This window comes from Abramis brama, assembly GCF_963993115.1.
Source record: "Abramis brama genome assembly, chromosome: 17".
Taxonomy (NCBI): domain Eukaryota; kingdom Metazoa; phylum Chordata; class Actinopteri; order Cypriniformes; family Leuciscidae; genus Abramis; species Abramis brama.
Window position 1 is genome coordinate 36,553,003 of NC_139979.1, and position 72,089 is coordinate 36,625,091.

The window sequence follows — 72,089 nt, forward strand, 5'->3', positions numbered from 1 at the left end:
CAAGAGAAAAGAACTTGCCTTCAAAATAATAATAATAGCAAAGGAAAACTATCTGCTCTATTTTTCTGTCCTCTATTTTCAATGGTAATATTTCTTTATAAAGTGCCTATTGTTCGAGGTGTAGTTAAAAAGCCTGTCATCTACTAGCGCTAATGTTGTTTCACACCGAGAGAGAGAGAATTATATCATTCATTTACCGATATAAAAAACAGTATGACGAATGGTGACTTTCAGGAATGTTCGGCAACTTAATAATTATGTTTTATTCTTGATTAAACTTCTCAATCTCTGTTAATTTGTAATGTAGAGACTAGTTACATTAGATTTTAATTTATTTTTGTACATTTACGTGTGACTGCATGAATGTGAATGTCTTTTCTGTATTTGTTTTTTCATTGCTGTTTAGTTTTAAGATTTGTACTGCAGAAAGTTTACTCTAAAGATTCTAACTGTGTAATTGTATAAATAAAATGAATGACAAATTAATGTTATGTGTGTTTAATAAATTATCTTAGATAATTGTTTAAGTGTTTTAAAGGCAATAGAAAATGTGTTTAAAAAATCAACATCATTTCGTAAGAAAAGTTTGCTATAGAGACCTATAGAACGGTGTATAAAACAATTCATAAGAAAGTAAAGAGGGAAGTAAAACCTCGAACTGGAAACAGTGAAGGTGACTTTAGTGGAAGAAGAGAGGCTTCGAATCATTTGAACCGATTACTTTTCAAAATGATTCACTGTGCGCTGAGGACATCTGCTGGCCAGTGACGTCATTAACACCTGCTGGTAAACATAACCTGTAGTCGGTAGTGTTGTGTGTGTGTGTGTGTGTGGATCGAGCAAGGCGAAACCCGCGAAATAAAGTCTTCAAAATCCAAATGAATCAAATAGGATCGACTCAGAAACGAGTCAATGAATGCACGCGTGTCACCTGATCCACACATACACATCTTACTTAAGTGCATGCACATATTCTGGCCTACATTAATACAAAATTGAGGTTTTGTATTAACAACTATGTCTCTATTTGTACAAAATGCTGCACATTCATGTGATTTTGGATTTTGCACACACAAGTTGTAGGCTATTGTATTAGTTTAAATGTAGTGACACATTTGTGAATTTGTCAAATAGATGGGTAGTTGCACACATTAATAATTAGCACCAGGCCTATTCATTTGTGTGTGTGTGGGCTGTGAAATGCTTAAGAACCGCGAAAAGAAAGTCTCAAAATCCAAATGAATCAAATGTGATCGACTCAGAAAAGATGAATGCACGCGTGTCACCTGATCCACACATGCACATCTTCTTCTGTTGCATGCGCAAATTATGTAAGGGTTAATGCCCTTCGAGGTGTCCATTATCAGGTATTAATGGACGACGGCGAGGCGTGAACCGTCCGACGCGCAGCGGAGTCCATTAATACCTGACAATGGACACCTCGAAGGGCATTAACCCGCTTATACCATGGTCACTTACGAAAGAAAGAAATATTTAATCAATTAATAATACTTTAATGTGTTTTAGAGTAAAAATCGTGAGGGTTTTTATTTATTAAGTCGAGCGCACTATTTAATATCTCCCGTATACAGGCGTTGCCAAGCAACGTGGCCACAGCGACCCGACCGCAGCAGTTGATCAGTGAGTTTGAGCCAGCGCAATCATTTAGAACTGTCATCAGGCAAATTGACGGGACGCCTTTCCTAGGTGTACATTATCACTTTTTAATGGACACCCTGCAGCCAATCAGAATCGAGTATTCACCCAGACCATGGTATAAGATACACTAATACAAAGGAAAACATTTGTTCACAAAACTTTCTCTACAAATTGCTACACATTCATTCAATTTTGAATTTTGCACACACAAGTTGAAAGGCAACATGTATCAAGTTCATTGATAAGTGTGCTTGCACGTGTTAATCATTTTGATACTATAATCATCCCATATAGTAGCGGTTCTGAGTTCACCACAGGTTCAATCCACCCGATTCCCGAAGCATTGATTCAAAACTAAAGATTCGGATCTTTGGGCTGCTCAGACGCATGCGCAGTACCGCAGCGACTCAGCGCAACATGGCGGCCGCCTATCTGACCCACCAGCAGAAGGTCCTGCGACTCTACAAGAAATCCCTGAGACACCTCGAGTCCTGGTGCATCTTCAGGTGAGGGTTAGCTTTATAAATGATAGCTGCAGGTGTATATATTTGAATCCGTGTTTATCGGCCGATCTGAGAACATAAACACTGCGGTCGATCTCCTGTGTTTGGTTAGATATGAACTACATGACCTTTCCTACACATTTGCATCGATGTAAAGTGACATTGAAATATACTGAGATGTATTTACGTGATGGCGATGGCTTTGATCAAACTGTATATAATCCAGTTCAGTTTCTCGTGTTCAGAACAGGCGTTTGTTTGCGTCTTTTGTCGTTCTAGCTTCGAGTTGTGTTGATATTGAGTCCTCGCTGTTCGGGATATCTCAGACGGAGTTTCTCACTGTGCTGACCCCTGGCTGACCCCGGGGTGACCTCTCCTAAAGCCGGGTCTAACCCGGGCAGAGTGTGTGAAAGTGCCTATCTAACGTTATAGCATTAGTTTTATTTATCGTGCCACGCGAAAAATAGTTTTTGCGTGTAAATGGTACGATAAATATAATTCGTGCTATAGATACGCACTTTGTGGGCGAAAACACTTAAACGGGTAACACTTAGGCTTATTCTCTCTCTCTCACACACACACACACACACGCTCTCACACAAATGTAATCTCACAGTGCTGTCTGTATTTGATTTCGGAGGAGCAGAAATCTGTGAGAAATGTAGATGAACGAACTGTAGAAAAAATAACTGATGAAAACGTAATTATTGTTTTCTTTCCAAACAAAATGTGCACTGCAAAAAGCAGCAATGATATTTAACTTTTAATGCTGATGTTATAAGCTTAGCATGTCATAGGAAAGGTTTGCACACTATCCAATAAACCACAATGAAACTATTTTCCTAGTATTGTTTATTTATATTTTTGATTTAATATGCCTATTATGATCAGCACTTTTGCCAGATTTCAAAGCATACTTATAAATACTTTATTCGCAATTTCCTCAGATATAACGTTTGATCTGTACATCAGCATCGGGGATTAGCATTATGATCTCGTTCACGGTAGAGAAATCTGCTTACATGTGCAAAACTAACTTTGACTTAAAGGACAAGTTCGGTATTTTACACTTAAAGCCCTGTTTTCAGATCGTTTCTGATGAAATAGAACGGTTAAGATTAAACTTTGGACACATGCTGCTGTCCCGAGAGTTTTAGGTTTCTTTCGCTTTCCCCCCCACCTACACAATGGCAGCCTATGTGCACTGGAACAATCCTTCCTAAAACGCATTAAACTTTCGATACATGAAGCTCAGCGAGTGGTCAGGGGTGTTCACTGATATGCTCACACAGAAATCACTGCAAAAGATGCTTTCCAACAGGTTTTATCGTAGTTTTTGTCCAACTCCATTGAAGGCTAATGCGGCGGCTCTGAACCCACTCGTTGACGAGAGAGGAGGAAACAGCCTCATATGGAAATATTTTCGATCAGGCTAATGCCACGCTGCCATAAGCGGCCGTTCACATAGCGTGTTTTTTGCACGTGCAGATTCGTTATTTCAAATGTAGGCGCGCGGCAAGCACGCTCATAATACGACAATTCACCATCACGTCACCTCAGTATTAGACGTTCTTCCGGGTGGCAAAAGCCGAAGCGTTCCTATGGCAACGCTAGTAAATTGCCTGGAAGGGTTGGACATCGACAGACGCCGCGGGAGAGCTAGCGCTTGTGGAAAGGAGAGAGCGGTACAAACTGCGAAACTGGTACAGAGAACCGTCAGAGAACCGTGGATTAGCACTGGTATTGGTACCGAATACTGAAATTTCGGTTCCTTGACTACACTATTAGGTAGTTATAAATAGGCTAGTGCGTTTAAGGCGTTGAACATACTGTAGGCTTCATTCTCTTTCACTCAGTACACAGACGAGTTCTGATCACTTCCACAGTCTCTGACGCTGGAACGACAGTGCTCAATAAAGTAGGTCAGCTAATATTGAGGAAGGTCTAGTTGAGTAAGGTTAGGATAGCTACGTTAATATTCTTTATCGGGTTAGTTGCGAGTGAGATGTGTGTGGTAACTGAGGGAGTGACAGAAGAATAGTGAGTTTATACGTGGGTCTGTTGTTTTGGGACACCTAACCCTACACTGCAAAACATGCTTCTCTTACTTAGTACTTCTGTCTGGTTTCCAGTCCAAACATCTGAAAATTCTTAAATCAAGATGCATTTACTAGATAAGTAAAACTAGATAAGATATTATGTCTTGTTTTCCAGGGGAATTAATCAAAATTAAGTGAGTTTTTGCTTAAAACAAGCATAATGATCTGTGCATGGGGTGAGAAAAATAACCCTAATTCAAACAGAAACAAGATTAGTTTACTAACCCCATGGACAGATCATTATATATATAATCATATACATTTATATAATTTAACTTTTATGGCACCTCGTATATGAACACACAAAAGAATTGAGGCATGATTTGAGAGGTTTAAGCGCTGGTAAAGAAGTCCCACTCATGGTCTTCACGGTCAGAGATGGCCAGCATAGGAGATGAACGGTGTGTTCAGTCTAAACATCAGCAGTTTCTGTTCTCTTCCAGGGATAAGTACCGGTTCTACGCGTGTCTGCTGCGAGCGCGCTTCGACGAGAACAAGCATGAGAAGGACCTGGTGAAGGCCACGCTGATGCTGAAGGCCGGAGAAGAGGAGTTCTGGACCAGCCAGCACCCGCAGCCCTACCTGTTCCCCGACTCGCCCGGAGGCACGTCCTACGAGCGCTACGAGTGCTACAAGGTGGGTGACCGCGCTAACGCTACGCTACGAGTGCTACAGGGTGGGGGACCGCGCTAACGCTACGAGCGCTACGAGTGCTACAAGGTGGGGGACCGCGCTAACGCTACGCTACGAGCGCTACGAGTGCTACAAGGTGGGGGACCGCGCTAACGCTTCGCTACGAGCACTACAGGGTGCGGGACCGTGCTAACGCTTCGCTACGAGCGCTACAAGGTGGTGGACCGCGCTAACGCTTCGCTACGAGCGCTACAGGGTGCGGGACCGCGCTAACGCTTCGCTACGAGCGCTACAGGGTGCGGGACCGCGCTAACGCTTCGCTACGAGTGCTACAGGGTGCGGGACCGTGCTAACGCTTCGCTACGAGCGCTACGAGTGCTACAGGGTGGGGGACCGCGCTAACGCTTCGCTACGAGTGCTACAAGGTGGGGGACCGCGCTAACGCTTCGCTACGAGCGCTACGAGTGCTACAAGGTGGGGGACCGCACTAACGCTTCGCTACGAGCGCTACGAGTGCTACAGGGTGGGGGACCGCGCTAACGCTTCGCTACGAGCACTGCAGGGTTAGCTGTGCCTGAGGAATGTGTGTTGTCTAATTACAGTGCAAGACTAATGTCCTACTCGATTCTTAGAAATCCTCGATCGCAGTGTACTTGTGTCGAGTGACCGGCAAAATACGGGAAGCGGCGCGCTCCATCGACGAGAGTCCATGAACCGCGTTATTAGACTGCAGTGTATTAAAACCATGTCATATATGTCCTGCATGTGTAATACACCTGCGCTGTTATCGTGTGTGTGTGTGTGTGTGTGTGTGTGTCTCAGAGCGGCTGCGTTCACAGTAATGATATCATGCGTGGAGCGTCTCTAACCACATCTCTGGGTTTGGGGTGCGTACCCTTTCATCAGATCTGTAAATCAACACAGGAGGATTCATCAGCACGACTCTATGCTAACTGTGCATCACCATTCCAGAATTAAAATATAACCCTAACCCTAACCCGCTCTGGGTTTCCATGTTTAGATGTGCACATGTTCTTGTTCGAAACACTGCGGTAGCTGTGGCATTTATATCGGAAAAGAAGTGGCCATCTATTAAAGAGTAAGTGGACATTTGAATTAAATGTCTTTTGTCCCATATTAATCAAGGATTTGACCTGCTGTAGTGTAATAACACCGTGCCACTATATATAATTTTTTTTTATTTTTTTTTTTTTATAGGCCTACATAAGTTAAGATAATATGATGTATTTTAACAGTGTTCTAACCATATGATAACTTGCTTTAGATCCTGTATTTGAACCAGTTATTATTGCCTCGTTGTTATATATGTATTTTAAGATATTTTAAAGGACTAGGTCTATTTTTATTACCACAAAAAAAGTATCAGGTTACTCGATTAATCGTCAAAATAATCGACAGATTACTTGATTACCAAAATAGTCGTTAGTGACAGCCCTACTTAAAAGCATACGCATTACGCAAATATTAGTTTTTCCTTTGCGGTGTGCAAAAGTTCAAGTTGAACTGTGAATTTTCTTCTCAAAGTCTTGACGAGATCGTCTAAGTCCACACTCTCCATCCTAAACTGTAATGTTGATTAGAATAAGTGTGTCCCGAAGCACAGTGTGTTGAAGAGAGTGTGCCGGAAGTCCCCGGATGGTCTACTGTTCCCGGAGGATTCCCGAAGTGTGGATCCGTGCTCACTATAACGGCTGATATTACCCACAACCCACTGCGCTTTGGTGGAGGAACTACAAACACGGGTAAAAAGTGTTAAAAAACTACAAAACATGGCGGATATGTGCGACCGACGCTGAGAGGTTAGATGAGGGTTTGAGTGACTAATGTTTATCCGTGTTATATTTCATCTGCAATAACGATGTGGACTTTTATAAAGATCCGTTAGGCCATTAGCTTTAAATGCTTCTGCATTAAAATGAGGAGAGTCTCCGCATGAAAGATCAACGACTGCAGATCGACGAGCTTCTGCACTTCTCTCCGATGATTGACATGCCAGTTTGTGTGTCAGGTCGTGTTGCTTTCGTCAACGAATTATGACTAAATATTGTCGTCAACGAACCTTTATCACCTGACGAAAACGAGACGAGACGCAACGTAAATGCTGGTCATGTGACAATGACTATAATTAAATGTATGATGCAATATTGTTGACGAATAAAAACGAGACATTGTGGTTTGCAAAATAAAAACTATGCTTCATTTTCATTGACCAAAACGAGACGAGACGAAATGTAATAACGTCACGCCGAATGAGAGAGCTGTGCGTGAACCCATACATTTAAGCTTTGTCGGCTTTGAATTCTGGTTTGCGATCTGGTCACCAGCGAATTTAACAATATTCCATTAGTTATTCCATATAGAAAGCTTGAATTGTCTACTTTTAAACAAAACAATTCAGAACTAAAAGAAACCGACTATACTCTCTGCTTATACAGGCTAATGCGCATGAAGTGTGCAGTTCTCTCTATAGGCGCGCTCACTGCGAAGACCACGAGTCAGCATCCTCAACTTCATCTCATTACTATTCATTACTTTTGCCGGTTCTTTGTGACAGCTGCGCATTATTGGCAGCGTCTCCCTCCGGTTAGATGAACGCGTCACCGCATCAGCACCGCATCAGCACCGCATCAGCACCAGAACATGGAGATTTTATTTTAGATTTTAGTTGGATTTTATTTTACTGTGGTAAAGTAGAAAACGTTACGCTGTAGGACAGAGAGCCTACATTTGTACTTGCATGTCAAATTCTTTTTAACACAGTTTGTGCTTGTTATTAGACATGGTAAGGCACGTCAAGTTTAGTTGTAAAGCGCGTTTCACACGCGCAGGTGATTTTTTTAGTTTCACTTTCTCTGGCAGCGCAATCTCAAACATAGCCTAAATATCTCGCCCTTGTGGAGATTTACATCAAGTAGAAAACATGAAGATATCATAAAGAGATCGATGTCTATTTCCTGCTGTTGTTAGGGTTAGGGTTAGGAGTTATGTTATGTTCTGGAGTTATGTTCTCCCTAACCGAGCCCTACATATAAGATGATAAAATACCATAGACTAGAAAGAGTATGAACGTGACTAAAACTAATAAAAACTAAAATGACAGCTTGACACAAAGACGAGACTAAAATTAAAACACCAGTAGTGTCCGGGTGCGACAGAGAGCAACTGTTAAAGACGCAGTTGTATGGTGTGATAGTGTTTCCCAAAGCTTGTCTACTCTTCTACTACACACTCAAAAGTATCTACTTTTTCTTCACAAAAAGAGTTCATACTTGTAGGGCGTAGTATAGGTAGGCAAACTGAGGTGCAGCGAGAGAGTAAATCATAGATGTGGAATCCTCTTAAAGGGCCCTAATATGCTCATTTACAGGTTCATGATTTTGTGCATGGGTTCTACTAGAATAGATGTGCATGATTTAATGTTCACTGTTTGAGACGTATTAAAGCTCTGTTCCCGGGTTGGCATCTTCAGGGTCTGGGCATGAACTGGACCCGATCTGTGGAGCTGATGAACTCCTCAACTCGTTCCTGCTGTCATTGATTCCCTGTTCTCCTCCAGGTCCCTGAGTGGTGTCTGGATCACTGGCACCCGTCGGAGAAAGCCATGTATCCGGATTACTTTGCCAAGAGGGAGCAGTGGAAGAAGCTTCGGGCTCAGAGCTGGGATCGAGAGGTGCTTCTCCTTACACACATCATCACACCACATGCTTACACCTTTACACCATCACTAACACCTATATGTCCTTAAAGTCAACATATCTTGTGAAATATTGCAGTTAGTATAAATGATTTATCCATTCACAACATTATTTTTAAAGCAATCCCTCATGAGCAAAGACAAAACCAACACGACACAGACTTTGTTTACATGCACGTTCTTAAAGGGACAGGTCACCACAAATGAAGTGTCTGTCGTCATTTACATCCAGTTGCTCCAACCCTGTTCGAGTTTCTTTCTTCTGCTGAACACAGAAGATCAGATTTTGAAGAATGTTGGTAATCAAGCAGTGGATGAGCCCCATTTACTTCTTTAGTACTACTTTTCCCAACATGCACTTGTCCAAGGCTCTTGTAGTGTAGACAGATTCGATTGATCATCAAATAGTTTATTAAATAAAGAATCTCAAGTTAAGGTGTCTGTGAACCCTGTCGTCTCTCTCCACATGTGTGCACATCCTGAACCCCCACCAGGTGGTGCCCTTTATTAAAAAACAATATCTGAGAAAATATATAGGCGAAATGTATTATTGATCTCTACATGCAAACCTTTAACTCAGCAACGCAAGTTAACCGGGTTCACAAGGCCGCCTGAACTGTCAGAATGTTTTTATTTATTTATTATTATTAATGGCAATTGTGATATATTTATAATTCTATATTTATTTATTTTAAACACTGACTTTATTGATTTTTGTGGGGGAAAATTAAACAGGAGGGGAAAAAAACAAGAAAAACAAACACTACAAACAGCTGTTCTGTACAGTGGTGGTCATAAGTTTTGGCACTCTGGTAAATATGATCAGAGATGGCTGTAAGAAATGCATTACATTGTTTATCCTTTTGAACTTTAATTCCAAAAAAATTCGCAAAAATCGAGCCTTTCATTGAAGTAAAAGAATTGAAAGTGGGGGGGAAATCACACTGAAATAAATGCTTTTCTCCAAAACACTGAATTCTGATTCCTTACAATGAAAGCTATCTTTTGTTGTTTTGACGACAACATTAACGACAGACACATATGGCTGCTGTCACTTTTAGAGCTAGTGCCCGGATCCAGTTTTCGTTATACTGTCTGTCACACTGTCACGCGCGTTTTATGGTTATTTCAGACATAACCGACTGTTTATGAATATACTAACCATGACCGGAATTTTTACACACTTTTGCGTGTTTTTCCCCCCGTTAAAGCGATATAATCCGTGAAAAAGAACTTTTGTTACTCGCGAGCTGTTTGTGCGACGGCTTTACTGTATGCACGCACGCAGAGTAAACATCTCTCAGAGAGCGCGCGAGAGTACTGAAGAGTTTAAAATCGCAAATGTTTAAACTAAGACTTAAAAAGAAGTGAAAATGATAAACTTTAGTTACGATGCAAGTGACAAAAGACAATTCCGTCATGTCCTGACTGCTAAACACGAGTGTGGAATCGACGATTGAATCACGCGGTTGGTAAAACTGCGTCTTGGAGAAAGTTTTAAAATTATTGATTTGATTTTATAATCTGTGTGGATTCATTTAGGCTACTCATACAATGTACATGATAAAGTGAATCAATGTTTGCGGGGGGACTTCCGGCATTATAAGTGGTAGCCCTGCGGGAATTATTAAAATTCTATTGAAGTAGCAACTTTTTAGGTACTAGATCATCATTGGAGGCTGACTTGCTGCTCTCGCGCTCAGACAGGTGTTGTTGTGCGTGCTAGGGAACGTAATGCGCCATACGTCATTGCGTCGCTATTAGGACATTTGGGGACATTGTTTCACCACAAGCGATGCAAAACCCTTTCCCAGAAAAGTTGAACTTGGGGACACTTCCATAAGCAATGATATAAAGTTCCTATCTCTAGGTGGCATTTTATTCTGGAGTTATGTAAACTCTTATAATCCACTTGTACTGCAGAAGATTAAACCTGGTATTAATTGTCTGGGTTAGGGCTTTAAAACACATACTCTGCCATTTCAAGTATTTTTATTTTTATTTTTTTTAAATAAAGAAAAGGAAACACTCATTTTTCATACAACACAGTCTCCAGTGAAGCGTGACTCTTGTGTCCGCATTCGGTTCACACTGAATAACACAATCACGCGCAGAATAACACGATCACACACACTTCAGAAGATCATCTAATCATCTAAACACACGCTCACGGTCCACTGACGACATCCATACACACGCAAACACGTCAGACCGGAAACACCAGCTCGTGTCAAATGATTCACGTTTAACCGAGTCTAGTGAAGCCCTACCTGCGAATGTGTTTCACGGCTTGACCTCTTGGCTAAGTTAAAAGAATGCATATTTTAAATATTTTTACAATTTGAATGCATTATTATGTTATATGTTGAATTCATGTTTATAAAAAGATGCCGCAGAGTCTGGACTGTTACAGTGTCTAGTGTAGCGTGGCTTACGTCTGCGAGCTTCCTGAAATTAAATGCTTATTATATAAACGATTAGTTTGAATTATATAAATGTGTATTTGCTTAATGCTGAGAGTAAATCAGAAGGCATTATAGTGTTTGCCTTTCTGTTATTAATAATATATAAGCAAAAGCTATAATACATTTTTGTATAGTTTACTTTGTTTAACATTTGTATGTAGTAACACATAAGACGAAACTGTTAATCTGAGACAGTAACTAATGAAACAGTTTGCTTAGGCGCCACCGCCATAATTAAATCGTGATGAATCTGGTTATAAGTACTGCTCATTGACATTTGTTTTTCACTAAGCACAGGTCGAGTTACCATATGAAGTGTGATGTGAATCGTGAATCGGCTCAGTTTACTCCGGTTAATCGGGTAGTTTGTTACCCCAATGAACCCATAAATGAGGAAATCTCTAATTGGGTTGTTTGTTACAGTAATGCTGAATCCCCCCAGTGCCCCCACTAATGCTGAATCCCCCAGTAATGCTGAATCCCCCCAGTGACCCCACTAATGCTGAATCCCCCAGTAATGCTGGATCCCCCCAGTGACCCCACTAATGCTGAATCCCCCCAGTGACCCCACTAATGCTGAATCCCCCAGTAATGCTGAATCCCCCCAGTGACCCCACTAATGCTGAATCCCCCAGTAATGCTGGATCCCCCCAGTGACCCCACTAATGCTGAATCCCCCAGTAATGCTGAATCCCCCCAGTGACCCCACTAATGCTGAATCCCCCCAGTGACCCCAGTAATGCTGAATCCCCCCAGTGACCCCAGTAATGCTGAATCCCCCCCAGTGACCCCAGTAATTGACCCCAGTAATGCTGTATCCCCCCAGTGATCCCAGTAATGCTGAATCCCACCAGTGACCCCACTAATGCTGAATCCCACCAGTGACCCCAGTAATGCTGAATTCCCCAGTGACCCCACTAATGCTGAATCCCCCCAGTGACCCCAGTAATGCTGAATCCCCCAGTGACCCCACTAATGCTGAATCCCCCAGTGACCCCACTAATGCTGAATCCTCCAGTGACCCCACTAATGCTGAATCCCCCCAGTGACCCCAGTAATGCTGAATCCCCCCCAGTGACCCCAGTAATGCTGAATCCCCCCAGTGACCCCACTAATGCTGAATCCCCCAGTGACCCCACTAATGCTGAATCCCCCAGTGACCCCACTAATGCTGAATCCCCCCAGTGACCCCAGTAATGCTGAATCCCCCCAGTGACCCCACTAATGCTGAATCCCACCAGTGACCCCACTAATGCTGAATCCCCCCAGTGACCCCACTAATGCTGAATCCCCCAGTAATGCTGAATCCCCCCAGTGACCCCACTAATGCTGAATCCCACCAGTGACCCCAGTAATGCTGAATCCCCCCAGTGACCCCAGTAATGCTGAATCCCCCCCAGTGACCCCAGTAATTGACCCCAGTAATGCTGTATCCCCCAGTGACCCCAGTTATGCTGAATCCCACCAGTGATCCCAGTAATGCTGAATCCCACCAGTGACCCCACTAATGCTGAATCCCACCAGTGACCCCAGTAATGCTGAATTCCCCAGTGACCCCACTAATGCTGAATCCCACCAGTGACCCCAGTAATGCTGAATTCCCCAGTGACCCCACTACTGCTGAATCCCCCAGTGACCCCACTAATGCTGAATCCTCCAGTGACCCCACTAATGCTGAATCCCCCCAGTGACCCCACTAATGCTGAATCCCACCAGTGACCCCACTAATGCTGAATCCCACCAGTGACCCCAGTAATGCTGAATTCCCCAGTGACCCCACTAATGCTGAATCCCCCAGTGAGCCCACTAATGCTGAATCCTCCAGTGACCCCACTAATGCTGAATCCCCCAGTGACCCCAGTAATGCTGAATCCCCCCCAGTGACCCCAGTAATGCTGAATCCCCCAGTGACCCCAGTAATGCTGAATCCCCCCAGTGACCCCAGTAATGCTGAATCCCCCAGTGACCCCAGTAATGCTGAATCCCCCCAGTGACCCCACTAATGCTGAATCCCCCCAGTGACCCCAGTAATGCTGAATCCCACCAGTGACCCCAGTAATGCTGAATTCCCCAGTGACCCCACTACTGCTGAATCCCCCAGTGACCCCACTAATGCTGAATCCTCCAGTGACCCCACTAATGCTGAATCCCCCCAGTGACCCCAGTAATGCTGAATCCCCCGTGACCCCACTAATGCTGAATCCCACCAGTGACCCCAGTAATGCTGAATTCCCCAGTGACCCCACTAATGCTGAATCCCCCAGTGACCCCACTAATGCTGAATCCTCCAGTGACCCCACTAATGCTGAATCCCCCAGTGACCCCAGTAATGCTGAATCCCCCCAGTGACCCCAGTAATGCTGAATCCCCCCCAGTGACCCCAGTAATGCTGAATCCCCCCAGTGACCCCAGTAATGCTGAATCCCCCCAGTGACCCCAGTAATGCTGAATCCCCCCAGTGACCCCACTAATGCTGAATCCCCCCAGTGACCCCAGTAATGCTGAATCCCCCCAGTGACCCCAGTAATGCTGAATCCTCTTGTTCTGCAGGTCCAGCAGCTCCAGGCTGAAACCCCTGCCGAGGGCCCCAAGTCTGAGGCTCTTCCTCCGGCCCGCAGGGAAGGGGATCTTCCTCCACTGTGGTGGCAGTTCGTCACTCGACCCCGAGAGCGGCCCATGTGAGGAGGACCTGTGGGAAACACCTCTATCTGCTCAATCCTTATCAGTCTAATAAAGTATTATGTGAATCAGTTCCCTTGCATTCATTTGATTTCAGCTTTTTCATCTAGAGGTTCTTTACACATCATCACTGCATGGCACAAGCTGATTGGCCTCTGCTGATCCTGCAGCCAATCAGATCACTTCAGTGTTTACTGTTGGCTAGTCCTGCAGCACTTCAGTCTTTTATTGATCCAAATCACTAAACAATCTTCTATTGTCTGCATTTATCAATTCATAAATGCAAATATATTAGGGCTGTCAACATCAAAACATTAATGTTGTGATTACGTTTTTTTCTCGACTGCTAACACACACGATAACTGATTCAGTTGGCACTATTCCCCAACCCATTCATTCAGTTCTCAAAACATTTAATTCACTTCCCCAGCTTTCAGACACATGCCAACTTTACACAAAATATCCTCATTTTACACCGGTTTAACCATTCAGAAAACACAAAAACTTAATATAATTACCTCAAGTGTCAAACTGAACTCAAATGGCTCACATCTATCCATGAGGAAACATTAAGTAGCAAAACTGATGACACGCCAATCAGTCTCGGTGAAGTCAGCTTTATTTATATAGCGCTTTTTACTATACATAGTGTTTCGAAGCAGCTGTTGGAAAGTTTTCTTTCATCGACGCAAGACCAGGAGACAGTTGGGATCGCGTTCAACAGAAGTTATTCTTTATTGAGAACTCCGCTGTACGTTGCTGTAGTACTTCCAACATGATCTAACTCAAACATTATACATTGTAAGTTATATATCTTCCAAGGGGGAGGGACTTTTGGAGGGGGAGACAAATTCAAACAAAGCATGTAAATGAGTATACAGGTTAAGGTAACACCCTAGACTGTGAGGGTCTGGCCAATCCTAATTCAATCAGCATAAGGCTCCAAGAGCCATTTGGGTCCGAACGCCATTTGCAGAACAAAAGGTGAGATTCTCAGTGAATCATTCGTGTGCTAATCCCATCAGTCTGAGTGAAACTGGGGCTCGAAGAGCCATTAAAGACAATAAGGAGAAAACAGGAATTGCAACTTTGCTGAGATCTTAACCTTAAAAGCTAAAATCAGTATTATCTGTTTTTAGCATATTTGAAGCATATCTGAAATAGATTCTTAAATTTGTAACCCTTCAGTCCCCTCTTTGAGAGTTCTTAACAACTCTCACAAAAGAGTTTGGCCTTCTATCATATTGGCCAATGTACGTTCCCTCCGGAAAAAGATGGATCAACTTCATGCCAAGTGTCAGGGGGAGAGACTTTTCAGGGACGCGTGTATCATCGCATTAACTGAATCCTGGCTCGATGAATCCATCTTGGATTCTGAGATCAACTTGGACAACTTCTTGACCGTCCGGGCTGACAGGACCCGTCAGTCAGGTAAGGAGAGGGGTGGAGGACTATGTGTCTTTATAAACAAGCGCTGGTGCACCAACATAAAAATACACAGTATCATATGCACACCGGACGTAGAGATATTAACACTATCGCTACGCCCCTTCTATCTTCCAAGAGAATTCCCCACGGTGGTTTTTGGGTGTGTTTACTGTCCACCTGATGCGAACATACAAGCAGCAGCAGAGCTAATAGCGGAGAATGCTAACTTAATGTTAAGTAAATACCCCCGAGCCCCGGTGTTTTATATGGGCGATTACAACAACTGCAGTCTTGACGGCGTACTGCCTTCCTTCCATCAGTATGTGCATTGTCCCACAAGGAAGGGAAATGTCTTGGATCTGTGTTACGGAAATGTTTTGGATGCATTTACTGTTCGGGCTCATCCTCCTCTGGGCTCCTCGGACCATAATGTTTTGGTCTTTCTTCCTGGTTACAGACAGGAACTGAAGCGCATCAAACCACAAGTCCACAGCGCTCCACAGTGGTCGGCGGATGCAATTGCTTGTCTGCAAGGTTCTCTTGCATGCACTGACTGGACCGTTTTTAACGGTACTTTGGATGAGAGACTGTCCGTTATAACAGACTACATAAAGTTTTGTATAAGTAACTGTATGTCAACAAAAACATACAAAACTTTCCCTAACTCCAGGCCTTGGATTACTCCACAGATTAAACAAAAACTGGCTGAGAAACAGAAAATATTTCAATGCAAGGATTGGCTTTCACTTAAAATACTGGACAGACAGATAAAAAATGACATTATTAAAGAAAAACTTAAATACAAAGAGAAAATAGAACATGAGTTTTCTACGATGAACACAAAACAAGCCTTCAAGAAAATAAAAATATTGACGGGACAAAATGTGAAACAAGATCATAGCACTATTTCTAACCCCACAACATTTGCAAATAGCCTTAATACCTTCTACTCCAGATTTGACATCACTGATTATTCAGCTGTCTGCAATGAGCTACTTAACGCTCTTCCTTCAGATCTACCTACAACTCCTCCGTTTACAGAGGTGGATGTTCGACAGGAGCTGAGTAGGTGTAAAATCGGCAAGGCCATGGGGCCGGACGGCATCCCTGCTAGGGTGCTCAAGCTTTGTGCAATGGAACTCTCCCCGGTTCTGTATTCTGTATTCCTCTACCAAAGAAACCCCGTCCATCAGTGCTCAACCATTACAGACCGGTTGCTCTCACACCCATAGCAAGCAAATGTTATGAAAAACTGATTCTGCGCACCATCTTGTCAACTGTCAATCCACAGCTGGACAAACATCAGTTTGCCTATAAAGCCAGGCGAGGGACGGAGGATGCTGTTGTATGTCTCCTTCATTCCCTCCTTCAACACCTGGAAGTATCTGGTAACTCTGCTGCAGTTCTTTTTGTGGACTTAAGCTCAGCTTTTAATACAATTCAACGTCATCAGATGATTAAAAAACTACGTAAACTCAGCGTTGCACCTCATTACATCCATCTGATTCACAGTTTCTTGAGCAACAGGCCACAGGCTGTGAGGATAGGGTCTGTTACATCGGGCACCACCATAATCAACACTGGAGCTCCTCAAGGCTGTGTCCTCTCTCCCTTTCTTTACACACTCTACACTAATGATTGTATTAGTCCTTCATCCATCACAACATACTACAAATATTCAGACGATACTGCAATCCTGGCTCTCCTCAACGATCACACTAGCATTGCTGCTTACCATGACACGATATCACACTTTACACACTGGTGCACAGACAATTTTCTCCATCTTAATGTTGAGAAAACAAAAGAACTGGTCTTTAATGCACCCAGTCTCAGTCGGATCTCCATTCATGGCAACATAATAGAACAGGTTGAGAAATTCAAATATCTTGGATTCACCCTGGATAACAAGCTCACTTTTGACTATCCCATAAAGGACATCCATAAACGCTCCCAACAGCATCTGCATATTCTACGAAAACTAAGTTCCCTTTACATTGCCCCTCATTTTCTGTTACTACTGTACACAAGTATTATCCAGCCCATTCTGTTATACTGCTCCACCAGTTTTTACACCATGCTGTCAGTCACCAACAAAAACAAACTGAATAAAATCACACACATAGCTTCAAAAATAATACACTCCCCTACACTCAACATCTCAGAACTCAATGACAGAGCAATAGCCCGCCTTGCCCGGACAATAATAACAGACACAGAGCACCCCCTTAACTTCCACTTCACTCTCTTGCCCTCCGGGCGAAGATACAGGACCCTAACATGGAGAAGGGCTCGTTTCAAAAAGAGCTTTGTACCATCTGCAATTTCAATCCTTAATAGGCTACAAAGTTGAACATTCACCTTTTTGTGTTTTTGTTGTTGCTGTTACATGTGTTTTGTTGTTGCTGTTACATGCCAGTTGCGTGTGCTGTATGATAATCTGTGAGAACAAATTTCCCGTTAAGGGACAATAAATTATCTATCTATCTATCTATAAATTATCTATCTAAAAATACAAATTTAGACACAAAGTTCATTCTTGTAACTGGTGTAAGTTACAGGCACATATAACTTGCTCTGTGTTGTTCATCTGTAATTGCATGCTGACACAGAAACAAACATGCAATTTAGGGTCCGTGAATTTCTCTGCGTTGTGTATTTTTCATTTTCTCTTGTGATAGTTCGTTCAGCAGTGGGTCTGGTTGTCTTCTTGAGGTTGGGGCTTCATACGCAGATGAGACGGTCGTTGCATATGGATCTCGAAAAAGCCATCAAGTTTTATCTGCACACTGTAAGACAGAAAACAGAAAAACAGAGAGCAGTATTTCTTCAAAACACTACGGTTGTAGCAGATTAAACACTATGGTTCTATCGTTTTCAGAGTCTGCTGTTGTTTCATTCTTTCCCTGTTTCTTAATTTATTTGACACCTATGGACCAGTGAGATGGGGATAAGTGGGGGATGAGGAGATCTTCACCACATGGCTGACCCCCGAGGCCTGTTGCACTTCGGTTCTTCCATGGGCTCCGCACTGGTCTTTGTGTCCTATTCTGTCCCTGTGTTGTGTACACACTGTACAGTGTGTGAGAAAATTGGCACATTTCCATTCGCCAGTGAAACATCAGTCCTAATAAACATCATTAACAGAGGATGGTGTCTGATTGTAATGTTCTGCAGTATAACATTTAAGGCTGTGAGTATATTGAATGTCCCCCAAACAAAGGCTGTGACAGTCAATAAGTCTTTCATCTTTGTTGTGAGTTACTGGGGAGATTAAAGGAACACTTCGACTTTTTGGGACTTTAGCTTATTCACCTTATCCCCCAGAGTTAGATAAGTCCATACATACCTTTTTCATCTCCGTGCGTGCTGTAACTCTGTCTGACGCACCCACCGCTAGCCTAGCTTAGCACAAAGACTGGAGGTAAACGGCTACAGCTAGCATACTGCTCCCAATAAGTGACAAAATAACGCCAACGTTTTCCTATTTACATGTTGTGATTTGTATAGTCACAGCGTGTACGAATAACAAGGTCACATGAGACACAACCATCATTTACTGGGAACTATATTCTCAGAAGACGAAACACTGTTACTTCTGCGGAGTGATTTACTCCAATTCTGAGCGAACTCTGCTCCTCACCACGGGGCTTCTCAGGCGCTGCGAGCAAATCACTCCGCCCAAGTTAGCAGTGCTTTGCCTTCTGAGAATATGTGACCATGTTATTTGTACACGCTGTGACTATACAATCACAACATGTAAATAGGAAAATGTTGGCGTTATTTTGTCACTTATTGGGAGCAGTCGGGTCAATTATTTTTTTTATTTTATTTTTTTTACAGATTGGGCTTTGGTCGGACTCGGGCTCATTTAGCTTTTCTCCTTTCATCGTGCCCATAATATACGTGCAGAGTGCAGGCTACTGTATGGAATATTGTTATATTGATAGGCTAATATTATAAATATGCAACTCAATATGCGAACACGCGAGTGCAATGCATTATGTGACAGTTGACCATGCAGAGCATCAGGGAGAAGTTGGAGCGTAAGGAGTCACTAAAAGTTCCCAATACTTCAGGAAAAGCTGCATTTTGAAAGAGTTTTGATTTGATTTCCGAGCCTGAAGCCTTCAACAGTGGATGCTATTCTTTTTCTTCACAACGATCACAAATAAACAGTGAATGAACCTACTCAGTTCAACAGATTTTTTTTCTTTATTATATTTTTATTATTATTTGACGTTAGCCAGTTGGCGAAGAGTTCTTTGAAACGTTGTTCTTCAGTAAAGTTACTTGACATCAAAAAAAAGGTAGGCCATACATCTTTATTTACTGCTGGATCACATTTGGCTATATAATAATCTCTACTGCATGCTTATGCTTCTCTGTAATGGACAGTCTGTATTAATATTTGTGGGCATAATTGTAGGTGGTGGTAGTTATGTTTGAGGCCAAAGTCCCAAAAAGTCAAAGTGTTCCTTTAAGCAATCACAGCCCAAATGGTTAACACCTCAAAAAGCTTACCCACGAGTCCAATGAGGAGGGGAGGGGTTGCTTCAAAGTAGCAAGCAAATGTAGTAAAAGCTGCATGACATTGTAAACTTGTCTTAAGTTATTTTTGTTTTTTCTACATTCTTTTCCAAAATGTCTGTGCTTGCCACAGTAAGAACAACTGGCTTCTCTAGGACTTTTGCGTTTCTTTTGCTTCTCTGAGTTGACCTTAACAGTAACTGCTGCAATTCTTACTCTCTCTTTGACATCAGAGTCTCTTTCCCAAGTGACTAAACTGTCCAAGTTGTCTTCCAGGGTTCTCGTACACCATGTGATGTTTAAGTAAGGCAACGCCTTTCTGTGTTCTGGCAAAAGACAATGAAACCATGTGCGAACCAAAGGACCATTATCACCTAACACCTTTTCTGGAGTGTCTGCAATTCCACTGTACACTGCAGATGACTGACAGAATCGTTCTGTGTACTCACAAACAGTTTCGCCCTTCTTCTGTACACAATTAGTGATTTTTGACCAATCCACTTTCGGTCCAACAATGTCCTTTAACACTTTTAGAACTTCCTCTCTCAATTCATCTTTACTGGCTTGTTGCAGGTCAGAATTGTTTACAGCACTTTCAAAATCATTGAATTCTGACTCAGTCAAGATCTGTGATATTAGCTGGGTGACTTCAGCTAGAGTCATATCATAGAGCCGCATCTTTTTGGACAACTCTCTCCTAAACTCAGAACAATTTCTTTGCACTGATGGCAAACTTTCAGCAATTCTCTCAATATCTTTAGGACCTAAAGATGTTTTGACTGCTTGTGGCTGCAGTATGGGGGTTGCAAATGGAACTGCATCAACACCTTTTCCCTGAGGCTTTTGTCTTGCTCCACACACTTCAACTGTATTTACATTTGCATTGACATTGTCCTCTATACTATCAAAAGACTGTAAATCAGGATAGCTTTCATCTGACTGTTGGTCTTCTAAATCACATTTGGTTGAGGCTTTGTTATGGCCCACCTTTGTCTTGAGACAGGACACGTGAGTCTGCAATTGGTTGTTCTGATCTTTTAACTTATCAATACAACGAGCTTGTTCTTGTGCAATGGATAAGCTAAATTCTCTGTGACAACAGATAATGCCTTTCACATTTTTCTTCCTGATACATGCACCCAACACTTTCTTGCAATCTTCAATTGACCATACTTTGTCTGCCTCAATGCCAAATTTCTTTGTTAAATTCAATCTGACTTTCTCAGTCACGATGGAGTCCATGTGCTCTGATAACAGACTTGAATTCATTATCTGTCCATAGAGGTGTAATCAATTTAGTACTTTTCCTAAACATTTTGTGAATTTCTATGTTACCACACAAACAAACACTAAACTTCTCTCTTCAGAGGGTACACTTCAAATTACAAACACTTAACACTTAACTTCCCTGCAGACAAAAAAACAGAGGATAAAACAAAATATTAGCACATAAAGCTAATCCTTCTCTGCCTAAAGCAAAGGATACAAAATATTAGCATGTCTTTATGCTAATCTTCCCTGCCTGAAAAACAGAGAATAAATTTCATCTCTAAAAGAAAAACTTTTTTAGACGCTTATCTTTAGTTAACCAAACTCTACAGCTGTTTGTTAACTTCTTCTCTGAACGGCGCAGAGGAAAAACACATTTGTACTGGTCTGCATTGGTTATTTGAATGGAGTGAAACTCACCGAATCGTTGGTTGTACAGAAAAAAATCGTCTAGGACTCAGTCAGCTTTGTTGAGATCTTTGAGCTTGAAGTTTCAAGATTCAGTCTGGAACTCAGTCAGCTTTGTTGAGATCTTTGAGCTTGAAGTTTCAAGATTCAGTTCTTTGAGAGTTTCCTTCTTCTCCATCCGGGTCACGGCACCATCTGTTGTAAAGTTTTCTTTCATCAAAGCAGAGACCAGGAGACAGTTGGGATCACGTTCAACAGAAGTTATTCTTTATTGAGAACTCCGCTGTACGTTGCTGTAGTACTTCCAACATGATCTAACTCAAACATTATACATTGTAAGTTATATACCTTCCAAGGGGGAGGGACTTTTGGAGGGGGAGACAAATTCAAACAAAGCATGTAAATGAGTATACAGGTTAAGGTAACACCCTAGACTGTGAGGGTCTGGCCAATCCTAATTCAATCAGCATAAGGCTCCAAGAGCCATTTGGGTCCGAAAGCCATTTGCAGAACAAAAGGTGAGATTCTCAGTGAATCATTCGTGTGCTAAGCCCATCAGTCTGAGTGAAACTGGGGCTCGTAGAGCCATTTAAGACAATAAGGAGAAAACAGGAATTGCAACTTTGCTGAGATCTTAACCTTAAAAGCTAAAATCAGTATTCTTCACCGTAATGTTATGTAAGGAAGCATATCTGAAATAGATTCTTAAATTTGTAACCCTTCACAGCTTTACAGAGATAACAGGAAAATAATGCAACAAAGTTTGTTTCTAGAAGAAAATAGCGTCACAGTCCAGCTTAAGTTCCATGATGTTTCATTTTTATGTATGTATATATTTTCACCCAACACACAGACTAAATAAGTGGTTTTAAACTTGTCCTTGAAGACCCCCAGCACTACACATTTTGTACATCTCACTTATATGACACACTTGATTTTAACTCCTCAGCTCATTAGTAGAGACTGCAGGACCTGAGTTAGGTGTGTTAGATAAGGGAGACAGTGCTGGGTTGCTCCAGGACAGGTTAGAAAACCACTGCATTAAAGGGATAGTTCAACCAAGAATGAAAATGAGCCCGTGATTTACTCACCCTGAAGTCATCCTTGGTGTATATGACATTCTTCTTTCAGACGAACACAATCAGAGTTATATTAAAAAATGTCATGGCTCTTCCAAGCTTGATAAAGGCAGTGACACACAACGTAATGACGGTAAGTGACGCCTCTCGTGATTCAAACAAACAGGGCTTGTCAACCGCGTTCGTCAATATTTTGTGCGTCTGATCTAGTGTTACTCTTCCACCGTAAATCGATACTTAGGCCGTCTGCCGGAAGCTGGTTATTTTAGTCATTAAGTTCTAATGAACCGTTATGTTTGTATTACCTTAGAACAGGGATGGGCAACTTCGGTCCTGGAGGGCCACTGTCCTACAGAGTTTAGCTTCAACCCTAATCAAACACACCTGAACAAGCTAATCAAGGTCCTCAGGATTACTAGAAAATTACAGGCAGGTGATTTTTTCAGGGTTGGAGCTAAACTCTGTAGGACAGTGGCCCTCCAGGACCGAAGTTGCCCATCCCTGCCTTAGAAGGAGTCATTTATATCTACATAACCACGGGCACCCCCTTCTATGAAGGTCGACATATCGTGATGTCATGTTTCTACCATAGCCGACAGCGAACAAACAGAGCGCGTTTCGTCACTAACTTGAATGAGAAGCAGCAGAAAAAGACGCAGCAGAATTATACTCCGGTTGTCCCTGACTCTGCAAACGTGGAGAAAAACATGCTGTCTGAACGACGCCTCGGACATCGTAACGTTAGCTATTTCCCCTTACCTAGCTAGTTTGATGCTCTTATCCATAGCTCTTATTAGAGACCTGCGCGGGACACAATGTCCAGTCCCGCTCCCGCAGTGTTCAGTCCCGCTCCCGCCCGCAAGATGGCAGGCAGGATGGATGTTCACTTTTTGTCTCACGAAAGGTTTTGGAAAAAAAAAAGCGATTTGTGTCCGTTGTATGTTAACACCTTTTGGCATTTATCGCAGCAGGCAAAAGGTAGTTGATTCCCCTCTCCATCATGCACAACCGAAAAAGACTGCCAAATGTCTGATTTGACGTTTCGTGATTTTTTTGTAGTAAATGTGCCTTCTTTAGAGAAGTGCTTACATCTGAAGCGCTTAGGCCTATATCTGAAGCACTAGAGGTGCTCTGTTCCTCGTCCATGCTGTCTATTTTGAACTTGAAGCTTTCAAATTCGAACACGAAGCAGCGGGAAGGAATTGTCTCTAAACAAGTGTGCGTGAGATTAGGCCCCGCCCTACCCCAAACGACAGCATCCAAGTTTAGGCTGCTTAAAACGTTTTTATTGCTGCCAAACAGAATCTCCCTCACAACTACAAATTATGTACGCTACTTTAATCATTTATATATTTTGCTTTACACTCATTTAATTTGCGGGAGTGCAGCGTATCATCCCCCCCGCCCGCACCCGCAAGTGCACCTTCATCATCCCGCCCACTCCCGCAATGAGCTTTCAAAATTTGTCCCGCATCGCACTGTTTTGCGTTGCGACACGTGCAGACCTCTAGCTCTTATCTTATGCATGGAAACAGGCTATGGTAAAGTCAGTGAATAAAATACTAACACAATGATGAACAAGTAAAAATAATCGCAATAACATGTGGTTTTACTGAATAATTAAGTCAATATAATTGAATATAAAATATAATATAAAGAAACCCCATTGCTTGACTTGCTACTCTCTGCTGACTCAGACTCAGACAACGACATCTTCCGATCCGACGCCGGCCACCGTAGCTTCTCCTTCGAGTTTGCAATTTGAAGGATTGGCCTTGAGTGACTGGCTGTTTGCAATTCACAAATCTCACCACTAGATGCCGCTAAAAATCACACACTGCACCTTTAATGGTCCAGTGGTAGAACTTTTGCCAAGCGTGTTAGAGGTTCTGGGTTCTAATCTGCACTTCAAAACCGATTATGTTCATCAGTGGTTGTATATTAAGCAGGGACACGTTTGTGTGCATTATGTTTTGTGATTTCACCAGAACAAAGATAGAGTATCCGCAACGGATTGAAGCGCGCGTCCGAGTGAAGAAAGTGCGGCGTGTGCGCGAGCCACACGAGAAAACACTGTATCGCGCCACTGATCGCAGAGGCAACGGGCACTTTGATCACTTAATTTAAAAAACACATTTCAGCCCTAGATCATCTCTTATTTTAAAAATAAAAAACCTTACGGTGAAATGACAATATCCTCCACACGGCAGCCTCCTGTATTTTTGCTAATCGATTTTATTTCATCCAGTGACATGGGTTTTAACTTCATTCAGGAGATTTTGGGTAACTGCACAACTGACAGATGACTTTGAGTGCACCGCCAACGGTGTGTGTGTGTGTGTGTGTGTGTAACCATAGCGACAAAACGACAAACTTTCAAATACGTTTTGCGTCAGATATCAACGCATAGAGAGAGAGAGAGAGAGAGAGAATTAAAGACAGTAGAGCTGCACGATTAATCTTTAAAAGATCTCGATTCAAACACCCACGCTATCTTATTCCTAAATTACAAAAATCTCACCCCTGAACATTCAAATCTGTTTGCGCTGTCGTTTACCCAGAGAGAGCAGTTGTCAATATGAAACAGCTGCTTTACAATCACACAGTATCGATATTTCTGTGACAAATATTCAAATGATCACAGAAGTACTGAGATAAAAGTTTATAATTCGAGTATAAACACTGATGTCTACGGTAGCAACCAAAATATTGTAAATCACCTTTTGAAAGTCACTGCCTTCAGATAACTGATGCTTCAAAACATTCATAAAGACGCCGTAACTTCTTTGTGTTCAGAATTTACAACATGTATACAATGAGCGAGTGCATCATGAATACCTTTTTTTCAAACCGTGTTTTTGTCTTATCCTGAATTACTACGTTAAGCCTGCAATAAGCGTTTATACTCGGACTATACTTTAGACTGGCGGATCGCAGCCGCTGAGGAGTAGCCCAGTGCCTGCGTGACTCGTCATAGACATAAACAGAGAGAAGTAGCTCCGGCTACAATGTTCTTCCGCAAGACGTGTGCAGTTCTGTTTATTAACTGCTAGAGCGCTGATTTATCCAGTAATGAAACAAGTAAAGTCTTTATGAATCAATCATTCAAAACGATTTTAAAAATAATCTGTTCTGCACACATCTTACAAGGATGTTCAAGCATATTCTACCCCTTCTGAGAGGTATTCTCCACTGCTGGAGATACAATAAGCTAGGAGAGGTCCCAAATTATTCTAGAGAATGCAGACATTTTTATTTTCCTTCAGAAAAAATAATATTTCTTTGCAGAAATTGCTTAATAATATGTTGAATTTGTTGACATTACCAGTCTGTCAAACTCATTTGACAAGTATAAGAAATAAACACAAAAAGGATTGTGGATTTTTCCCTTACTACTATTTTTTTATTAGTTGTTTTAATATTTTTTATTGAATGGGAACCGGAACCGGAATCGTTTGGCGGAACCGGAACCGGAAAATTTCTTACGATTCCCAACCCTAGTAATGATTCAGTTCGACTCCCAAGACAAGACGATGCTCACCCGACTGGCCAATAGGAACGTGGCCCCGCCCATGACACAATTCTCACAGTGAAAGCAGAATCCTGACACGAGAGCAAGAAATTGCATCGAGAGCAAAGAAAAGCGTTTTGAGAGAAACACTTTTTTTTTTTTTTTGAGAAAATGTTTTCACACTGATAGCAAAAAATATATATTTGAGAGTTTTTTTCAAAGTATTTTGAGAGAGATTTTTTTTCTCAGAAATAATTTTAAAAATTTCAAATTTATATTTTTTTATGTTCTATGAGAAAATACTTTCTCTCAAAACTTTTTTTAGTCTCAAATATTATTATTTTTTTGCTATCAGTGTGATAACTTTTTCTCTCAAACTTTTTTTTTTCTCTCAGATCATTTATTTTCTCGCATGTAATAAAGACACAATTCTCTCTCCATATATATTGAGATGTGGTGGAAATGACATTTGTTTATTGCAGGTCTGAAAAAATGTAAAATATTAAAGGAGCTGTATGTAGTTTTCAGCGGCCTCTAGCGGTGATGTTTCAGATTGCAACCAATAAATTTCGAATTTATGAGCGAGCACTGTGGGTACCAGCCAGACTGAGACGCAACACACAAAGCATCCCACAACATGCTGGAAACTCAGGTAAACTCCCACTGCAACGTTACAATAATAGGCTACTTTTATCAGCTTGACGTTGAACTAATGCTCCATGCTCGTACCATGATAAGTATGGAACCCTATCAACCGTGCCGAATTTTGCCACTGCAAGCACTACTTCACATTTTCTTCAGGAAATGTACATTCTAGGTTTGTAGATAAGGTTTCTCCATGATTCAAATGCCCTGCCGATGTTGATCCGTGTTTTTCACCCGAAGTTCATCCGATTCACGTCTGGCCTTACGGGCTTCAGCAGAAAAAAACGTTTTGTTTTTGTTTTTTATCAATATGTGGAGTTTGTGTTGGAGTCTGTGTTTTGCTGGGCGCAGGTCGTTTAGTGTTATCAGACATGTCATAAGTTGCATAAGTCATAAGTCCATGTCATAAGTTGCAGTGTCGTCGCTGTTGAGTGCAAAGTCAGTAGGCTAGACGAGGCGAGAGGCTCGGGAGCACGCATGCAGGTGACGTCACTGGCGGTAAATCCGACCCGGGACCTTCACATAAAAATAAGAATACTTGCTTTCAGAGGTAATAGCAAAACCCAAAAACTGGATAATTTTAATGTGAGATTACAACCTCTTCACACACAGGCAATAAAAAAAGGTTTTGTTTTGGTAAAAAAGCTACATACAGCACCTTTAACAATTTCTCTTGTATTGAATTTGAATTGAATTTATTGAAGGATAGCCTCTTGAGATGCAACATCTCATTTTCAAGAGGGTCCTATAAACACAAATACAGTATACAAAAACAAATCATAAACAAAAAAAATTGTAAATAACAACATTACAAATACACATAAATTCATTCATACACAACACATTCATACACAGATTCTCTCCCCAACATACACCTACATCCACCTACCTATCCCACTCACCAAAATATATATATATATATATATATTGGGTTTTTTTTTTAAATAAACAAAATGCGCAAAAAATTGGGGTTAACTTAAAATTTAAAACATAAACAGGTTGTTTGAAAATATAAAAGTAGGGATGATCTGATTGTAATCTAAGTTTGTCCTCTTACAGACAGACAAATTATTTAAACTTATGAGACTGTGTTACGTGACTTTTGAAAAAGGTTTTTTTATTCAACTTCACAAGCCTAAAAGTGGCCCTAGTTGAAGAAACGCCCGTATATTAATTGAAAAGTCTGTTTTGCTTTTTTATTGACAATGTTCTCCAAACACGTGCTGTAGAATTAATGAAATTAAATAAATACAGTATTTACAATAGCATACTCACACACACACACACACACATACACACACACACACACACACACATGTGTGTGTGTGAGTATGCTATTGTAAATACTGTATTTAATTTGTGTGTGGTGTGATATGTATATAGCTCAGACCCTGACCATTTCTTCTTGTGTATGGAACTTCTTTACTATTATTATTTTCATTAGAATAACATGTCAAAACTAGAAAAAAAAGTTTGTTGAGACAAACTTTAAGTTGGCTTGAGAAAGCCGGACCAGAGAGTTTGAAAAAGTTAAAAGTAGTTAGAAGTTTGAAGTAGTTTGAAGTTTAAAGTAGTTTAAATTTTGATTGATAAATTAGTTAGAAAGAAAGAAAAAATATTAGCTAGAAAGAAAAAGAAAGATAGATTAGTTAGAAAGACAGATTAGTTAGAAAGCAAGAAAGAAAGAAAGAAAAAAGAAAGAACGATTAGATAGAAAGAAAGAAAGAAAGAAAGAAAGAAAGAAAGAAAGAATGAAAGAAAGATTAGATAGAAAGAAAGAAAGAATAGGTAGAAAGAAAGAATGAAAGAAAAGAAAGAACGATTAGATAGATAGATAGATAGATAGATAGATAGATAGATAGATAGATAGATAGATAGAAAAGGTTTGAAGATAGATAGATAGATAGATAGATAGATAGATAGATAGATAGATAGATAGATAGATAGAAAGATAGAAAGAAAGAAAGAAAGAAAGAACGAAAGAACGAAAGAAAGAAAAAGATTAGGCAGAAAGAAAGAAAGAACGAAAGAAAGAAAGAAAAAGATTAGGTAGAAAGAAAGAAAGAAAGAAAGAAAGAAAGAAAGAAAGAAAGAAAAAGATTAGGTATAAAGAAAGAAAGATAGATAGATGGAAAGAAAAGATTAGGTAGAAAGAAAGGAAGAATGAAAAAGAATGGTGGATTAGTTAGTTAGTTAGAAAGAAAGAAAGATGGATTAGTTAGAAAGAAAGAAAAATGAATTAGTTAAAAAGAAATAAATAAAAATAGATTAGTTAGAATGAAAGAAAGAAAGACTGATTAGTAAGAGAGAAAGAAAAAATGATTAGTAAGAAAGAAAGAAAGAAATAACGATTAGTTAGAAAAAAGAAAGAAAGAAAGAAAGAAAGAAAGAAAGATGGATTGGTTAGTTAGTTAGAAAGAAAGAAAGATGGATTAGTTAGAAAGAAAGAAAAATGAATTAGTTAAAAATAAATAAATAAAAATAGATTAGTTAGAATGAAAGAAAGAAAGACTGATTAGTAAGAGAGAAAGAAAAAATGATTAGTAAGAAAGAAAGAAAGAAATAACGATTAGTTAGAAAAAAGAAAGAAAGAAAGAAAGAAAGAAAGAAAGAAAGAAAGAAAGAAAGATGGATTAGTAAGAAAGAAAGAAAGATGGATTGGTTAGTTAGAAAGAAAGAAAGATGGATTAGTTAGAAAGAAAGAAAGATGGATTAGTTAGTAAGAAAGAAAGAAATATTGATTAGTTAGAAAGAAAGAAACAAGATGGATTAGTTAGTTAAAAATAAAGAAAGATGGATTACTTAGAAAGAAAGCAAGATGGATTAGTTAAAAAGAAAGAAAGATAGATTAGTTAGAAAGAAAGATGGATTAGATAGAAAGAAAGATATATTAGTTAGAAAGAAAGAAAGAAAGAAAGAAAGAAAGAAAGAAAAATGGATTGGTTAGAAAGAAAGAAAGAAAGAAAGAAAGAAAGAAAGAAAGAAAGAAAGAAAGATAGATAGATTAGTTAAAAAAAGAAAAATAGATAGATTAGTTAGAATGAAATAAATAAATAAATATATATTATAAAGAAAAATATGGATTAGTTAGAAAGAAAGAAAGATAGATTAGAAAGAAAGAAAGAAAGAAAGAAAGAAAGAAAGATAGAAAGATAGATAGATAGATAGAAAGGGTTTGAAGATAGATAGATAGATAGATAGATAGATAGATAGATAGATAGATAGATAGACAGACAGACAGATAGACAGATAGATAGATAGATAGATATAGTTTAAAGATAGATAGATAGATAGATAGATAGATAGATAGATAGATAGATAGATAGATAGATAGATAGATAGATAGAAAAGGTTTGAAGATAGATAGCTAGATAGATAGATAGATAGATAGATAGATAGATAGATAGATAGATAGATAGATAGATAGACAGATAGACAGACAGATAGACAGATAGACAGATAGATAGATAGATAGATAGATATAGTTTAAAGATAGATAGATAGATAGATAGATAGATAGATAGATAGATAGATAGATAGATAGATAGATAGATAGATAGATAGATAGATAGAAAAGGTTTGAAGATAGATAGCTAGATAGATAGATAGATAGATAGATAGATAGATAGATAGATAGATAGATAGATAGATAGATAGATAGATAGATAGATAGACAGATAGACAGACAGATAGACAGATAGACAGATAGATAGATAGATAGATATAGTTTAAAGATAGATAGATAGATAGATAGATAGATAGATAGATAGATAGATAGATAGATAGATAGATAGATAGATAGATAGATAGATAGAAAAGGTTTGAAGATAGATAGCTAGATAGCTAGATAGCTAGATAGATAGATAAGTTCAAAAGATAGATAGATAGATAGATAGATAGATAGATAGATAGATAGATAGATAGAAAAAGTTTGAAGATAGATAGATAGATAGATAGATAGATAGATAGATAGATAGATAGATAGATAGATAGATAGATAGATAGGTTTATTAGTACATTGAATAGTAGTTTAATTGAGTCTAGGGCTTCAGAGAGTTTAGATTTGAGTTTTTGGTTTGTGCACTAATGGGCCACCGTAGTCTTGGCTCAATTTGAGCAGTCTGCAATGAAAGTCTATGGGATTTTTATGACATTTAATATTAATTTTTAAGAAAACCATAACTCAAACCAGTCTGAAAAGATGTAGCACACCAAGTCAGAACAGTATGAAGGTCTGACCTGAGTTTGGAGTATGTAGCTTGAACGGTCTAGGGCGAGTTAGTGTCCAAAAATTTGCGGTCAGAAAAAGAATAATAACTAGAATGTACATTTCCTGAAGAAAATGTGAGGTGGTGCTTGCAGTGGCAAAACTCGCCACTCGGTTGCTAGGGTGCGGTTAGCTAGATTTTAGCAAGATGATAACAAAATTAACATCATGCTAGCATGATAAGCATGTGACTAACATAATGCTAGCACCATGTTAGCATGATTAGCATATTGCTAGCATGATTATTATGTTGCTAGGATGATGCTAGCATGCTTTTACCACGTGTCTAGCATAGTTTACCATGATTTACAATAGTTTACCATGATTTACCATAGTTTACCATGATTTACTATAGTATACCATGATTTACCATGTTCAAGTATGATTTACTGATTCAAGCATGATTTACCATAGTTTACCATGATTTACCATAGTTTACCATGATTTACTATAGTATACCATGATTTACCATGTTGAAGTATGATTTACTGATTCAAGCATGATTTACCATAGTTTACCATGATTTACCATAGTTTACCATGATTTACCACGATTTACCATAGTTTACCATGATTTACTATAGTATACCATGATTTACCATGTTCAAGTATGATTTACTGACTCTAGCATGATTTAGCATTGTTTACCATGATTTACCACGATTTACCATAGTTTACCATGATTTACTATAGTATAGCACGATTTACCATGTTCAAGTATAATTTACTGATTCTAGCATGATTTACCATAGTTTACCATGATTTACCATAGTTTACCACCATTTACCATAGTTTACTATGATTTACCATAGTTTACCATGATTTACCATAGTTTACCATGCTAGCTTGATTATCATGTTGCTAGCATGATGCTAGCATTTTTTTACCATGTTGCTAGCATGGTTTACAATGATTTACCATAGTTTACCATGATTTACCACGATTTACCATAGTTTACCATGATTTACTATAGTATACCATGATTTACCATGTTCAAGTATGATTTACTGATTCTAGCATGATTTAGCATTGTTTACCATGATTTACCACGATTTACCATAGTTTACCATGATTTACTATAGTATAGCACGCTTTACCATGTTCAAGTATAATTTACTGATTCTAGCATGATTTACCATAGTTTACCATGATTTACCATAGTTTACCACGATTTACCATAGTTTACCATGATTTACCATAGTTTACCATGCTAGCTTGATTATCATGTTGCTAGCATGATGCTAGCATTTTTTTTACCATGTTGCTAGCATGGTTTACAATGATTTACCATAGTTTACCATGATTTACCACAATTTACCATAGTTTACCATGATTTACTATAGTATACCATGATTTACCATGTTCAAGTATGATTTACTGATTCTAGCATGATTTACCATAGTTTACCATGATTTACCATAGTTTACCATTATTTACCACGATTTACCATAGTTTACCATGATTTACTATAGTATACCATGATTTACCATGTTCAAGTATGATTTACTGATTCTAGCATGATTTAGCATTGTTTACCATGATTTACCACGATTTACCATAGTTTACCATGATTTACTATAGTATAGCACGCTTTACCATGTTCAAGTATAATTTACTGATTCTAGCATGATTTACCATAGTTTACCATGATTTACCATAGTTTACCATGATTTACCATAGTTTACCATGCTAGCTTGATTATCATGTTGCTAGCATGATGCTAGCATTTTTTTACCATGTTGCTAGCATGGTTTACAATGATTTACCATAGTTTACCATGATTTACCACGATTTACCATAGTTTACCATGATTTACTATAGTATACCATGATTTACCATGTTCAAGTATGATTTACTGATTCTAGCATGATTTACCATAGTTTACCATGATTTACCATAGTTTACCATTATTTACCACGATTTACCATAGTTTACCATGATTTACTATAGTATACCATGATTTACCATGTTCAAGTATGATTTACTGATTCTAGCATGATTTTTCATAGTTTACCATGATTTACCATAGTTTACCATGATTTACCACGATTTACCACGATTTACCATAGTTTACCATGATTTACTATAGTATACCATGATTTACCATGTTCAAGTATTATTTACTGATTCTAGCATTATTTATCATAGTTTACCATGATTTACCATGATTTACTATAGTATACCATGATTTACCATAGTTTACCATGATTTACCATGATTTACCATAGTTTACCATGATTTACTATAGTATACCATGATTTACCATGTTCAAGTATGATTTACTGATTCTAGCATGATTTACCATAGTTTACCATGCTTTTCCATAGTTTACCATGATTTACCATAGTTTACCATGATTTACCACGATTTACCATAGTTTACCATGATTTACTATAGTATACCATGATTTACCACGATTTACTATAATTTACCATGATTTACTATAGTATACCATGATTTACCATGTTCAAGTATGATTTACTGATTGATTTGATGCAGAGATATACGTTTTGTTAAACGGTTGCTAGGGTACTCTTTTTAGTTGTTATGGAGTTGCTTGACAGCTGCCAATGATGAAACTGCAAAGGCTTCTTGACACTTTGAATGATATAAACCAACTCCCATGCCTCTGTGACATTCAGAATGGAAGATATCCCTCTTTGGATTTTGGTTGCTAAGGTGCTCGACAATGGTTGCTATGAAGGGGCTAGGAAGTGTTGAGGTGATTCATGATTGGCCGTTTGCTGCCCCGAGTCAAATGAGACCACCCTCGTGTTTGTATGACAATTCAGTCTGGAGATATCCCTTTGATCTATTTCAATGGAAGTCTATGGGACTTGTTGCTAAGGTTCTCTAAATGGTTGCTAGGGCGTGGCTTGATAGCTTCACAATGAGCCTGAGAGACTGATTGGTCGTCTGAGTAAAATGAGCCCGCCCCCTTGTCTCTATGACACTGTGATCCAGAGCTACGTTCAATAGAAAATCCCTATGCAATTTACCATAGTAGGATAAGCATGTGTGTTTCACGGGACGTTCCTTCCCCATAGTAAGTCAATGGGGCAACTTTGGGCAGCTCCTGCCCCCCAGGGGTGCAACTTTTACCCCATTGTGAGGTATGTTCTTACAGAGCCTGTCAGCCTCTTCAAATGTGGTAAATCACACGTTTCTGCGAAATCCTCGCTCCGAGCTACGACTGCTCAAAGTTCGTCGCAATGTTAAGTCATTGGGACTTTTTGGGCCGCTTTTTCGCCCCTGGGGCGAACACCGCCCCCCCGATCGCTTATAAAAGTCATAGCACACCTCTCCTTAATGAGCCGGTCGATTTGACACCTCATTCATGGGTCTGAGACAAAGGTGCGGGGCGAGTTACGCGCCAAACTTTGTCCAGAATAAAAATAATAATAACTAGATTAAAAAGTTCGTCGAGACAAACTTTAAGTTGGCTTGAGAAAGCTGGACCAGAAAGTTTGAAGAAGTTTAAAGCAGTTTGGAGTTTAAAGTAGTTTGAAGTTTAAATTAGTTTAAAGTTCAAATTAGTTAGAAGTTTAAAATAGTTTAAAGTCTAAATTAGTTTGAAGCTTAAATTAGTTTAAAGTTTAAATTAGTCTAAAGTTTAAATTAGTTTAAAGTTTAAATTAGTTTCAAGTTTAAAGTAGTTTAAATTTTAAATTACTTTAAAGTTTAAATTAGTTTGAAGTTTAAATTAGTTTGAAGTTTAAATTAGTTTGAAGTTTAAATTAGTCTAACGTTTAAATTAGTTTAAAGTTTAAATCAGTTTGAAGTTTAAAGTAGTTTACAGTTAAAAAGTTGTTGGGGGTTTTCTAGTGGGTTGCTAGGGTGTTTTGGGTGGTTGTTATGGTGTTGCTAGGTGGTTGCTAGGGTATTCTTGGTGGTTGCTAGGCGGTTGCTAGGGTGTTCTGGGTGGTTGCTAGGTGGTTGCTAGGGTGTTCTGGGTGGTTGCTATGGTGTTGCTAGGCAGTTGCTAGGGTATTCTGGGTGGTTGCTAGGCGGTTGCTTGGGTGTTCTTGGTGGTTGCTAGGCGGTTGCTAGGGTGTTCTGGGTGGTTGCTATGGTGTTGCTAGGCGGTTGCTAAGGTATTCTGGGTGGTTGCTAGGGTGTTCTGAGTTGTTGCTATGGTGTTGCTAGGCAGTTGCTAGGGTATTCTGGGTGGTTGCTAGGGTGTTCTGGGTGGTTGTTATGGTGTTGCTAGGCGGTTACTAAGGTATTCTGGGCGGTTGCTATGGTGTTACTAGGTGGTTGGTAGTTGTTACAGATGGTTACTATGGAGTTTTTATAGAGTTCTTAGCATGATCTTGGCATGATTTAGCACTTAACTAATTGCTATTAGCATGTAGCTATTCACTGCTAGCATGTGTAGCATGTTGGAAGTGCTGTTTGCTAGCATGAGTCAAAAGAGCCAAACCTCATCTCTATACGAAGTTCTGATGCAGAGATATAGGTCTTGTAAAACGGTTGCTAGGGTACTCAAGTTTGGTTGCTATGGAGTTGCTTGGGAGCTGGGAGCTTTAAACTTAAGAAGTTTAAAGTGGTTTGAAGTTTAAAGTAGTTTACGAGTTTTTGAGTTTTGCGTTTATAAGTTTAAATGAGTTTAGAGTTTGTTTAAATGAGTTTAGAGTGTGTGTGTGTGTGTTTACACACACACACACACACACTCAGAGTTTATGAGTTTAGAGTTTATAAGTGTACAAGTTTTTGAGTTTAGTTTATAAGTTTAAATGAGTTTACAGTTTATAAGTTTAAATGAGTTTACAGTTTATAAGTTTAAATGAGTTAAAGCTTAAGTTTGAAGTTTAAAGTAGTTTAAAGTTTATATTAGTTTGAAGTTTAATTTAGTTTGAAGTTTAAAGTAGTTTAAAGTTTAAAATAGTTTGAAGTAGATAGATAGATGAGTTTATTAGTTTAATTGAGTCTCAATGGCTTATATTGTATATAGAACGGCAGTTTGAATAAGTCTTCAAGGTGTTTAGATTTAAATTTTTGTCGGTTGGTCAGTTTGAATCTAGATTTGAATTTTTTAGAACTCCCCAATGCAAGTCAATGGGAGTTTTTCCGAGTTTTGATCGGCATTTTTAGGAAAACTGTAAGTCCGATCAGTCTGAAAAGATAAAGCAACTCGAGTCAGAATAGTCTGAAGGTCTGAGCCGAGTTTGGAGTATGTAGAGTTAAAGCTCTAGGAGGAGATAGGGGATAAATTTTTAGTAAGAAGAATAATAATAACTAGATTAAAAAGTTCGTCGAGACAAACTTTAAGTTGGCTTGAGAAAGCTGGACCAGAAAGTTTGAAGAAGTTAAAAGTAGTTTGGAGTTTAAAGTAGTTTCAAGTTTAAATTAGTTTAAAGTTTAAATTAGTTAGAAGTTTAAAATAGTTTAAAGTTAAAATTAGTTTGAAGCTTAAATTAGTTTAAAGTTTAAATTAGTCTAAAGTTTAAATTAGTTTGAAGTTTAAATTAGTTTAAAGTTTAAATTAGTTTAATGTTTAAATTAGTTTAAAGTTTAAAGTATTTTAAAGTTAAAAAGTTGTTGGGGGTTTTCTAGTGGGTTGCTAAGGTGTTCTGAGTGGTTGCTAGGCAGTTGCTAGGGTGTTCTGGGTGGTTGCTAGGCGGTTGCTAGGGTGTTTTTGGTGGTTGCTAGGGTGTTCTGGGTGGTTGCTATGGTGTTGCTAGGTTGTTGCTAGGGTATTCTGTTTGGTTGCTAGGGTGTTCTGGGTGGTTGTTAGGTGGTTGCTAGGGTGTTCTGGGTGGTTGCTAGGGTGTTGCTAAGCGGTTGCTAGGGTATTTTGGGTGGTTGCTAGGGTGTTGCTAGGCGGTTGCTAAGGTATTTTGGGTGGTTGCTAGGCGGTTACTAGGGTGTTCTGGGTGGTTGCTAGGCGGTTGCTAGGGTGTTTTAGCGGTTGCTATGGTGTTGCTAGGCGGTTGCTAGGGTGTTCTGGGTGGTTGCTAGGGTGTTGCTAGGCGGTTGCTAGGGTATTCTGGGTGGTTGCTAGGCGGTTACTAGGGTGTTTTGGTGGTTGCTATGGTGTTGCTAGGCGGTTGCTAGGGTATTATGGGTGGTTGCTATGGTGTTGCTAGGGTATTCCAGGTGGTTGCTAGGATGTTGCTAGGTGGTTGCTAGGGTGTTTTGGTGGTTGCTATGGTGTTGCTAGGTGGTTGCTAGGGTGTTCTGGGTGGTTGCTATGATGTTGCTAGGTGGTTGCTAGGGTGTTTTGGTAGTTGCTATGGTGTTGCTAGGGTATTCTGGGTGGTTGCTAGGGTGTTGCTAGGGTGTTCTGGGTGGTTGCTATGGTGTTACTTGGTGGTTGGTAGTTGTCACAGATGGTTACTATGGAGTTTGTATAGTTCTTAGCATGATCTTGGTATGATTTAGCACTTAACTAATCGCTATTAGCATGTAGCTATTCACTGCTAGCATGTGTAGCATGTTGGAAGTGCTGTTTGCTAGCATGAGTCAAAAGAGCCAAACCTCATCTCTATACAATGTTCTGATACAGAGATATAGGTCTTGCAAAATGGTTGCTAGGGTACTCAAGTTTGGTTGCTATGGAGTTGCTTGGGAGCTGGGAGCTTTATACGTACGAAGTTTAAAGTGGTTTGAAGTTTAAATTAGTTTACGAGTTTTTGAGTTTTGAGTTTATAAGTTTAAATGAGTTTAGAGTTTAAGTTTAAATGAGTTTAGAGAGTGTGTGTGTGTATGTGGGTTCACACACACACACACACACACTCAGAGTTTATGAGTTTAGAGTTTATAAGTGTATAAATGGATGAGTTTATAAGTGTACACGTTTTTGAATTTGGTTTGTAAGTTTAAATGAGTTTTGAGTTTATAAGTTTAAATGAGTTTACAGTTTATAAGTTTAAATGAGTTAAAGCTTAAGTTTGAAGTTTAAAGAAGTTTAAAGTTTATATTAGTTTGAAGTTTAATTTAGTTTGAAGTTTAAAGTAGTTTAAAGTTTAAAATAGTTTGAAGTAGATAGATAGATGAGTTGATTAGTTTAATTGAGTCTCAATGGCTTATATATTATATAGAATGGCAGTTTGAATTAGTCTTCAAGGTATTTTGATTTGAATTTTCGTCGGTTGGCCAGTTTGAATCTAGATTTGAATTTTTTAGAACTCCCCAATGTAAGTCAATGGGAGTTTTTCCGAGTTTTGATCGGCAATATTAGGAAAACCGTAAGTCCGATCAGTCTGAAAAGATATAGCAACTCAAGTCAGAATAGTCTGAAGGTCTGAGCCGAGTTTGGAGTATGTAGAGTTAAAGCTCTAGGAGGAGATAGGGGATAAATTTTTAGTAAGAAGAATAATAATAATAACTAGATTAAAAAGTTCGTCGAGACAAACTTTAAGTTGGCTTGAGAAAGCTGGACCAGAAAGTTTGAAGAAGTTAAAAGTAGTTTGGAGTTTAAAGTAGTTTCAAGTTTAAATTAGTTTAAAGTTTAAATTAGTTAGAAGTTTAAAATAGTTTAAAGTTAAAATTAGTTTGAAGCTTAAATTAGTTTAAAGTTTAAATTAGTCTAAAGTTTAAATTAGTTTGAAGCTTAAATTAGTTTGAAGCTTAAATTAGTTTAAAGTTTAAATTAGTCTAAAGTTTAAATTAGTTTGAAGTTTAAATTAGTTTAAAGTTTAAATTAGTTTAATGTTTAAATTAGTTTAAAGTTTAAAGTATTTTAAAGTTAAAAAGTTGTTGGGGGTTTTCTAGTGGGTTGCTAAGGTGTTCTGGGTGGTTGCTAGGCAGTTGCTAGGGTGTTCTGGGTGGTTGCTAGGCGGTTGCTAGGGTGTTTTTGGTGGTTGCTAGGGTGTTCTGGGTGGTTGCTATGGTGTTGCTAGGTTGTTGCTAGGGTATTCTGTTTGGTTGCTAGGGTGTTCTGGGTGGTTGCTAGGTGGTTGTTAGGGTGTTCTGGGTGGTTGCTAGGGTGTTGCTAGGCGGTTGCTAAGGTATTTTGGGTGGTTGCTAGGCGGTTACTAGGGTGTTCTGGGTGGTTGCTAGGCGGTTGCTAGGGTGTTTTAGCGGTTGCTATGGTGTTGCTAGGCGGTTGCTAGGGTGTTCTGGGTGGTTGCTAGGGTGTTGCTAGGCGGTTGCTAGGGTATTCTGGGTGGTTGCTAGGCGGTTACTAGGGTGTTTTGGTGGTTGCTATGGTGTTGCTAGGCGGTTGCTAGGGTATTATGGGTGGTTGCTATGGTGTTGCTAGGGTATTCCAGGTGGTTGCTAGGATGTTGCTAGGTGGTTGCTAGGGTGTTTTGGTGGTTGCTATGGTGTTGCTAGGTGGTTGCTAGGGTGTTCTGGGTGGTTGCTATGATGTTGCTAGGTGGTTGCTAGGGTGTTTTGGTAGTTGCTATGGTGTTGCTAGGGTATTCTGGGTGGTTGCTAGGGTGTTGCTAGGGTGTTCTGGGTGGTTGCTATGGTGTTACTTGGTGGTTGGTAGTTGTCACAGATGGTTACTATGGAGTTTGTATAGTTCTTAGCATGATCTTGGTATGATTTAGCACTTAACTAATCGCTATTAGCATGTAGCTATTCACTGCTAGCATGTGTAGCATGTTGGAAGTGCTGTTTGCTAGCATGAGTCAAAAGAGCCAAACCTCATCTCTATACAATGTTCTGATACAGAGATATAGGTCTTGCAAAATGGTTGCTAGGGTACTCAAGTTTGGTTGCTATGGAGTTGCTTGGGAGCTGGGAGCTTTATACGTACGAAGTTTAAAGTGGTTTGAAGTTTAAATTAGTTTACGAGTTTTTGAGTTTTGAGTTTATAAGTTTAAATGAGTTTAGAGTTTAAGTTTAAATGAGTTTAGAGAGTGTGTGTGTGTATGTGGGTTCACACACACACACACACACACACACACACTCAGAGTTTATGAGTTTAGAGTTTATAAGTGTATAAATGGATGAGTTTATAAGTGTACACGTTTTTGAATTTGGTTTGTAAGTTTAAATGAGTTTTGAGTTTATAAGTTTAAATGAGTTTACAGTTTATAAGTTTAAATGAGTTAAAGCTTAAGTTTGAAGTTTAAAGAAGTTTAAAGTTTATATTAGTTTGAAGTTTAATTTAGTTTGAAGTTTAAAGTAGTTTAAAGTTTAAAATAGTTTGAAGTAGATAGATAGATGAGTTGATTAGTTTAATTGAGTCTCAATGGCTTATATATTATATAGAATGGCAGTTTGAATTAGTCTTCAAGGTATTTTGATTTGAATTTTCGTCGGTTGGCCAGTTTGAATCTAGATTTGAATTTTTTAGAACTCCCCAATGTAAGTCAATGGGAGTTTTTCCGAGTTTTGATCGGCAATATTAGGAAAACCGTAAGTCCGATCAGTCTGAAAAGATATAGCAACTCAAGTCAGAATAGTCTGAAGGTCTGAGCCGAGTTTGGAGTATGTAGAGTTAAAGCTCTAGGAGGAGATAGGGGATAAATTTTTAGTAAGAAGAATAATAATAATAATAATAATAAGTTTAAGTACAATATCAGAAAGTTGGCTCTCTCAAGCCAACTTAACTAGAATGTACATTTCCTGAAGAAAATGTGAAGTGGTGCTTGCAGTGGCAAAATTCACCACTGGGCAGATGCACAATTAACATGCAATTAACACAATTAACATGTTGTGATACCATGATATACCACGTTTTAGCATTATTTACCACGATTTACCATGTTTCTAAGATGATTTACTACGATTTACCACATTCCAGCATGATTTACTATGATTAACATGTTGTTAGAATGATACTAGCAGGATTAGCATGTTGTTAGCATTATTAACATGTTGGTTGGATGATGCTAGCATGATTAGCATGTTGCTACCATGCTTTTAACAAGATGCTAGCATGATTAGCATGTTGCTAGCATGTTTTTAGCTAGATGCTAACATGATTAGCATGTTGCTAGCATGATGCTAGCTTGATTAGCATGTTGCTAGCATAATGCTAGCATGATTAGCATGTTGCTAGCATTATGCTAGCTTGATTAGCATGATGCTAGTATTATGTTAGCTTGATTAGCATGTTGTTATCATGATGCTAGCTTTATTAGCATGTTGCTAGCATTATGCTAGCTTGATTAGCATGTTGCTAGCATTATGCTAGCATGATTAGCATGTTGCTAGCATGATGCTAGCTTGATTAGCGTGTTGCTAGCATGGTGCTAGCTTGATTAGCATGTTTTTAGCATAATGCTAGCATGATTAGCATGTTGCTAGCATGATGCTAGCTTGATTAGCATGATGCTAACATTATGCTAGCTTGATTAGCATGTTGTTAGCATGATGCTAGCTTTATTAGCATGTTGGTAGCATAATGCTAGCATGATTAGCATGTTGCTAGCATGATGCTAGCTTGATTAGCATGTTGCCAGCATGTTTTTAGCAAGATGCTGTTGCCAGGTGGTTGCTAGGGTGTTCTGGGTGGTTGCTATGGTGTTGCTAGGCAGTTGCTAAGGTGTTCTGGGTGGTTGCTAGGGTATTCTTGGTGGTTGCTAGGCAGTTGCTAGGGTATTCTTGGTGGTTGCTAGGGCGTTGCTAGGTGGTTGCTAGGGTGTTCTGGGTGGTTGCTATGGTGTTGCTAGGCAGTTGCTATGGTATTCTGGGTGGATGCTAGGGCATTGCTAGGCAGTTGTTAGGGTGTTTTGGGTGGTTGCTAGGTGTTCTGGGTGGTTGCTAGGCAGTTGCTAGGTGTTCTAGGTGGTTGCTAGGCAGTTGCTAGGGTGTTCTGGGTGCTTGCTAGAGTTTTTTGTGGTTACTAGAGCATTTCTAGATGTTGTTAGGGTGTTCAGGGTGGTTGCTAAGGTGTTTTTGTTAGTTGCTATGGTGTTACTAGGTGGTTGGTAGTTGTCAAATATGTTTACTATGGAGTTTTTATAGAGTTCTTAAAATATTTAATAACGAGTGCCTTCTGTACGGCACTCGGCCTGCGGCCTCGTGCCTATGGCCGAATAGGCACAAGCATGGAGCGATATCACAAGGCCACGAGAGTAAAATTGCTTTAAAAAATATAAAAAAAATAAAAAAATGTTTTTTTTTGGTTTAGGGTGGTTGCTAGGGAGCTCTTAGTGGTTGCTAGGGTGCTGAAACTGGTTGATAGGGTGTGGCTATGAAGATTTTAGGCCATAACTTATTGGCTGCTTGATAATATAAATCCTCTGAGGGAGAGAGAGAGGGAGAGACGCAGGGGTGTCAGGCCCTTTGGAGTGGTGTGTGTGTGAAAACGTCGGTTTGGATTTGAATTTTTTTAGAATGCCCAATGTAAAGTCAATGGGACTTTTTTGGCCGCTTTTTCGTCCGCTGTGCGAACATCGTACACCCGATCGCTTAGAAAAGTCATAGCACACCTCTCCTCAATGAGCCGGTCGATTTGACACCTCACTCAGGGGTCTGTGACAAACGATGCGGGGCGCATTACGCGCCAAACTTTTGTCCGGAATAATAATAAGAAAAAGAATAATAATAAGTATGAGCAATAACAATAGTGATGCTTTTAAAAAAGCACCACTAACTAGATTAAAAAGTTCGTCTAGACAAACTTTAAGTTGGCTTGAGAAAGCTGGACCAGAAAGTTTGAAGAAGTTTAAAGTAGTTTGGAGTTTAAAGTAGTTTGAAGTTTAAATTAGTTTAAAGTTTAAATTAGTTAGAAGTTTAAAATAGTTTAAAGTTTAAATTAGTTTGAAGCTTAATTTAGTTTAAAGTTTAAATTAGTCTAAAGTTTAAATTAGTTTGAAGTTTAAATTAGTTTAAAGTTTAAATTAGTTTAATGTTTAAATTAGTTTAAAGTTTAAATTAGTTTAAGGTTTAAATTAGTTTAAAGTTTAAATTAGTTTAATGTTTAAATTAGTTTAAAGTTTAAATTAGTTTAAGGTTTAAATTAGTTTAAAGTTTAAATTAGTTTAATGTTTAAATTAGTTTAAAGTTTAAATTAGTTTAAGGTTTAAATTAGTTTAAAGTTTAAAGTATTTTAAAGTTAAAAAGTTGTTGGGGGTTTTCTAGTGGGTTGCTAAGGTGTTCTGGGTGGTTGCTAGGCGGTTGCTAGGGTGTTCTGGGTGGTTGCTAGGCGGTTGCTAGGGTGTTCTGGGTGGTTGCTATGGTGTTGCTAGGTGGTTGCTAGGGTATTCTGGTTGGTTGCTAGGGTGTTCTGGGTGGTTGCTAGGTGGTTGCTAGGGTGTTCTGGGTGGTTGCTAGGGTGTTGCTAAGCGGCTGATAGGGTATTTTGGGTGGTTGCTAGGTGGTTGCTAGGGTGTTTTGGGCGGTTGCTAGGGTATTCTGGGTGGTTGCTAGGGTATTCTGGGTGGTTGCTAGGCGGTTGCTAGGGTGTTCTGGGTGGTTGCTATGGTGTTGCTAGGCGGTTGCTAGGGTGTTCTGGATGGTTGCTAGGCGGTTGCTAGGGTGTTCTGGGTGGTTACTAGGCGGTTGCTAGGCAGTTGCTAGGGTGTTCTGGGTGTTTGCTATGGTGTTGCTAGGCGGTTGCTAGGGTATTCTGGGTGGTTGCTAGGCGGTTGCTAGGGTGTTCTCGGTGGTTGCTATGGTGTTGCTAGGCGGTTGCTAAGGTATTCTGGGTGGTTGCTAGGTGGTTGCTAGGGTGTTCTGGGTGGTTGCTATGGTGTTGCTAGGCGGTTGCTAAGGTATTTTGGGTGGTTGCTATGGTGTTGCTAGGCAGTTGCTAGGGTGTTCTGGGTGGTTGCTATGCTGTTGCTAGGTGGTTGCTAGAGTATTCTGGTTGGTTGCTAGGGTGTTCTGGGTGGTTGCTAGGCAGTTGCTAGGGTGTTCTGGGTGGTTGCTATGGTGTTGCTAGGCGGTTGCTAAGGTATTCTGGGTGGTTGCTAGGCAGTTGCTAGGGTGTTCTGGGCGGTTGCTATGGTGTTACTAGGTGGTTGGTAGTTGTCACAGATGGTTACTATGGAGTTTTTATAGAGTCCTTAGCATGATCTTGGTATGATTTAACACTTAACTAATTGATATTAGCATGTAGCTATTCACTGCTAGCATGTGTAGCATGTTGGAAGTGCTGTTTGCTTGCATGAGTCAAAAGAGCCAAACCTCATCTCTATACGATGTTCTGATACAGAGGTATAGGTCTTGCAAAACGGTTGCTAGGGTACTCAAGTTTGGTTGCTATGGAGTTGCTTGGGAGCTGGGAGCTTTAAACGTAAGAAGTTTAAAGTGGTTTGAAGTTTAAAGTAGTTTACGAGTTTTGAGTTTACAAGTTTAAATGAGTTTAGAGTTTAAGTTTAAATGAGTTTAGAGTGTGTGTGTGTGTGTGTGTGTGTGTGTGTGTGTGTGTGTGTGTGTGTGTGTTCACACACACACACACAGACACACACACTCAGAGTTTATGAGTTTAGAGTTTATAAGTGTATAAATTGATGAGTTTATAAGTGTTAGAGTTTTTGAGTTTAGAGTTTATAAGTTTTAAATGAGTTTAGAGTTTATAAGTTTTAATGAGTTTAGAGTTTATAAGTTTAAATGAGTTTAAGAGTTCAGAGTTGATTAATTTATGAGTTAAAGAGTTAATAAGTCTATGAATTCATGAGTTTATAAGTTAATTAGTTTATAAGTGTATGAGTTTAGAGTTTATTAGTTTAAATGAGTCTCATTGGCTAATATAGTATATAGAATGGCAGTTTGGTTTAGTCTTCAAGGTATTTAGATTTGAATTTTCGTCGGTTGGTCAGTTTGAATCTGGATTTGAATTTTTTAGAACTCCCCAATGTAAGTCAATGGGAGTTTTTCCGAGTTTTGATCGTCATTTTTAGGAAAACCGTAAGTCCGATCAGTTAGAAAAGATATAGCATACCGAGTCAGAATAGTCTGAAGGTCTGAGCCGAGTTTGGAGTATGTAGAGTTAAAGCTCTAGGCTGCATTCAATTTATAAATTTTAGTCTCAGAAGAAGAATAATAATAAGTTTAAATAGGATTTCAGTAAGTTGGCTCTCTCAAGCCAACTTAACTAGATTAAAAAGTTCGTCGAGACAAACTTTAAGTTGGCTTGAGAAAGCTGGACCAGAAAGTTTGAAGAAGTTTAAAGCAGTTTGGAGTTTAAATTAGTTTGAAGTTTAAATTAGTTTAAAGTTCAAATTAGTTAGAAGTTTAAAATAGTTTAAAGTCTAAATTAGTTTGAAGCTTAAATTAGTTTAAAGTTTAAATTAGTCTAAAGTTTAAATTAGTTTAAAGTTTAAATTAGTTTCAAGTTTAAAGTAGTTTAAATTTTAAATTACTTTAAAGTTTAAATTAGTTTGAAGTTTAAATTAGTTTGAAGTTTAAATTAGTTTGAAGTTTAAATTAGTCTAACGTTTAAATTAGTTTAAAGTTTAAATCAGTTTGAAGTTTAAAGTAGTTTACAGTTAAAAAGTTGTTGGGGGTTTTCTAGTGGGTTGCTAGGGTGTTTTGGGTGGTTGTTATGGTGTTGCTAGGTGGTTGCTAGGGTATTCTTGGTGGTTGCTAGGCGGTTGCTAGGGTGTTCTGGGTGGTTGCTAGGTGGTTGCTAGGGTGTTCTGGGTGGTTGCTATGGTGTTGCTAGGCAGTTGCTAGGGTATTCTGGGTGGTTGCTAGGCGGTTGCTTGGGTGTTCTTGGTGGTTGCTAGGCGGTTGCTAGGGTGTTCTGGGTGGTTGCTATGGTGTTGCTAGGCGGTTGCTAAGGTATTCTGGGTGGTTGCTAGGGTGTTCTGGGTTGTTGCTATGGTGTTGCTAGGCAGTTGCTAGGGTATTCTGGGTGGTTGCTAGGGTGTTCTGGGTGGTTGTTATGGTGTTGCTAGGCGGTTACTAAGGTATTCTGGGCGGTTGCTATGGTGTTACTAGGTGGTTGGTAGTTGTTACAGATGGTTACTATGGAGTTTTTATAGAGTTCTTAGCATGATCTTGGCATGATTTAGCACTTAACTAATTGCTATTAGCATGTAGCTATTCACTGCTAGCATGTGTAGCATGTTGGAAGTGCTGTTTGCTAGCATGAGTCAAAAGAGCCAAACCTCATCTCTATACGAAGTTCTGATGCAGAGATATAGGTCTTGTAAAACGGTTGCTAGGGTACTCAAGTTTGGTTGCTATGGAGTTGCTTGGGAGCTGGGAGCTTTAAACTTAGGAAGTTTAAAGTGGTTTGAAGTTTAAAGTAGTTTACGAGTTTTTGAGTTTTGCGTTTATAAGTTTAAATGAGTTTAGAGTTTGTTTAAATGAGTTTAGAGTGTGTGTGTGTGTGTGTGTTCACACACACACACTCAGAGTTTATGAGTTTAGAGTTTATAAGTGTACAAGTTTTTGAGTTTAGTTTATAAGTTTAAATGAGTTTTGAGTTTATAAGTTTAAATTAGTTTACAGTTTATAAGTTTAAATGAGTTTACAGTTTATAAGTTTAAATGAGTTAAAGCTTAAGTTTGAAGTTTAAAGTAGTTTAAAGTTTATATTAGTTTGAAGTTTAATTTAGTTTGAAGTTTAAAGTAGTTTAAAGTTTAAAATAGTTTGAAGTAGATAGATAGATGAGTTTATTAGTTTAATTGAGTCTCAATGGCTTATATTGTATATAGAACGGCAGTTTGAATAAGTCTTCAAGGTGTTTAGATTTAAATTTTTGTCGGTTGGTCAGTTTGAATCTAGATTTGAATTTTTTAGAACTCCCCAATGCAAGTCAATGGGAGTTTTTCCGAGTTTTGATCGGCATTTTTAGGAAAACTGTAAGTCCGATCAGTCTGAAAAGATAAAGCAACTCGAGTCAGAATAGTCTGAAGGTCTGAGCCGAGTTTGGAGTATGTAGAGTTAAAGCTCTAGGAGGAGATAGGGGATAAATTTTTAGTAAGAAGAATAATAATAACTAGATTAAAAAGTTCGTCGAGACAAACTTTAAGTTGGCTTGAGAAAGCTGGACCAGAAAGTTTGAAGAAGTTAAAAGTAGTTTGGAGTTTAAAGTAGTTTCAAGTTTAAATTAGTTTAAAGTTTAAATTAGTTAGAAGTTTAAAATAGTTTAAAGTTAAAATTAGTTTGAAGCTTAAATTAGTTTAAAGTTTAAATTAGTCTAAAGTTTAAATTAGTTTGAAGTTTAAATTAGTTTAAAGTTTAAATTAGTTTAATGTTTAAATTAGTTTAAAGTTTAAAGTATTTTAAAGTTAAAAAGTTGTTGGGGGTTTTCTAGTGGGTTGCTAAGGTGTTCTGAGTGGTTGCTAGGCAGTTGCTAGGGTGTTCTGGGTGGTTGCTAGGCGGTTGCTAGGGTGTTTTTGGTGGTTGCTAGGGTGTTCTGGGTGGTTGCTATGGTGTTGCTAGGTTGTTGCTAGGGTATTCTGTTTGGTTGCTAGGGTGTTCTGGGTGGTTGCTAGGTGGTTGCTAGGGTGTTCTGGGTGGTTGCTAGGGTGTTGCTAAGCGGTTGCTAGGGTATTTTGGGTGGTTGCTAGGGTGTTGCTAGGCGGTTGCTAAGGTATTTTGGGTGGTTGCTAGGCGGTTACTAGGGTGTTCTGGGTGGTTGCTAGGCGGTTGCTAGGGTGTTTTAGCGGTTGCTATGGTGTTGCTAGGCGGTTGCTAGGGTGTTCTGGGTGGTTGCTAGGGTGTTGCTAGGCGGTTGCTAGGGTATTCTGGGTGGTTGCTAGGCGGTTACTAGGGTGTTTTGGTGGTTGCTATGGTGTTGCTAGGCGGTTGCTAGGGTATTATGGGTGGTTGCTATGGTGTTGCTAGGGTATTCCAGGTGGTTGCTAGGATGTTGCTAGGTGGTTGCTAGGGTGTTTTGGTGGTTGCTATGGTGTTGCTAGGTGGTTGCTAGGGTGTTCTGGGTGGTTGCTATGATGTTGCTAGGTGGTTGCTAGGGTGTTTTGGTAGTTGCTATGGTGTTGCTAGGGTATTCTGGGTGGTTGCTAGGGTGTTGCTAGGGTGTTCTGGGTGGTTGCTATGGTGTTACTTGGTGGTTGGTAGTTGTCACAGATGGTTACTATGGAGTTTGTATAGTTCTTAGCATGATCTTGGTATGATTTAGCACTTAACTAATCGCTATTAGCATGTAGCTATTCACTGCTAGCATGTGTAGCATGTTGGAAGTGCTGTTTGCTAGCATGAGTCAAAAGAGCCAAACCTCATCTCTATACAATGTTCTGATACAGAGATATAGGTCTTGCAAAATGGTTGCTAGGGTACTCAAGTTTGGTTGCTATGGAGTTGCTTGGGAGCTGGGAGCTTTATACGTACGAAGTTTAAAGTGGTTTGAAGTTTAAATTAGTTTACGAGTTTTTGAGTTTTGAGTTTATAAGTTTAAATGAGTTTAGAGTTTAAGTTTAAATGAGTTTAGAGAGTGTGTGTGTGTATGTGGGTTCACACACACACACACACACACTCAGAGTTTATGAGTTTAGAGTTTATAAGTGTATAAATGGATGAGTTTATAAGTGTACACGTTTTTGAATTTGGTTTGTAAGTTTAAATGAGTTTTGAGTTTATAAGTTTAAATGAGTTTACAGTTTATAAGTTTAAATGAGTTAAAGCTTAAGTTTGAAGTTTAAAGAAGTTTAAAGTTTATATTAGTTTGAAGTTTAATTTAGTTTGAAGTTTAAAGTAGTTTAAAGTTTAAAATAGTTTGAAGTAGATAGATAGATGAGTTGATTAGTTTAATTGAGTCTCAATGGCTTATATAATATATAGAATGGCAGTTTGAATTAGTCTTCAAGGTATTTTGATTTGAATTTTCGTCGGTTGGCCAGTTTGAATCTAGATTTGAATTTTTTAGAACTCCCCAATGTAAGTCAATGGGAGTTTTTCCGAGTTTTGATCGGCAATATTAGGAAAACCGTAAGTCCGATCAGTCTGAAAAGATATAGCAACTCAAGTCAGAATAGTCTGAAGGTCTGAGCCGAGTTTGGAGTATGTAGAGTTAAAGCTCTAGGAGGAGATAGGGGATAAATTTTTAGTAAGAAGAATAATAATAACTAGATTAAAAAGTTCGTCAAGACAAACTTTAAGTTGGCTTGAGAAAGTTTGTACCGGAAAGTTTGAAGTTTAAAGTAGTTTGAAGATTAAAGTAGTTTGAAGTTTAATTTAGTTTAAAGTTTAAAGAAGTTTGAAGTTTAATTTAGTTTAAAGTTTAAAGTAGTTTGAAGTTTATAGTTTAAAGTTTAAATTAGTTTGAAGTTTAAATTAGTTTAAATTAGTTTAAAGTTTAAAGTAGTTTAAAGTTAAAAAGTTGTTGGGGGTTTTCTAGTGGGTTGCTAAGGTGTTCTGGGTGGTTGCTAGGCAGTTGCTAGGGTGTTCTGGGTGGTTGCTATGGTGTTGCTAGGTGGTTGCTAGGGTATTCTTGTTGGTTGCTAGGTGGTTGCTAGGCGGTTGCTAGGGTGTTCTGGGTGGTTGCTATGGTGTTGCTAGGTGGTTGCTAGGGTGTTCTGGGTGGTTGCTATGATGTTGCTAGGCGGTTGCTAGGGTGTTCTGGGTGGTTGCTATGGTGTTGCTAGGCGGTTGCTAGGGTGTTCTGGGTGGTTGCTATGCTGTTGCTAGGTGGTTGCTAGGGTATTCTGGGTGGTTGCTATGCGGTTGCTAGGGTGTTCTGGGTGGTTGCTAGGGTGTTGCTAGGTGGTTGCTAGGGTGTTCTGGGTGGTTGCTATGATGTTGCTAGGCGGTTGCTAGGGTGTTTTGATGGTTGCTATGGTGTTGCTAGGCGGTTGCTAGGGTGTTCTGGGTGGTTGCTATGATGTTGCTAGACGGTTGCTAGGGTGTTTTGGTGGTTGCTATGGTGTTGCTAGGCGGTTGCTAGGGTATTCTGGGTGGTTGCTAGGGTGTTGCTAGGGTATTCTAGGTGGTTGCTAGGATGTTTTGGTGGTTGCTAGGGTGTTGCTAGGCGGTTGCTAGGGTGTTTTGGTGGTTGCTATGGTGTTGCTAGGCGGTTGCTAGGGTGTTCTGGGTGGTTGCTATGATGTTGCTAGGTGGTTGCTAGGGTGTTTTGTTGGTTGCTATGGTATTGCTAGGATATTCTGGGTGGTTGCTAGGGTGTTGCTAGGTGGTTGCTAGGGTGTTATGGGTGGTTGCTATGGTTTTACTAGGTGGTTGGTAGTTGTCACAGATGGTTACTATGGAGTTTTTATAGTTCTTAGCATGATCTTGGCATGATTTAGCACTTAACTAATCGCTATTAGCATGTAGCTATTCACTGCTAGCATGTGTAGCATGTTGGAAGTGCTGTTTGCTAGCATGAGTCAAAAGAGCCAAACCTCATCTCTATACGATGTTCTGATACAGAGATATAGGTCTTGCAAAACGGTTGCTAGGGTACTCAGGTTTGGTTGCTATGGAGTTGCTTGGGAGCTGGAAGCTTTAAACTTAAGAAGTTTAAAGTGGTTTGAAGTTTAAAGTAGTTTACGAGTTTTTGAGTTTTGAGTTTATAAGTTTAAATGAGTTTAGAGTGTGTGTGTGTGTGTGTGTGTGTGTTCACACACACACACACACACACACACACACTCAGAGTTTATGAGTTTAGAGTTTATGAGTGTATAAATTGATGAGTTTATAAGTGTAAGAGTTTTTGAGTTTAGAGTTTATAAGTTTTAAATGAGTTTAGAGTTTATAAGTTTTAATGAGTTTAGAGTTTATAAGTTTAAATGAGTTTAAGAGTTCAGAGTTTATTAATTTATGAGTTTAAGAGTTCATAAGTCTTTGAATTCATGAGTTTATAAGTTAATTAGTTTATAAGTGTATGAGTTTAGAGTTCATTAGTTTAAATGAGTCTCATTGGCTAATATAGTATAGAATGGCAGTTTGGTTTAGTCTTCAAGGTATTTTGATTTGAATTTTCGTCGGTTGGTGAGTTTGAATCTAGATTTGAATTTTTTAGAACTCCCCAATGCAAGTCAATGGGAGTTTTTCCGAGTTTTGATCGGCATTTTTAGGAAAACCGTAAGTCCGATCAGTCTGAAAAGATAAAGCAACTCGAGTCAGAATAGTCTGAAGGTCTGAGCCGAGTTTGGAGTATGTAGAGTTAAAGCTCTAGGAGGAGATAGGGGATAAATTTTTAGTAAGAAGAATAATAATAATAATAAGTTTAAGTACAATATCACTAAGTTGGCTCTCTCAAGCCAACTTAATAACTAGAATGTACATTTCCTGAAGAAAATGTGAAGTGGTGCTTGCAGTGGCAAAACTCGCCACTCGGTTGCTAGGGTGTTATACATGATTGCATACGAGCCAACAACCATGTCTGTACGATGTTCTGGTGCTGAGATATGGCTTATTCATGTTGTTCTGGGTGGTTGCTATGGTGTTCTGGGTGGTTGCTATGGTGTTGCTAGGCGTTTGCTTGGGTATTCTGGGTGGTTGCTAGGCGGTTGCTAGGCAGTTGCTAGGGTATTCTGGGTGGTTGCTATGGTGTTGCTAGGCGGTTGCTAGGGTATTCTGGGTGGTTGCTAGGGTATTCTTAGTGGTTGCTAGGCAGTTGCTAGGCGGTTGCTAGGGTGTTCTGGGTGGTTGCTATGGTGTTGCTAGGCGGTTGCTAGGGTATTCTGGGTAGTTGCTAGGGCGTTGCTAGGCAGTTGCTAGGGTATTCTGGGTGGTTGCTATGGTGTTGCTAGGGTATTCTGGATGGTTGCTAGGGCGTTGCTAGGCAGTTGCTAGGGTATTCTGGGTGGTTGCTATGATGTTGCTAGGTGGTTGCTAGGGTATTCTGGATGGTTGCTAGGGCATTGCTAGGCAGTTGCCAGGGTGTTCTGGGTGGTTGTTATGGTGTTGCTAGGCGGTTGCTAGGGTATTCTGGGTGGTTGCTATTGTGTTGCTAGGCGGTTGCTAGGGTATTCTGGGTGGTTGCTAGGGTATTCTTAGTGGTTGCTAGGCAGTTGCTAGGCGGTTGCTAGGGTGTTCTGGGTGGTTGCTATGGTGTTGCTAGGCGGTTGCTAGGGTATTCTGGGTGGTTGCTAGGGCGTTGCTAGGGTATTCTGGGTGGTTGCTATGGTGTTGCTAGGGTATTCTGGATGGTTGCTAGGGCGTTGCTAGGCAGTTGCTAGGGTATTCTGGATGGTTGCTAGGGCGTTGCTAGGCAGTTGCTAGGGTGTTCTGGGTGGTTGCTATGGGGTTGCTAGGCAGTTGCTATGGTATTCTGGGTGGATGCTAGGGCGTTGCTAGGCAGTTGCTAGGGTGTTCTACGTGGTTGCTAGGTGTTCTGGGTGGTTGCTAGGCAGTTGCTAGGTGTTCTACGTGGTTGCTAGGTGTTCTGGGTGGTTGCTAGGCAGTTGCTAGGGTGTTCTGGGTGGTTGCTAGAGTTTTTTGGTGGTTACTAGAGCATTTCTAGACGTTGCTAGGGTGTTCAGGGTGGTTGCTAAGGTATTTTTGTTAGTTGCTATGGTGTTACTAGGTGGTTGGTAGTTGTCAAATATGGTTACTATGGAGTTTTTATAGAGTTCTTAAAATCTTTAATAACGAGTGCCTTCAGTACGGCACTCGGCCTGCGGCCTCGTGCCTATGGCCGAATAGGCTCAAGCATGGAGCGATATCGCAATGCCATGAGAGTAAAATTGCTTTAAAAAATAAAAAAAAATTAAAAAATATTTTTTTTTTGTTTTAGGGTGGTTGCTAGGGAGCTCTTAGTGGTTGCTAGGGTGCTGTAACTGGTTGCTAGGGTGTGGCTATGAAGATTTTAGGCCATTACTTATTGGCTGCTTGATAATATAAATCCTCTGAGGGAGAGAGAGAGGGAGAGACGCAGGGGTGTCAGGCCCTTTGGAGTGGTGTGTGTGTGAAAACGTCGGTTGGGATTCAAATATTTTTAGAACTCCCAATGTAAAGTCAATGGGACTTTTTTGGCCGCTTTTTCGTCCGCTGTGCGAACATCGTACACCCGATCGCTTAGAAAAGTCATACCACACCTCTCCTCAATGAGCCGGTCGATTTGACACCTCACTCAGGGGTCTGAGACAAACGGTGCGGGGCGAGTTACGCGCCAAACTTTGTCCAGAATAATAAGAAGAATAATAATAACTAGAATGTACATTTCCTGAAGAAAATGTGAAGTGGTGCTTGCAGTGGCAAAACTCGCCACTCGGTTGCTAGGGTGTTATACATGATTGCATACGAGCCAACAACCATGTCTGTACGATGTTCTGGTGCTGAGATATGGCTTATTCATGTTGTTCTGGGTGGTTGCTATGGTGTTCTGGGTGGTTGCTATGGTGTTGCTAGGCGTTTGCTTGGGTATTCTGGGTGGTTGCTAGGCGGTTGCTAGGCAGTTGCTAGGGTATTCTGGGTGGTTGCTATGGTGTTGCTAGGCGGTTGCTAGGGTATTCTGGGTGGTTGCTAGGGTATTCTTAGTGGTTGCTAGGCAGTTGCTAGGCGGTTGCTAGGGTGTTCTGGGTGGTTGCTATGGTGTTGCTAGGCGGTTGCTAGGGTATTCTGGGTAGTTGCTAGGGCGTTGCTAGGCAGTTGCTAGGGTATTCTGGGTGGTTGCTATGGTGTTGCTAGGGTATTCTGGATGGTTGCTAGGGCGTTGCTAGGCAGTTGCTAGGGTATTCTGGGTGGTTGCTATGATGTTGCTAGGTGGTTGCTAGGGTATTCTGGATGGTTGCTAGGGCATTGCTAGGCAGTTGCTAGGGTGTTCTGGGTGGTTGTTATGGTGTTGCTAGGCGGTTGCTAGGGTATTCTGGGTGGTTGCTATTGTGTTGCTAGGCGGTTGCTAGGGTATTCTGGGTGGTTGCTAGGGTATTCTTAGTGGTTGCTAGGCAGTTGCTAGGCGGTTGCTAGGGTGTTCTGGGTGGTTGCTATGGTGTTGCTAGGCGGTTGCTAGGGTATTCTGGGTGGTTGCTAGGGCGTTGCTAGGGTATTCTGGGTGGTTGCTATGGTGTTGCTAGGGTATTCTGGATGGTTGCTAGGGCGTTGCTAGGCAGTTGCTAGGGTATTCTGGATGGTTGCTAGGGCGTTGCTAGGCAGTTGCTAGGGTGTTCTGGGTGGTTGCTATGGGGTTGCTAGGCAGTTGCTATGGTATTCTGGGTGGATGCTAGGGCGTTGCTAGGCAGTTGCTAGGGTGTTCTACGTGGTTGCTAGGTGTTCTGGGTGGTTGCTAGGCAGTTGCTAGGTGTTCTACGTGGTTGCTAGGTGTTCTGGGTGGTTGCTAGGCAGTTGCTAGGGTGTTCTGGGTGGTTGCTAGAGTTTTTTGGTGGTTACTAGAGCATTTCTAGACGTTGCTAGGGTGTTCAGGGTGGTTGCTAAGGTATTTTTGTTAGTTGCTATGGTGTTACTAGGTGGTTGGTAGTTGTCAAATATGGTTACTATGGAGTTTTTATAGAGTTCTTAAAATCTTTAATAACGAGTGCCTTCAGTACGGCACTCGGCCTGCGGCCTCGTGCCTATGGCCGAATAGGCTCAAGCATGGAGCGATATCGCAATGCCATGAGAGTAAAATTGCTTTAAAAAATAAAAAAAAATTAAAAAATATTTTTTTTTTGTTTTAGGGTGGTTGCTAGGGAGCTCTTAGTGGTTGCTAGGGTGCTGTAACTGGTTGCTAGGGTGTGGCTATGAAGATTTTAGGCCATTACTTATTGGCTGCTTGATAATATAAATCCTCTGAGGGAGAGAGAGAGGGAGAGACGCAGGGGTGTCAGGCCCTTTGGAGTGGTGTGTGTGTGAAAACGTCGGTTGGGATTCAAATATTTTTAGAACTCCCAATGTAAAGTCAATGGGACTTTTTTGGCCGCTTTTTCGTCCGCTGTGCGAACATCGTACACCCGATCGCTTAGAAAAGTCATACCACACCTCTCCTCAATGAGCCGGTCGATTTGACACCTCACTCAGGAGTCTTAGACAAACGGTGCGGGGCGAGTTACGCGCCAAACTTTGTCCAGAATAATAAGAAGAATAATAATAATAAGTATGCAAGAGAACAATAGTGATGCCTTGCTTTCAGCAAGCACCACTAATAAGTATGCAAGAGAACAATAGTGATGCCTTGCTTTCAGCAAGCACCACTAACTAGATTAAAAAGTTCGTCGAGACAAACTTTAAGTTGGCTTGAGAAAGCTGGACCAGAAAGTTTGAAGAAGTTTAAAGCAGTTTGGAGTTTAAAGTAGTTTGAAGTTTAAATTAGTTTAAAGTTCAAATTAGTTAGAAGTTTAAAATAGTTTAAAGTCTAAATTAGTTTGAAGCTTAAATTAGTTTAAAGTTTAAATTAGTCTAAAGTTTAAATTAGTTTAAAGTTTAAATTAGTTTCAAGTTTAAAGTAGTTTAAATTTTAAATTACTTTAAAGTTTAAATTAGTTTCAAGTTTAAATTAGTTTGAAGTTTAAATTAGTTTGAAGTTTAAATTAGTCTAACGTTTAAATTAGTTTAAAGTTTAAATCAGTTTGAAGTTTAAAGTAGTTTACAGTTAAAAAGTTGTTGGGGGTTTTCTAGTGGGTTGCTAGGGTGTTTTGGGTTGTTGCTATGGTGTTGCTAGGCAGTTGCTAGGGTATTCTGGGTGGTTGCTAGGGTGTTCTGGGTGGTTGTTATGGTGTTGCTAGGCGGTTACTAAGGTATTCTGGGCGGTTGCTATGGTGTTACTAGGTGGTTGGTAGTTGTTACAGATGGTTACTATGGAGTTTTTATAGAGTTCTTAGCATGATCTTGGCATGATTTAGCACTTAACTAATTGCTATTAGCATGTAGCTATTCACTGCTAGCATGTGTAGCATGTTGGAAGTGCTGTTTGCTAGCATGAGTCAAAAGAGCCAAACCTCATCTCTATACGATGTTCTGATGCAGAGATATAGGTCTTGTAAAACGGTTGCTAGGGTACTCAAGTTTGGTTGCTATGGAGTTGCTTGGGAGCTTTAAACTTAAGAAGTTTAAAGTGGTTTGAAGTTTAAAGTAGTTTACGAGTTTTTGAGTTTTGCGTTTATAAGTTTAAATGAGTTTAGAGTTTGTTTAAATGAGTTTAGAGTGTGTGTGTGTGTGTGTGTTTACACACACACACACACACACACACTCAGAGTTTATGAGTTTAGAGTTTATAAGTGTACAAGTTTTTGAGTTTAGTTTATAAGTTTAAATGAGTTTTGAGTTTATAAGTTTAAATTAGTTTACAGTTTATAAGTTTAAATGAGTTTACAGTTTATAAGTTTAAATGAGTTAAAGCTTAAGTTTGAAGTTTAAAGTAGTTTAAAGTTTATATTAGTTTGAAGTTTAATTTAGTTTGAAGTTTAAAGTAGTTTAAAGTTTAAAATAGTTTGAAGTAGATAGATAGATGAGTTTATTAGTTTAATTGAGTCTCAATGGCTTATATAGTATATAGAACGGCAGTTTGAATAAGTCTTCAAGGTGTTTAGATTTAAATTTTTGTCGGTTGGTCAGTTTGAATCTAGATTTGAATTTTTTAGAACTCCCCAATGCAAGTCAATGGGAGTTTTTCCGAGTTTTGATCGGCATTTTTAGGAAAACCGTAAGTCCGATCAGTCTGAAAAGATAAAGCAACTCGAGTCAGAATAGTCTGAAGGTCTGAGCCGAGTTTGGAGTATGTAGAGTTAAAGCTCTAGGAGGAGATAGGGGATAAATTTTTAGTAAGAAGAATAATAATAATAATAATAATAATAATAAGTTTAAGTACAATATCACTAAGTTGGCTCTCTCAAGCCAACTTAACTAGAATGTACATTTCCTGAAGAAAATGTGAGTGGTGCTTGCAGTGGCAAAACTCGCCACTCGGTTGCTAGAGTGTTATACATGATTGCATATGAGCCTACAACCATGTCTGTCCGATGTTCTGGTGCTGAGATATGGCTTATTCATGTTGTTCAGGAGGTTGCTAGGGTGTTCTGTGTGGTTGCTAGGGCTTTGCTAGGTGGTTGCTAGGGTGTTCTGGGTGGTTGCTATGGTGTTCTGGGTGGTTGCTATGGTGTTGCTAGGCGGTTGCTAGGGTATTCTGGGTGGTTGCTAGGCGGTTGCTAGGGTATTCTGGGTGGTTGCTAGACAGTTGCTAGGGTGTTCTGGGTGGTTGCTATGAAGTTGCTAGGCGGTTGCTAGGGTATTCTGGGTGGTTGCTATGGTGTTGCTAGGCGGTTGCTAGGGTATTCTGGGTGGTTGCTAGGCGGTTGCTAGGGTATTATTGGTGGTTGCTAGGGCGTTGCTAGGCAGTTGCTAGGGTGTTCTGGGTGGTTGCTATGGTGTTGCTAGGTGGTTGCTAGGATATTCTGGGTGGTTGCTAGGGCGTTGCTAGGCAGTTGCTAGGGTATTCTGGGTGGTTGCTATGATGTTGCTAGGCGGTTGCTAGGGTATTCTGGATGGTTGCTAGGGCGTTGCTAGGCAGTTGCTAGGGTGTTCTGGGTGGTTGCTATGGTGTTGCTAGGCGGTTGCTAGGGTATTCTGGGTGGTTGCTAGGGTGTTGCTAGGCAGTTGCTAGGGTATTCTGGGTGGTTGCTATGATGTTGCTAGGCGGTTGCTAGGGTATTCTGGATGGTTGCTAGGGTGTTGCTAGGGTGTTCTGGGTGGTTGTTATGGTGTTGCTAGGCGGTTGCTAGGGTATTCTGGGTGGTTGCTATGGTGTTGCTAGGCGGTTGCTAGGGTATTCTGGGTGGTTGCTAGGGTATTATTGGTGGTTGCTAGGGCGTTGCTAGGCAGTTGCTAGGGTGTTCTGGGTGGTTGCTAGGGCGTTGCTAGGCAGTTGCTAGGGTATTCTGGATGGTTGCTAGGGCGTTGCTAGGCGGTTACTAGGGTATTCTTGGTGGTTGCTAGGGCGTTGCTAGGTGGTTGCTAGGGTGTTCTGGGTGGTTGCTATGGTGTTGCTAGGCAGTTGCTATGGTATTCTGGGTGGATGCTAGGGCATTGCTAGGCAGTTGCTAGGGTGTTCTGGGTGGCTGCTAGGTGTTCTGGGTGGTTGCTAGGCAGTTGCTAGGTGTTCTAGGTGGTTGCTAGGCAGTTGCTAGGGTGTTCTGGGTGCTTGCTAGAGTTTTTTGTGGTTACTAGAGCATTTCTAGACGTTGCTAGGGTGTTCAGGGTGGTTGCTAAGGTGTTTTTGTTAGTTGCTATGGTGTTACTAGGTGGTTGGTAGTTGTCAAATATGGTTACTATGGAGTTTTTATAGAGTTCTTAAAATCTTTAATAACAAGTGACTTCTGTACGGCACTCGGCCTGCGGCCTCGTGCCTATGGCCGAATAGGCACAAGCATGGAGCGATATCGCAAGGCCACGAGAGTAAAATTGCTTTAAAAAAAATAAAAAAAATAAAAAAATGTTTTTTTTTGGTTTAGGGTGGTTGCTAGGGAGCTCTTAGTGGTTGCTAGGGTGCTGAAACTGGTTGCTAGGGTGTGGCTATGAAGATTTTAGGCCATAACTTATTGGCTGCTTGATAATATAAATCCTCTGAGGGAGAGAGAGAGGGAGAGACGCAGGGGTGTCAGGCCCTTTGGAGTGGTGTGTGTGTGAAAACGTCGGTTTGGATTTGAATTTTTTTAGAATGCCCAATGTAAAGTCAATGGGGACTTTTTTGGCCGCTTTTTCGTCCGCTGTGCGAACATCGTACACCCGATCGCTTAGAAAAGTCATAGCACACCTCTCCTCAATGAGCCGGTCGATTTGACACTTCACTCAGGGGTCTGTGACAAACGGTGCGGGGCGAGTTTCGCGCCAAACTTTGTCCAGAATAATAATAATAACTAGAATGTACATTTCCTGAAGAAAATGTGAAGTGGTGCTTGCAGTGGCAAAACTCGCCACTGGGCAGATGCTAACACAATTACCATGTTGTGATACCATGATATACCACGTTTTAGCATTATTTACCACGATTTACCATGTTTCTAAGATGATTTACTACGATTTACCACATTCCAGCATGATTTACTATGATTAACATGTTGTTAGAATGATGCTAGCAGGATTAGCATGTTGTTAGCATGATTAGCATGTTGGTTGGATGATGCTAGCATGATTAGCATGTTGCTAGCATGCTTTTAACAAGATGCTAGCAGGATTAGCATGTTGCTAGCATGCTTTTAACAAGATGCTAGCATGATTAGCATTTTGCTACCATGTTTTTAGCTAGATACTAACATGATAAGCATGTTGTTAACATTATGCAAGCTTGATTAGCATGTTGCTAGCATGATTAGCATGTTGCTAGCATGATGCTAGCTTGATTAGCATGTTGCTAGCATAATGCTAGCATTATTAGCATGTTGTTAGCATGATGCTAGCTTGATTAGCATGATGCTAGCATTATGCTAGCTTGATTAGCATGTTGTTAGCATGATGCTAGCTTTATTAGCATGTTGGTAGCATAATGCTAGCATGATTAGCATGTTGCTAGCATGATGCTAGCTTGATTAGCATGTTGCTAGCATGATTAGCATGTTGCTAGCATGATGCTAACTTGATTAGCATGTTGATAGCATGATACTAGCTTGATTAGCATGTTGCTAGCATGATGCTAGCTTGATTAGCATGTTGCCAGCTTGTTTTTAGCAAGATGCTGTTGCCAGGTGGTTGCTAGGGTGTTCTGGGTGGTTGCTATGGTGTTGCTAGGCAGTTGCTAAGGTGTTCTGGGTGGTTGCTAGGCAGTTGCTAGGGTATGCTTGGTGGTTGCTAGGCAGTTGCTAGGGTATTCTTGGTGGTTGCTAGGGCGTTGCTAGGGGGTTGCTAGGGTGTTCTGGGTGGTTGCTATGGTGTTGCTAGGCAGTTGCTATGGTATTCTGGGTGGATGCTAGGGCATTGCTAGGCAGTTGCTAGGGTGTTCTGGGTGGTTGCTAGGTGTTTTGGGTGGTTGCTAGGCAGTTGCTAGGTGTTCTAGGTGGTTGCTAGGCAGTTGCTAGGGGGTTCTGGGTGCTTGCTAGAGTTTTTTGTGGTTACTAGAGCATTTCTAGACGTTGCTATGGTGTTCAGGGTGGTTGCTAAGGTGTTTTTGTTAGTTGCTATGGTGTTACTAGGTGGTTGGTAGTTGTCAAAGATGGTTACTATGGAGTTTTTAGAGAGTTCTTAAAATCTTTAATAACAAGTGCCTTCTGTACGGCACTCGGCCTGCGGCCTCGTGCCTATGGCCGAATAGGCACAAGCATGGAGCGATATCGCAAGGCCACGAGAGTAAAATTGCTTTAAAAAATATTAAAAAAATAAAAAAATGTTTTTTTTTGGTTTAGGGTAGTTGCTAGGGAGTTCTTAGTGGTTGCTAGGGTGCTGAAACTGGTTGCTAGGGTGTGGCTATGAAGATTTTAGGCCATAACTTATTGGCTGCTTGATAATATAAATCCTCTGAGGGAGAGAGAGAGGGAGAGATGCAGGGGTGTCAGGCCCTTTGGAGTGGTGTGTGTGTGAAAACGTCGGTTGGGATTCAAATATTTTTAGAACTCCCAATGTTAAGTCAATGGGACTTTTTTGGCCGCTTTTTCATCCGCTGTGCGAACATCGTACACCCGATCGCTTAGAAAAGTCATAGCACACCTCTCCTCAATGAGCCGGTCGATTTGACACCTCACTCAGGGGTCTGTGACAAACGGTGCGGGGCGCATTACGCGCCAAACTTTTGTCCGGAATAATAATAAGAAAAAGAATAATAATAAGTATGAGCAATAACAATAGTGATGCTTTTAAAAAAGCACCACTAATAACTAGAATGTACATTTCCTGAAGAAAATGTGAAGTGGTGCTTGCAGTGGCAAAATTCGCCACTGGGCAGATGCTAACACAATTGACATGTTGTGATACCATGATATACCATATTTTAGCATTATTTACCACAATTTACCATGTTTCTAAGATGATTTATTACGATTTAACATATTCCAGCATGATTTACTATGATTAACATGTTGTTAGAATGATGCTAGCAGGATTAGCATGTTGTTAGCATGATTAGCATGTTGGTTGGATGATGCTAGCATGATTAGCATGTTGCTAGCATGCTTTTAACAAGATGCTAGCATGATTAGCATGTTGCTAGCATGTTTTTAGCTAGATGTTAACATGATTAGCATGTTGCTAGCATGATTAGCATGTTGCTAGCATGATGCTAGCTTGATTAGCATGTTGCTAGCATAATGCTAGCATGATTAGCATGTTGCTAGCATGATGCTAGCTTGATTAGCATTATGCTAGCATTATGCTAGCTTGATTAGCATGTTGTTAGCATGATGCTAGCTTTATTAGCATGTTGGTAGCCTAATGCTAGCATTATTAGCATGTTGCTAGCATGATGCTAGCTTGATTAGCATTATGCTAGCTTGATTAGCATGTTGCTAGCATGATTAGCATGTTGTTAGCATGATGCTAGCTTGATTAGCATGATGCTAGCATTATGCTAGCTTGATTAGCATGTTGTTAGCATGATGCTAGCTTTATTAGCATGTTGGTAGCATAATGTTAGCATGATTAGCATGTTGCTAGCATGATGCTAGCTTGATTAGCATGTTGCCAGCATGTTTTTAGCTAGATGCTGTTGCCAGGTGGTTGCTAGGGTGTTCTGGGTGGTTGCTATAGTGTTGCTAGGCAGTTGCTAAGGTGTTCTGGGTGGTTGCTAGGCAGTTTCTAGGGTATTCTTGGTGGTTGCTAGGCAGTTGCTAGGGTATTCTTGGTGGTTGCTAGGGCGTTGCTAGGTGGTTGCTAGGGTGTTCTGGGTGGTTGCTATGGTGTTGCTAGGCAGTTGCTATGGTATTCTGGGTGGATACTAGGGCATTGCTAGGCAGTTGCTAGGGTGTTCTGGTTGGTTGCTAGGTGTTCTGGGTGGTTGCTAGGCAGTTGCTAGGTGTTCTAGGTGGTTGCTAGGCAGTTGCTAGGGTGTTCTGGGTGCTTGCTAGAGTTTTTTGTGGTTACTAGAGCATTTCTAGACGTTGCTAGGGTGTTCAGGGTGGTTGCTAAGGTGTTTTTGTTAGTTGCTATGGTGTTACTAGGTGGTTGGTAGTTGTCAAATATGGTTACTATGGAGTTTTTATAGAGTTCTTAAAATCTTTAATAACGAGTGCCTTCTGTACGGCACTCGGCCTGCGGCCTCGTGCCTATGGCCGAATAGGCACAAGCATGGAGCGATATCGCAAGGCCACGAGAGTAAAATTGCTTTAAAAAATATTTAAAAAATTTAAAAATGTTTTTTTTTGGTTTAGGGTGGTTGCTAGGGAGCTCTTAGTGGTTGCTAGGGTGCTGAAACTGGTTGCTAGGGTGTGGCTATGAAGATTTTGGGCCATTACTTATTGGCTGCTTGATAATATAAATCCTCTGAGGGAGAGAGAGAGGGAGAGACGCAGGGGTGTCAGGCCCTTTGGAGTGGTGTGTGTGTGAAAACGTCGGTTGGGATTCAAATATTTTTAGAACTCCCAATGTAAAGTCAATGGGACTTTTTTGGCCGCTTTTTCGTCCGCTGTGCGAACATCGTACACCCGATCGCTTAGAAAAGTCATAGCACACCTCTCCTCAATGAGCTGCTCGATTTGACGCCTCACTCAGGGGTCTGTGACAAACGGTGCGGGGCGAGTTTCGCGCCAAACTTTGTCCAGAATAATAAAAAGAAGAAGAATAATAACTAGAATGTACATTTCCTGAAGAAAATGTGAAGTGGTGCTTGCAGTGGCAAAACTCGCCACTCGGTTGCTAGGGTGTTGTACATGATTGCATATGAGCCAACAACCATGTCTGTACGATGTTGTGGAGCTGAAATATGGCTTCTATATGTTGCAATATGGTTGCTAGGTGGCTCTAAATGGTGGCTAGGATGTGAATACACAGTTACCATGGTGATATTTACAGACTGTTTTCCAACTGAAACTAATGAGCCAACCCCCATCTCTATACGATGTTCTGATGCAGAGATATACGTTTTGCTAAACGGTTGCTAGGGTACTCTATTTGGTTGCTAGCGAGTGGCTTGTCAGCTGCCAATGATGAAACTCCAAAGGCTTCTTGTCACTATGAATGATATAAACCAACTCCCATGCCTCTGCGACATTCAGAATGGAAGATATGCCTCTTTGGATTTTGGTTGCTAGGGTACTCTGTTTGGTTGCTAGGGAGTGGCTTGTCATCTGTCAATGATGAAATTCCAAAGGCTTCTTGTCAGTATGAATGATATAATCCAACTCCCATGCCTCTGTGACATTCAGAATGGAAGATATGCCTCTTTGGATTTTGGTTGCTAGGGTACTCTGTTTGATTGTTTTGGAGTTACTTGGCAGCTGCCAATGATGCAATTCCAAAGGCTTCTTTTCACTATGAATGATATAAACCAACTTCCATGCCTCTGTGACATTCAGAATGGAAGATATCCCTCTTTGGATTTTGGTTGCTAGGGTACTCTGTTTGGTTGCTAGAGAGTGTCTTGGCAGCTGCCAATCATGAAACTCAAAGGCTGCTTGTCAATATGAATGATATAAACCAATTCCCATGCCTCTGTGACATTCAGAATGGAAGATATCCCTCTTTGGATTTTGGTTGCTAGGGTACTCTGTTTGGTTGCTATGGAGTTGCTTGACAGCTGCCAATGATGAAACTGCAAAGGCTTCTTGTTATTATGAATGATATAAACCAACTCCCATGCTTCTGTGACATTCAGAATGGAAGATATCCCTCTTTGGATTTTGGTTGCTAGGGTACTCTGTTTGGTTGCTAGGGAGTGGCTTGTCAGCTGCCAATCATGAAACTCCAAAGGCTTCTTGTCACTATGAATGATATAAACCAACTCCCATGCCTCTGCGACATTCAGAATGGAAGATATCCCTCTTTGGATTTTGGTTGCTAGGGTACTCTGTTTGGTTGCTAGGGAGTGGCTTGTCAGCTCCCAATCATGAAACTCCAAGGCTTCTTGTCACTATGAATGATATAAACCAACTCCCATGCCTCTGCGACATTCAGAATGGAAGATATCCCTCTTTGGATTTTGGTTGCTAGGGTACTCTGTTTGGTTGCTAGGGAGTGGCTTGGCAGCTGGCAATCATGAAACTCCAAAGACTGCTTGTCAGTATGAATGATATAATCCAACTCCCATGCCTCTGTGACATTCACAATGGAAGATATCCCTCTTTGGATTTTGGTTGCTAGGGTACTCTGTTTGGTTGCTATGGAGTGGTTTGGCAGCTGCCAATGATGAAACTCCAAAGGCTGCCTGTCAGTATGAATGATATAAACCAACTCCCATGCCTCTGTGACATTCAGAATGGAAGATATCCCTCTTTGAATTTTGGTTGCTAGGGTACTCTACTTTGTTGCTAGGGAGTGGCTTGTCAGCTGCCAATCATGAAACTCCAAAGGCTTGTTGCCACTATGAATGATATAAACCAACTCCCATGCCTCTGCGACATTGAGAATGGAAGATATCCCTCTTTGGATTTTGGTTGCTAGGGTACTCTGTTTGGTTGCTAGGGAGTGGCTTGTCAGCTACCAATCATGAAACTCCAAAGGCTTCTTGTCACTATGAATGATATAAACCAACTCCCATGCCTCTGTGACATTCAGAATGGAAGATATCCCTCTTTGGATTTTGGTTGCTAAGGTGCTCGACAATGGTTGCTAGGGAGGGGCTTGGAAGTGTTGAGGTGATTCATGATTGGCTGTTTGGTGCCCCGAGTCAAATGAGACCACCCCCATGTTTCTATGACAATTCAGTCTGGAGATATCTCTTTGAACTCTTTCAATGGAAGTCTATGGAACTTGTTGCTAAGGGGCTCTAAATGGTTACCAGGGTGTGGCTTGATAGCTTCACAATGATCTTGAGAGACTGATTGGTCGTCTGAGTAAAATGAGCCCTCCCCCTTGTCTCTATGACACTGTGATCCAGAGCTACGTTCAATACAAAGTCCCTATGCAATTTACCATAGTAGGAAAAGCATGTGTGTTTCACGGGACGTTCCTTCCCCATAGTAAGTCAATGGGGCAACTTTGGGATGCTCCTGCCCCCCAGGGGTGCAACTTTTACCCCATTGTGAGGTATGTTCTTACAGAGCCTATCAGCCTCTTCAAATGTGGCAAATCACACGTTTCTGCGAAATCCTCGCTCCGAGCTATGAGTGCTCAAAGTTCGTTGCAATGTTAAGTCAATGGAACTTTTTGGGCCGCTTTTTCGCCCCTGGGGTGAACACCGCACCCCCGATCGCTTAGAAAAGTCATAGCACACCTCTCCTCAATAAGCCGGTCGATTTGACACCTCATTCATGGGTCTGTGACAAACGGTGCGGGGCGAGTTACGCGCCAAACTTTTGTGTGGAAGAATAATAATAAAAAGAATAATAAGTATGAGCAATAACAATAGTGATGCCTTGCTTTCAGCAAGCACCACTAATAAGTATGAGCAATAACAATAGTGATGCTTTTAAAAAAGCACCACTAATAATAATAATAATAAGAATAATAAGTATGAGCAATAACAATAGTGATGCCTTGCTTTCAGCAAGCACCACTAACTAGATTAAAAAGTTCGTCGAGACAAACTTTAAGTTGGCTTGAGAAAGCTGGACCAGAAAGTTTGAAGAAGTTAAAAGTAGTTTGGAGTTTAAAGTAGTTTCAAGTTTAAATTAGTTTAAAGTTTAAATTAGTTAGAAGTTTAAAATAGTTTAAAGTTAAAATTAGTTTGAAGCTTAAATTAGTTTAAAGTTTAACCCTCCTATTACCTTTGGGGTCAATTTGACCCCATTCAGTGTTTAACGTCTCAAAATACATACTTTAAAAATTTTTTTTTGCTTCATATTTAAAGACTTTTCCTAATTTAATGGGGACAACTGGGTAAACATAAAATTAACATGATGATAGGTTTTCAATGTTCTGTACGTACTTTTGTAGCATCGGTGTTCTTTGGGGTCAATTTGACCCCAGGCTCATTTTGCTGTATAAAACATATAAGAAATATCATTTTTTTTGTTGTTCACACATTGGTGATTAGGCACAAATCCCACATTTATTCTGGATGATATTGAGGTCATTGTAAGTTGAGATTTTATGATCTTCAAAAACCTTCCCTCTGCTTTAGGGCCCTAACCTGACATTACCATATAGGCCTACTTGAAGTATTGCGAGAACCACTGATAGTTCACACGATATAGTGGAGGGGGGAATCATAATTCTCACAAGAAATTAGATATTTCCAGTGCCAATTATATATTTCCAGGGAAGGGAAAACATAATTCTTGCAAGAACTTTGATATTTTGTTCCGTGGGGGAGGGGAAAACATAATATAGGGGAGGAGCAAATGTATGAAAGCTTCCACAGAAGCCTTATAAACCACTTCTCTTTGTGCTTTGTGAGCTCTCTCTTTATGCTCTTTCTCAATTGAAAATTACCTCTTAGCAAAGTTTTTTGGGGGGTTTTTTGGGTTCTATACGGACCTGTTCGCCAGCAAGACACCAGTCGACCCGCCCGAAATGCAGGACGACGCCATACCAGCCATCCCGTCAGTGTTGACCAGTGAGGTCAGGCATGCGATCCAGAACATCCAGAAAGACCGGCGCCAGGGCTGGACGGAATCGAGGCCGAGCTGCTCAAAGAGGGTGGACCGATGCTTTGGGCAGCATTGGCCAGCCGTTTCAGCCACTACATGGCGCAGAGAAGAACACCAGATCAATGGAAGACGGCCAAGACAGTGCTGTTGTACAAGAAGGGTGACCGCGAACAGCTGAGGAATTATCGGCCAATCTGGCTCCTGCCGACCGTGTACAAGGTCTTCACCAAGGTGCTGTACAACCGACTAGCCAGGCAGTTGGATGAACAACAGCCACCCGAACAGGCCGGCTTCCGGTCTGGCTACAGCACAATGGACCACATCCACGTGCTGAACCAACTGCTCGAATGCTGCCGGAAGTACAAGATGCCCTTGGTACTGGCCTTCGTAGACTACGAGAAAGCCTTCGACAGCATAGAGATCAATGCCGTACTGCTCGCCCTACAACAACTGGGCATCTCCTACGAGTACGTGGACCTTTTGCGGGAGCTGAACAGCGGATGCTCCACCAACATCACCTTGTTAGACCGGACACTTCCCACTTGAATGACAGGGTACAGCTGTGGCCAAATTTGAAATTTTTGCTGCTTCAGTTGTTATGATGTTGATTCACATTTTTCTAGATTATTGTGCAGAGTGATCAGTGGCATTTTACATAATTTCAAAAAACTTTATCACAAAACCCCAAATTTCACTGTTTTTGTCCTTGGCACCAAATTACCAGCTAACATCATTTTACTAATCATATCATCAGCACATGATTGCTATAAGGAAGGAAGAAGTGCTTCCAATCATTGTGTTCTTCTGTTAGCAATGGTTTCCTCCAAAGAAAGATGGAGGATCATCTTTGCATCAAAATGGCCTCCATTTACCAGATCATCAAGAGCTTCAAGAATAGAGGTTCGGCTGCAGTGAAGAAGGCTTTAGGATGTCCCAGAGTGTCCAGCAAGTACCAGTAACTTCTCCTCCTGAGGAATCAGCTAGGGAATCGTGTCACCACCAGTGCAGAACTGCTCAATATTGGCAGCAGGTGGGTGTGAGAGCATCTGCACACACAGCGAGGCCAGGACTTTTGGACAACGACCTGGTGTCAAGAAGGGCAGCAAAAAGCCACTTCTCTCCAATAAAAACATCAAATATTGGCTAAAATTCTGCAGGAAGTACAAGAATTGGACAGCAGAAGACTGGTGCAAAGTTAATGTATCTGATTAGAACATCTGGAAAATCGATTGTCCAGAGAAGAAAAGGTGAACACTACCATGAGTCCTGTGTCGTGCCAACAGTGAGGCATCCTGAGACTATCAATGGGAGTGTCATATTGACCCCAAACCTATCCTTGATAAAATATATTGTATAATATAATAAATAAATAGCTATTAAAACACCAAAAATATATATAATTTTTGAATTTTAGATAAATCAGTGACATTTTATAGTGATTTGCTAATTTGTCCATAGTCGTGCAATAGGTATTCTGGATGTATAAGGGGTGGGGGTGGGGGTGGGGGGTTGGTGGTGTTTTATTTAAAGGGCTATTTAAGTAGTCAACAAAGAAACATAAAGTACCTGACTTAAACCTTTGGGGAAAAAATCAAATTGTGGGGGTTTAAATTGGTGGGGTCAAATTGACCCCAGTGGGTAAAAGATGTTGGTAGATTTGAGGGTAACAGGAGGGTTAAATTAGTCTAAAGTTTAAATTAGTTTGAAGTTTAAATTAGTTTAAAGTTTAAATTAGTTTAATGTTTAAATTAGTTTAAAGTTTAAAGTATTTTAAAGTTAAAAAGTTGTTGGGGGTTTTCTAGTGGGTTGCTAAGGTGTTCTGGGTGGTTGCTAGGCAGTTGCTAGGGTGTTCTGGGTGGTTGCTAGGCGGTTGCTAGGGTGTTTTTGGTGGTTGCTAGGGTGTTCTGGGTGGTTGCTATGGTGTTGCTAGGTTGTTGCTAGGGTATTCTGTTTGGTTGCTAGGGTGTTCTGGGTGGTTGCTAGGTGGTTGCTAGGGTGTTCTGGGTGGTTGCTAGGGTGTTGCTAAGCGGTTGCTAGGGTGTTCTGGGTGGTTGCTATGATGTTGCTAGGTGGTTGCTAGGGTGTTTTGGTAGTTGCTATGGTGTTGCTAGGGTGTTGCTAGGGTGTTCTGGGTGGTTGCTATGGTGTTACTTGGTGGTTGGTAGTTGTCACAGATGGTTACTATGGAGTTTGTATAGTTCTTAGCATGATCTTGGTATGATTTAGCACTTAACTAATCGCTATTAGCATGTAGCTATTCACTGCTAGCATGTGTAGCATGTTGGAAGTGCTGTTTGCTAGCATGAGTCAAAAGAGCCAAACCTCATCTCTATACAATGTTCTGATACAGAGATATAGGTCTTGCAAAATGGTTGCTAGGGTACTCAAGTTTGGTTGCTATGGAGTTGCTTGGGAGCTGGGAGCTTTATACGTACGAAGTTTAAAGTGGTTTGAAGTTTAAATTAGTTTACGAGTTTTTGAGTTTTGAGTTTATAAGTTTAAATGAGTTTAGAGTTTAAGTTTAAATGAGTTTAAAGAGTGTGTGTGTGTATGTGGGTTCACACACACACACACACACACTCAGAGTTTATGAGTTTAGAGTTTATAAGTGTATAAATGGATGAGTTTATAAGTGTACACGTTTTTGAATTTGGTTTGTAAGTTTAAATGAGTTTTGAGTTTATAAGTTTAAATGAGTTTACAGTTTATAAGTTTAAATGAGTTAAAGCTTAAGTTTGAAGTTTAAAGAAGTTTAAAGTTTATATTAGTTTGAAGTTTAATTTAGTTTGAAGTTTAAAGTAGTTTAAAGTTTAAAATAGTTTGAAGTAGATAGATAGATGAGTTGATTAGTTTAATTGAGTCTCAATGGCTTATATATTATATAGAATGGCAGTTTGAATTAGTCTTCAAGGTATTTTGATTTGAATTTTCGTCGGTTGGCCAGTTTGAATCTAGATTTGAATTTTTTAGAACTCCCCAATGTAAGTCAATGGGAGTTTTTCCGAGTTTTGATCGGCAATATTAGGAAAACCGTAAGTCCGATCAGTCTGAAAAGATATAGCAACTCAAGTCAGAATAGTCTGAAGGTCTGAGCCGAGTTTGGAGTATGTAGAGTTAAAGCTCTAGGAGGAGATAGGCGATAAATTTTTAGTAAGAAGAATAATAATAATAATTAAAGCTGCAAGCAGCATTTATCGGGGTTCAAGCAGTTAAGGCCTTTAAGGCATTTAAGCACAAAAGCATCAAAAGTCATTAAGATTTATTTAGCAAGCATGTAAACACTGACATAATAGATGGAAAAGACCATTTACAGCCAATACAGGCAAATTGCCATGGGATATATATGGTTTTAAAGCTTTTTAACAGTTATAGCGCCACCTATGGTCCGATCTCCATAAAATTGTTTATTGTGACCTCAAATTGAACCCATACACATGTGTACTGATTTTGGTGAAGATATCTCATTTACTTCTTGAGTTATAGCCATTTGAGTAAAATAGGCTCCTCCCACAACGATTTGCCACATTCAAGAATTATTTAATATGATTCTAGCATGATTTACTATCATATACCATGTTCCAGAATGATTTATTAGGATTCTAGCATGATTTACCTTGATACACCTCATTTCAGTATTATTTACTATGATTTACAATGTTTCTAGCATGATTAACCACATTACTAGCAATTATGTGAAGTGTCAGTGCAAATGAGGTGATGAACACTGACAAAATATTATTGTGTTATAATAGTTAGTTATATACGTGATTTTTAGTGTGTGTCCAAGTATGAATGCAAAAGCACATGTAAAATATTTCATTATTAAGTAGAATGGCCAGCAGAGGGCACTAGAAGACCACTTATTGGCTCACTTTCACTTTAAACCAGTTTTCTGCACTAAAGCAAACCAGTTTTTCCATGTTAACTCAATGCATGCTTACACACACACACACACACACACACACACACACACACACAGCATAGTTAACCATGATTTACCATGATATACCACGTTCTAGTATTATTTACCAGGAGATAAACGACAATCTAGTATTATTTACTTTGATTTACCATGTTTCTAGCCTGATTTATCACATTACTAGCAATTATTTGAAGTGTCAGTGCAAATAAAGTGATTAACACTGACAAAATATGATTGTGTTATAATAGTTATTGCTATATAAGTGATTTTTTAGTGTGTATTCAAGTATAAATGCAAGCACATGTGGAAATATTTAATTAATAAGTAGAATGGCCAGCAGAGGGCACTAGAAGACCACATATTGGCTCACTTTCACTTTAAACTTCATGATTTTCACCATTTTTCTGTACTAAAGCAAACCAGTTTTTCCATTTTAACTCCATAATGCATGTTTACACACACACACACACACACACACACACACACACACACACACACACACACAAAGACAAATGTTGTTGTTTTTTCAATGCTATTGGGATATGTCATTATGAAAATATATTTCAATGGTCTATAAACATTTCACAAAGTCTTTGTAAGCTATTAATCAGATTATTCAGAATTTATTTAGAAACCTAAGACTACACACACACATTATGTTGTAGATACAGATATTTGAAATATATGATGTGATCAAACTGTCAATACTAATACTTTAACAGATGGATTTTGAGTAAATGTAATTGTAAATGTTAAAATAGGGATTTTATAAAGTCTAAATATAAATTATAGAACAATATGACAAAATGACTATTTTAAACAGCAGGGGGCAGTAAAATACCACTTATTGGCTTAATATGCCATTAATTCATATCATTTTCACCTTTTTAACTGTTACAGAGGCAAATTTTGTCCGATCTGTCTGAAATTTTTCATCCTTGTTCAGGGTGATATTTCACACGTTCTGACTTGTTTTTAAGAAGGTCTGAGCATTGATTAAAGAGATATAGGCTTTCGGGGACACTTGGTAAAGGCCACATTTTGAAGTGAACCTATTATAGCTATCCAAATGAAGAAGTTCAACTTTTTCTGACAACTATTGTTCTAGTGAGTCCAGAGAATGGTTATGCGATAGTTTTTAACATTATGATATGAAAATTATATGATCAGACATGGAAAAGACCATTTACAGCCAATACAGGCAGTTTGCCATAGGAAATATATGGTTTAAAAGCCTTTTAACTGTTATAGCGCCACCTTTGGTCCGATCTCCATAAAATGTTGCATGCTTGTTAATGATATTATGTCACATATGCTCACCAACTTTTGTGAAGTTATGAGTTTTCATTTAGGATTTATAGGGTTTTTAGTGTATTTTGCCACGCCCATTTTATAAATGACCCTATTACAGCCATCCAAATGCAAAAGTTCAACTTTTTTTTGATAATTATTGATCTAGAGAGTCCAGAGAATTGTCCTAGACTGGTCTGGTTGCGATCGGGCAAAAAACCTAGGACTAGTTCGCAAAAGTAGGTTTTTAACATATTCATGAATAATTAATGAACAGTTTGATTGACAGCAATGGTTCTTGAGGCAAAGTTGTTCAGGATGAGGAGATCTATCAAATGATATGCATATTGTGTGGATATTTGTAACACCACGTGATTACAGAGCCGTAAAACTCGTTAGCGCCAACTAGTGGCCGATTTCTTTTAAAATTCTTACAGACCTCTAGGGCCATGAGCCGAACATGCCCATTGAGTTTCGTTTCGATCGGCCTCCGTTAACCTTGTCTAATAGGTGCTCAAACTTCATTGGCCGATGGCGGCCATGTTTTTTGAGATACGCCAATGTCCTCATACACATACATGGCACCTTGGACCAAGACACTGCATACCAATTTTCAAGTCAATCGGACTAACGGTCAGGTGGTTATAGCCTGATTTATGTTTTTTTCATGTTATAGCGCCACCATGAG

General features: G+C 40.0%; 1 protein-coding gene across 1 annotated transcript; it reads left to right on the forward strand.

Moving 5' to 3' along the window:
* Window positions 1-2,031: 2,031 nt before the first annotated feature.
* ndufb9 (NADH:ubiquinone oxidoreductase subunit B9) lies at window positions 2,032-13,824 on the forward strand. The gene is made up of 4 exons (XM_084088354.1): window positions 2,032-2,165; window positions 4,705-4,897; window positions 8,472-8,585; window positions 13,625-13,824. Exons 1-4 carry the CDS (start codon window positions 2,047-2,049, stop codon window positions 13,754-13,756), a joined length of 558 nt encoding a protein of 185 aa, XP_083944480.1. The 5' UTR covers window positions 2,032-2,046; the 3' UTR covers window positions 13,757-13,824.
* Window positions 13,825-72,089: the final 58,265 nt, after the last annotated feature.

Excerpts from the sequence above, each read along its gene's own strand:
- ndufb9 (XM_084088354.1), top strand. The coding sequence starts at position 2,047 with ATGCGCAGTACCGCAGCGACTCAGCGCAACATGGCGGCCGCCTATCTG. Across the intron at positions 2,166-4,704 it reads GAGTCCTGGTGCATCTTCAG|GGATAAGTACCGGTTCTACG; the intron begins GTGAGGGTTAGC and ends GTTCTCTTCCAG. Across the intron at positions 4,898-8,471 it reads AGCGCTACGAGTGCTACAAG|GTCCCTGAGTGGTGTCTGGA; the intron begins GTGGGTGACCGC and ends GTTCTCCTCCAG.